Here is a 72,089-nt window from a genome sequence, read left to right as displayed (position 1 = left end):
AGAAATGAATGGAAAAGTATTCCTTAATTGCGAATTCGCAATATGCGAATTCGCAATTAAGGAATATCAAGAAATCACAAAAAAATGTGTTTTTCTCGATGCATACTATTTTGCGATTCTGAAATAGCGATTTCTTAAAAATCGCTATTACAGAATCGCAAATTGGTTCCTTGATACATATGGCCCCTAGATCCATATATTTCCTTTATCTTTCTATGTCCTAGAGTTGAGCTTATACGTTTAATCTCCTGGCCAACCTTTCCAGCATGAGTTCCTCATCTATTTCTAAGTGGAGAGCCTCAGCCACCTCTTCTAAAGGATTTTCACTAGTAGGCTCACCATCTTCAGATTGAGATAACAGCTCTGGATGGTCTCTTTCAAACTCTGCTAACAGCCTTCTAAGATTGTTTTTATTATCATGAGAGCCAGTCTTGATACCATAACCTTTACAGAGGGCCCTGCACTTGACAGGTCCATGTAAGGGGTCAGGTTGAGTTCCTCAGCCTGGCTATCAGTATCACCCATGATTGTTAATAAAGTTGGGAACTTTTTATGAAGTTTTAAAAAACCTTAACACTTTTTCTTTTCCTAACTCCAGTTTTGTGGGTGATAGTTTTACCTGCTTGTTCATGTGGCACTCTCACAAGAGCTCTTTTGCTCCAGCACCACCTACCACTAAGCAACACTGAGCCACAGGACACCTAGGCAACGTGCACTGGCTCTGAGAATTTTGTCTCACAGTTTTTTACTCTGACGGGTCATTTGATCAACACCCAATCAAAAATTTTGAGATCCGTATTTTTCACAACATGTTCTTTGCCATAATAGTTTCTATGCTCAGATTGAACTGCAGCAACTTTCTCTTTGACCATACTATACATTTTGCATAGGCATTTTTCTACTTTTGGTGTAAGGTCTTTAACCCAATCAGGACATAGGTCAGATCTCATTTGTCTTTTACGTTGCAGACAAAAAGGTGAAACACCTGTGTGGTAGAATGTGAAGTGAAATGATAAGCCCACACCCTTTTTCCTAAGAAACTCTTTAAACTAGAAGTCTGCTAGCCAATGCAGATTGCATACCTTCCTTTAGGAACCTGTTCCTCCTCTTCAACTGACCATCTGAAGTTGTCAAATACAAAGACACCTTCGAATGACTGATATGAAAATTGTGGACAAACTCCTTCATTTGTAAGGAAGCAAAATATGTACCATTGTAATTTAGTTTTTTAGGAATCCTTCTATATCATGTACTATGCAGACTCTAGATAGAGAGTTCGTCTCTCTAGGCGCTGCTAAAGGAGTCGCTTCTTGCGATTAATGAAGTTGAATCTAATATGCTCATAAATAGTAGAGTCAATAAGTTCGAAGCGTATAGTTTTTCAGTAAGCTGATTTCAATTTATTCCATGTACTTCTGTAAATGTTGTCAATCACATATTACAGGACATTTTCAATGAATATAGAGCTTCATTTCGCACTTTTTATGATGAACCCAATGCATTTCGTGCCTCCTTGGCACTTCATCAGGGGAATCTATAAGGAGTAATGTATATTGATGAGGACACACAAAATCTAATGTCTATTTACGTACAACATAGAGAGTAACCTATATAAGGTGTGTCATGTAGGAGCAACTTAGTGTATTCTAAAAAGATCACAGAAGGCTAATAAAATACAGTCATACATACAGTTGAATAATTGATGCGAACCGAAGTGTTATACCGAAGCGAGTTCTAAGTGTTAATCCTTGAAGTGACCGAGTGTGCCAATAAAGTTGCGTTTGGAGTTTATTTACTTACAAGAGGTGCTCTATTACATCAGACTTTGAGCGTTTAAAACAAAATATACTATGATGTGTACACGTGTGTGAAAAACGAGTGCTCGAACCAAATTCTATAAATAGCGCGTTTGTATCGGGTGCTCGATTATGAAAAGATCGGATTTTTAAAGTTGAAGCTTAGATACGAAAAAGTGCTCAGTTACGCAAAAAACAAAAGAGTGTAAGTGATATCGATAAACGAAAACACTTTGTGCATATGTGGTCTCCCCAAATAAGTAGATTACAGCAGCTCTAATGGCTCATTCTTACCGATACGGAAGTCTAAGGGGTCCATTAGGATGGCGGGCGGGGGTCCCGACAATTGTATTAGGATGCGCCCGCCAGTGTGGCGGGCGCATCCTGTATGTCTACCATTGTGGCGGGCGGAGCAAGAATCTCCGCCCGCCGCAATGGTAAAAGTGCACGTTTCACTAGTCAATGCGCAACATGACAGGCACCGCGCGGTGACTGCCATGTTGCACTCTGAAATGTGGGGGGGTACCATAGGTACCCCCATGTGCACCCCCCAAGCCACGGACTCCCAGGGGGCCCGCAAGGGACCCCCGCAGGGAGTCTCTGCATGCCTTTCAGTGGCGGCAATGCCGCCACGGAAATGCATTGTGAAATGCACATTGTAATATGGCGGGCGGTGTCTACAAGACACGGCCACCATGTTACAGGTTTTCCGCCCCGGCCGCTAGGCGAACGGGGTGGAAAACAGGCGGGCGGTGTTTCCCACCGCTGCGGTCCCCTCCGCCATCGTAATATGGTGGGTGGGAATGCAGGGAAGGATGTCGGGCGGATTGCCTCCGCCAGGGTGGCAGTGGCCACCGCTACCCTGGCGGAGGCAATCCGCCCGACATCCTAATGGGCCCCTTAATGTGTTCTGGCATAGAGCTTCTTGCAGTTTTTTGGAAAACGTAATTGTCGGACTAGCCTGTATTATTGATGGGAGTGGAAAGTGACTCTGAAAGTCACCTGGCTAGGCTAGTCTATAAAGACGCCATCTTTGGATGGTTACAAATCGTAATAATACGTGAAGTTATGAAGTGAAAATGCACTTGTCTGTGCTATTGTGGCAAACAAACATTAGTGAGCAATTAGTTAAGGTTTCATATTAATAGTTGTGTGTATGTAACACCCCAAAAATTAAAATATGTGTAGAATATAATGAAATTTCAAGACAAAATATATCAAATCTGATCACACAAAATTCAGTAGAATTTACATTATAATACAGTGAAGCTGTAAACGGTTGCATCAAAGGTAGCAAGCAAATTTCATACGGTCATTAAGTCCATGCGGTTTCATGGCATCGAGTCTATAAATCCATTCATTTTCTTTCTTCAACAAAACTTTATTCATATCTTGACCTTCTATTTTGGTGATGGTTTCCAGAATGGTGAATTGTAATTGGGAAATGTTGTGTCTTCTCTCATTGAAATGAATGGCTACAGTAGATTTAATGTTGTTTGTCCTAATGTTGCTTTTATGTTCTGATAATCTTCATTTGATTCTTCTAGTGGTTTTACCTATAAACACCAGTCCACGAGGACATTTGAGCATGTAAATAACGTTGGTGGTGTCACACGTCGCTGTTACTTTTAATTTGATTGGTGTGCCTTTCATTGGGTGCATGATGGTATTCCCTTTTATTATAGACTGACAGTTGTTGCAATTTTGACATGGTAGCGTCCCTTTATATATAAGTGTCTTTGCTTTTTCAATCAGTTTCAGCATTTCTTGAATGTTTTTGCTCCTAGTATAGGCAAATATGGGGGTGTTTAGAAAAATCCCTTTAAAATCTGGTTCACTGATCAAAATTTGCCAATGTCTGAGTATGGTCTTCTTGATTTGATAGCTTTTGGTTGAGTATTTTGAGACCACTACTACTCGCGGTGCCTTGGATTAGACTGTGGATTGTAACAGTTCAGTTCTTATATTGGAGGCGCACTTGTCTTTTGCTTCTTCTAAAACTTTTGGAGGATATCTTCTTTCTTTAAAACAGTTAATCAGATTTTCAGATTCCTTCTATATCAAACACCTTTTTCAAAAACGTTTTGCCTATAGTAGAATTAGTTGCAGGTATACCCATTAAAAAAAAATGTCCACTAGAACTAGTAAGAAACATTTGTCGGAAGGTAATACTTCGAAAGGTCCTGCAAAGTCCAATGCAACTTTGGACCACACATCCCTAGGAGGAGGGACTGTATGTGAAGGTGTTTCATGTGTAATCCAATGTTTATCTGATGGTAAACATTTGCTACATCCTGAACCCAACTCACAATGAATGATGGCCACCCAAAAAATTGTTTTTGATTTTAAAAGTGTCTTCCACTCCTAAATGACCTTGGTGAGCAGCCTCAATAAGGTTGGTCCTAACAGCATTGAATGGGACAATGACATTATTGGGTAACAAAATGGCAACTACAATGGAAAGCTCATCCTCCACAAGCACCTGAGATGTAACCAAAGACTTTTCGTTAGGCCAGCCTTTTTCAATAAAATCCATAGCAAAGTATTGCAATTAGCCCATTCAACCATTCATCATGGGAAACTAAACCTGAAACCTGAAAAGCTAAATATGTCATCCAATGTAGCTGTGATCTGTAAATTAGTAAAAGCGCATGCCCTAAAGTCCTGAATCGCCCCTGAAGATGCCAACACTTCCCTCTCGGTGGTACCGTAGTGTGACTCTGAGGACTTCAACGGTAACTGGTCATAATATCGATTTCATAAGATAGATAGGACAAAATATCGAGTCAGCAATATCGAATATAGGGAAATATCGAGTATAGGGAAATATCGAAATAAAGAATATTGAGGACCAAAATATCATTAGGATTAACAGTAAAAAATATTGATAACAAAAATATCGAATAAAAAATATCGAATAGTCATAATATCTATTTTTTAGTGTTGGTAAAAATATCGATAATATAAATATCGATTGTTAATAATCTAATAAAAACCTTTAAAAAAAAGAATATGTTTATAAAATGTGGAAATTGTTTTATTTAGTCAATATTAGTAATGTTAGAAAGGTGTAATTTATTAGAACAATATATCTTTTATGGACGGGATATTGGGTTATTAGAGGATAAGGGTGGGGAGTAATTTAAAAAATAGTATGCAAATAATAATAAAAATATAATAAATATTTAGTTAGAATAATAAAAAGAAAAAGAAAATTACAAATAATTTAATCCAATATTTAAAAAAATATTATTAAAAAAATATAATAGAAAGTTAATTTTTTACGAGCGGGATGTTGGGTTATTAGGGGATAAGGGTGGGGAGTAATTTAAAAAAAATTAAGATACATTTATAAAAAAAATTTAAAATATTTATTTGATTTTTAAAAATATTATATTAAGAAAAAAATATAACAAAATTAATATAAATAAATTTTAATGTTTAGGAGCGGGATGTTGGGTTATTAGGGGATAAGGGTGGGGAGTAATTTAAAAATTATTGTGAAAAATCTCACAAAATGGGCTGAAATATAACATTGAAAAAAAAATTTTGGGAAAAAAGATAATAATAATAATACAATTTAATAACATTTTTTTTTAAAAAATTAACCTTACCTGATATTTTATAGAATGGTGTTGGAATAGTAAATTATAATGGGTCAGTGTCCAGCACCTTCTATGATATTTGTCTGACTGCAGTTGGAATAGTAAATTATAATGGGTCAGTGTCCAGCACCTTCCCTGATATTTTATAGACTGGAGTTGGAATAGTAAATTATAATGGGTCAGTGTCCAGCACCTTCCCTGATATTTTATAGACTGGAGTTGGATTATTAAATTATAATGGGTCAGTGTCCAGCACCTTCCCTGATATTTGTCTGACTGGAGTTGGAATAGTAAATTATCATGGGTCAGTGTCCAGCACCTTCCCTGATATTTTATAGACTGGAGTTGGAATAGTAAATTATAATGGGTCAGTGTCCAGCACCTTCTCTGATTACTGTCTGACTGGAGTTGGAATAGTAAATTATAATGGGTCAGTGTCCAGCACTTTCCCTGATATTTGTTTGACTGGAGTTGGAATAGTAGTAAATTATAATGGGTCAGTGTCCAGCAGCTTCCCTGATATTTTATAGAATGAAGTTGAAATAGTAAATTATAATGGGTCAGTGTCCAGCACCTTCCCTAATATTTTATAGAATGGAGTTGGAATAGTAAACTATAATGGGTCAGTGTCCAGCACCTTCTCTGATCTTTGTCTGGCTGGAGTTGGAATAGTAAATTATAATGGGTTAGTGTCCAGCACCTTCCCTGATATTTTATAGACAGGAGTTGGAATAGTAAATTATAATGGGTCAGTGTCCAGCACCTTCCCTGATATTTTATAGACTGGAGTTGGAATAGTAAATTATAATGGGTGAGTGTCCAGCACCTTGCCTGATATTTTATAGACTGGAGTTGGAATAGTAAATTATAATTGGTCAGTGTCCATCACCTTCCTTGATATTTGTCTGACTGAAGTTGGAATAGTAAATTATAATGGGTCAGTGTCCAGCACCTTCCCTGATGTTTGTTTGATTGGAGTTGGAATAGTAAATCATAATGGGTCAGTGTCCTGCACCTTCCCTGATATTTGTTTGACTGGAGTTGGAATAGTAAATTATAATGGGTCAGTGTCCAGCACCTTCCCTGATATTTTATAGACTGGAGTTGGAATAGTAAATTATAATGGGTCAGTGTCCAGCACCTTCCCTGATATTTGTTTGACTGGAGTTGGAATAGTAAATTATAGTGGGTCAGTGTCCAGCACCTTCCTTGATATTTTATAGACTGGAGTTGGAATAGTAAATTATAATGGGTCAGTGTCCAGCACCTTCCCTTATATTTGTTTGACTGGAGTTGGAATAGTAAATTATAATGGGCCAGTGTCCAGCACCTTCTCTGATAGTTGTTTCACTGGAGTTGGAATAGTAAATTATAATGGGTCAGTGTCCAGCATCTTCCCTGATATTTTATAGATTGGAGTTGGAATAGTAAATTATAATGGGCCAGTGTCCAGCACCTTCTCTGATATTTTATAGACTGGAGTTGGAATAGTAAATTATAATGGGTCAGTGTCCAGCACCTTCTCTATTATTTAATAGACTGGAGTTGGAATAATAAATTACAATGGGTTAGTGTCCAGCACTGTCATATTTTTTTTTTTACTACTATATTGCATTGGGTAAGTTTACATAATTGTATCATTTTTTAATGTAATTTTCATGAAGTGGCAATAGTGTGTTATATATATGTTAAATATGTATCTCATAAAGAATGATCTAAAATTAGAACTAATGTAAATGTTTTCATGATATATGTAATTGTACATGCAGTTTGAAATTTACATTTTTTAACATAATTAATACATTTATTTATTACTACTTTATGCATTTATAAAAAATAAGTAGACATGGATGTTTTGAAGATTTTTATTGACAAATTGTATTTATAATATGCACAGTACAGTATACAATATTTCTTTCATTTTACACAATTATGTAGTTACATATTATATATTACCTTACATTTATTTATATTCATAAATGTTGTACATTTTTCCAAAAGCATATTTTAGAAAATATTTTAACAATAAATGATAAAGAGTTCTTCCTTATATTTGGCCAAAAAATAGTAACATTTAAAACATATTTAAAATAATACTTTTATAATCATATTATTAATTTATTTAATAATGTTAATATATAAGATATTAATATTATTAAATATATATATGTTATATATAGATCATAAATATAAACTAATAAGCAATTATATATTTATGTTTATAATTTTAAATGCAAATACAATTTTAAATAAATTGGTACATATTAAATACAATGTTCATATTCAAAATAAGTTAGACAAATAATAATTATTAGATGTATATATATTTGAGGACAAAACATTATTCCTAATGGTATATTAAATAGTACATCATTTAGTAAGTTGGATATAATGTTTTATTAGTCATTTTCAACAATTTACATACATGTTTTAAATGATTAATAATAATAATTAATATAGTATATTAATTATTAAAATGTATTTACAATGTTTGTAAATAGTACAATTTTTAATAAAATTACATATATGCAAGGTACAACTATTAATTCACATTTATATTTTTCATTGTATTTATTTACAAAATACTTATATAAATTGTATTAATAATAATAATACATAATATTTATTATTTATTAATATTATTAATTTACAAATGGAATATAGTTGTAGAGTCACTTAAATCAAGTAATAAACAAATATAATATGTATAAATTCACAAAAAATATGTTTAATGTATGTATTGCAATATTTATATATTTTTAAAATATTAATATTAAATAATATTATAAACATATTATTTAATATCAATTAATAAAGGGTATTTAATATAGTAACATTTTTATATGTGTTACATAATAGTGTATAAAATGATAAGTGTATTTATATATTTTATTTAAACTGAGAACATTGTATTTTGTATGTTTAACTTCCTAATATTGTTTAAAGGGGACTACTTTTTTACCGCGTAAGGTTATTTTGCTTCATTCAGGACTGGAGAAGCTTGCGGTTGGAAGCTGCGTCACGTTGAGGAAGGTAAGGTGTATTTTAGGTAATATATCTTAGAGAATAGCAGTGTTTGAGTGTATATTATAGTTTTGTAATACTAATGTGTGTATGTAGTAGTTGTTATGCTATGTTTAAGGTGAAAAATTCTTTTGACTGAGGTGTCGTGTGTTTTTGAGGCGTAGTGCACTTTAATGTTTTGGATATTACCATATGTGTATTTTAATGTTTTATATTAATGTTTATATTTATATTTGGACATGTATGGGTTTTATGTGGGTGGGTTTGTTTTTTGAATGCTTTTTTATAGGTTCCGGTATTACGGTGTTTATTTTCAGAGAAGGAAGCGTTTTTTTTAGAAAAGAGTGTATTACTTTGTAATGTAATATTTAAAACTCTATCTCATTTCTTCGTGCTTTCATGGAGTGATTTTTATTGATTTTAATATTTTTGGGGTTTTTAAGGGTATTTGTTTTGGAATGGACTTGGAGAAGATAATGCGTTTTTTTTTTAAATAAAGTGTGTGTATGTTCATTTTTTGGAATTAAGTGTACACACTTTGTTTATTTTCGTGTTCCTGGAGCGTTTTTCATGTAATTTTACTGTTTTTTCGAGTTTTGAGGATATTGTCTTTGATTGGGAGAAGAATATGCATTTTTATTTTAAATTACGTGTGGGTATATTACTTTAAATTAAAAAGGTACCACACTTCATTTTTTGGGATTTCTTGGAGCGTTTTTTTCAATTTTTAATTGTTTTCGGGTTTTTGACTGATTCGACAATTGGATTTGTAATGGATTGCCAAAGGATTGGATGTATTATAAGTGGATGTATTACGTCTTCTTCAGTGACATAAATTGTAAGTATTTTCATTTTATATTACTTAGGTGGGAAATGTAATTTTTCTTTTTGTTGTAATGTTTGATATTATAATAAATATTGCATATGTGTTTACGAATTAATTTGTAAAAGTTTATAAATATGTACTACAAATATGTAATATTTTTTATGGTACCAAAATATCAAGATATTTGAAATGTTTAAGTATATATCTGATAGTATAGTAAGTTTTTTAAAGATATTTTACAGAAGGGTTTTTGCTATTAGGGATAGGTACTCTAGACCTCTTGTTGAAGGATATAGTGTGACCTGGCTTTGAAGTAGTCGGAACATTTGTTTTGTTTGTTTTGTTAGTTTTGGTCCTATTTCTGTTACAGATTGTTCCATGCGTAGTTCTTGGTAGCTTTGTTCTTTTAGTAAAGCTTGTATTAGATTGTGGAAGGTGGGTTTCCCTCTGCTAGTGGTAGCTTGGAATGCATTGTGCCATCCCTCTACACTGTTGTTAGTTTTAGCCTCCTGATTCAATGTACTTAGATGTACATTCCACCAGGCTATGTGGAATTTGGGTTGTCGTCTGTGTCCAGATCTATGTAACCTTCTCACCCAAGTATCTTCAATGTAGTCTAGAAGTGGGGCTAATTTCTCCTCATATTTCTTGTAGTATGGACTGTCAATTAGTATATTACAATGTTCTGCAACATCAGTAACAGGGACATAGGAAAGTGCAATTAATTTTTTTATTTGATATGCAAAATTACTATCTGTTGCATAAAGGATGCTTAGGGGTCCATTACGATGTCGGGCGGTTTGCCTCCGCCAGGCTGGCTGTGGCCACCGCCGGCCTGGCAGAGGCAAACGGCCCGACATTGCAAGCCCAATTTGCCCCACCATATTAGGATGGCAGAGGGGAAGGTGGCGGTGCAAAATACCGCCCGCCTGTTTTCCGCCCCGGTCGCCTTGCGGCCGGGGAGGAAACTGAGTAACATGCAGGCGGTGTTTGACAGACACCGCCCGCAACATTAGAATGGGCTTTTTTCAATGCCTTTCCGTGGCGGCAATGCCGCCACGGAAAGGCATGCGGTGTTCAATTTGGGGGCCCCATGTGGGCCCCCAGAGTGAAGGCCAAAGGGGGTGGCACACGGGGGGTACCTGTGGTACCCTCCTGCCTTTGCATGATCGAAGAGGCAGGCACCGCACGGTGCCTGCTGCTTCGATTGTGCAAAAGCGTGCTTTTGTTTTTAACATTGTGGTGGGCGGAGCAGTGAGCACCGCCCGCCACAATGTTAAATTGAGGATTGCGCTCGCCACTGTGGCGGGCGCATCCTAAAGGCAATGTCGGGACCCCCGCCATCCTAATGTGCCCCTTAATGTTGATTTTTGGAGATGTCTCCATATGCTTTGGTTAAAATGATAATAGCAACCTTGTATTGCTGTGTGGGGAAATGTTTTTAAAATGCTATTAATCATTGCTAGCTCGAAATCAATATTTATTTTCTGGGGAAAATAATTATTAATTTCATTTTTTATTACATTTAGTATTTCTGTATATGTGTTTTGTTGTTTGTTAGGTAACAAACAGTAAATAAATGGTATATTGTAATGATGGTACAATCCATGTATGCTATACAGTTGGTAGAATGGTTTAGGACATGGTTTAAAAGTACCATCCATCATCCAGTGTTCGCATTGTTGTAGTTTCCTTAAATTAGTTGCAGTAGCAAACATAATTATTCTGTTTGTAGGGCTTTCGTTGTCATATAGTATGAATTTATCCTTATTATGTGTGATGCTCATTTATGGGGATATTACAATTTCCTCAAATGTTGTAGGGTTAGGTTCAGTTGTAGTAGTGAGTCTTTTTTGGCGTGCAATTGTTCATTTTAGGGAGTCAATTGATGGCAGTTGACCTGGAGCATGGCTAGGAACTTTCAAAAGTTCCTCTTTTAGGATCTGTGTTGTCGGTTTGTCAGTCCCTGTACTTGCTTCTTTGATACTTTCCAAAGCATTCCTGATCTCTATTTCTGTGACATTAGGGGGGTGATTGTGTTCTCTAGTAAATAATACATTTGCTTCTTCAGTAGTAGCCCTACCGTAGCATTTATTTGAATAATATTTAGTACATTTCCAAAATACTTTCGTTCCTGTTTGTCTTTCCTGATTATAAACATAGCCCATATAGCACAGCAAAAGTTTATTTTTCTGTGACATTACAAATTCAGCACCTTCAGTCATTTTTCTATTACTTGTGCTAGGGAAAAATAGTAAGAAATATATTTTAATGTCAAATATAGTTCTATAGGTGTTTTAGAAATTTATATTTCACAATTTATACTTACAGTTATCTTTTCTTGTGTAGAGAAATGCAGAAAAGCTGTTTTCAAAATCTTTCTTGTATGTTCTTCTTTTGTTTCTGTTGGTAGGAAGAGCAAGAATGTTATTAATTAATCTTTTATAATAATTGTTGCTTTTTCTAGGGGAAAGCTGTTTAGTAGGTAGCTTTTTAGGGCCTTTTAGGAAGTTAACAGATATACTTACTTGTTAGAATTGTGTAGTCTTTGCCTTAGGTGGGGTTTAATTAGGATGTATTCTGAATATCTGTCAAGAAGATAGAATTTAAAAAGATCTTTATTAGAAAAAGGTTTAAACATTTTAGGAAGCTAACAGTTATACTTACTTGTTAGAATTCTGTAGTCTTTGACTTAGGTGGAGTATAATTAGGATGTATTCTGAATATCTGTGAAGAAGGTAGAATAGAATAATATTAATTACTAAAAGGCTTAAACATTTTAGTGCCTTTTAGGAAGCCAACAGATATACTTACTTGTTAGAATATTGTAGTTTTTGCCTTAAGTGGAGTACAATTAAGACTTATTCAGAATATCTGTGTAGAATATAGAAGGAAAGAAAATCTATTAGAGAAAATATTTAGCATTTTAGGGCGTTTTAGGAAGCCAACCTATATACCTACATTTTTAAATAGTGAACTATTTTCCTTTGGTGGAGTAAGTTAGGATGTATTGTGAATATCTTTAAAGAAAATAGAATAAAGAAGAAAAGGCTATTATTAAAGATTTCTAAAGAAAAGTATTTTGTGTGTTACAAAACATTTATATATACTTACAATGAGTATGTAGTGGCTAAGAATTTGTCATAGGTTATTTGATGATTTTTAGAAATGTCTGTGGAAGGAATAGTAAAGTAGAAAAATAAATATTATTTAAACTATTAAGAGATATAGTTATATTTCGAGCTTAGTACTTGTTATGTAAAAAAATTTGCTATAAATTACTTGAATTATTTATGTTGAAATCTTGTTTTCTTCAGTAGAATTCTCAGGAATGACGTTGTCAAAGTGTTGCTTTCTTTTATCTATAGAGTTAACAGCAGGAATTGGCTGTAGGAATGTACTCTTTTTATAGTGTGTATTCCATGTGTTCATAAATTTGATTGGATGTTTTAAGAAAGGGAGCATTTCATTGGTTAGTTTGAATTTTTTTACATTTAATTGCTTGGCTTCTTGTTGTGAAAAAGCAAAACTGAGAAGAATTCAGCATTGAAGGTCGTTATTATTTTATTATATTTCAAAATATGTATTTATAATGTTATAATAATGTTGACTAATTAGTATTTATTAATGTATGTGCTGCAATGTTTAGATAATATGTGGTAAAAAAGCTAGAAAAAATTAATGTGTTTTTCAAAATGTTTATATATCTTTTTATATGTATTGTGGAGTGTATATAGTACAAAAAAGCAAGACTTAAATATAAAATAAAGTATTAAATGTATTAATTCGATTGCCGATAATCATATATTTTTGATATTTTGGCTATCTATATATATGCTGTCGATATTTTTGTAGTGTGACATATAGTTTTTCTTAAAATGATATTTTTGTACTCTATATAATTGCTATCTTTATTAGTGTAGTCAATATTTTAAATAGTCGATATTTTGTCCTCGATATTTTTGTAGTTTCTTAAATCAATATAGGAACTCAATATAATTGTAGTCGATATTTTTTCAACGATATTTTAGCAACTCGATATAGTGTCCGTCGATATTATGTCAGTGATCGCAACTTCAACTAATGGGAAGCGAAGGCAATATATCTTCTTTGTTATCATAAAACATGACTTGCGTCTGCTGGGAGAATGCATTTACTCTCAGGTCTAAATGAGGATAAAGCTGGGACATCAGTACAAATGCTCAATCTTACAAAATGCTTGGTCAACTATATCATCCCAAGTAAATTGTACACCTCTATTTGGTAACTTGCCCAATGATTGCACAACCAGTGCATACCCTTGGATATACCTGGAATAGTACTAATTTATACCAAGGAAAGATCTCAAGGTGTCTTTGTCTTTAGATATGGCTGAATCCTGCATTGCCTGAATCAACAAGAATTTGGGTTTAATGCCTGTGTCTGAAATATGGCGGCTCAAATAATCCAACTCTTGTTTCAATAAACAACATTTCTTCGGTTTGAGTATAATACCCACCTTTCTCAATGCTTCCAAGACTTTGTTGAGCATAACATTATGTTTTGCCTCTGTGTTGGCAAAAAACAGACCATTATCTTGATAATCCTGAGTACCCGGTATATTGTCTAAAATAGCCTCAATTACTTTCTGAAGCACTCTCGCTGCAGATGCAAGACCAAAAGGTAACCATAACAGCTTGTACACCACAAAAAGGGTAACAAAAGTGGTGAGGTCTTGCGAATCTGCAGTGAGCAGGATCTAATGATATGCACAGCATAGATCCAACAAGGAGGAAAACATTGCAACACTTATGTTTGCTAAAAGATCATTTATCTTGGGCAAAGGGGAGCAATCCACTACTAAATGTTTGTTTAGGGTGCTCAAATTCACACAAAGTCTAATTCCCCCATCCTTTTTTGTATAATGACAATGAGGCTTATCCACTCAGAGGGTCTGTGTATGTAACAGCATCTTCTGCAAATGATTTGTGAAGAGGTGCCATGACTTCCGTTTTTAGTGACAGAGGTACAGGTCTAACTTTATGGGACACAGGAATGGCATTCTTCTTCGGTTTAATCCTGTGCTCGAATTTAGACTAATGCAGCATTTACTACTGAAAACTTATGAGAACTTTTGACCAAGTTCTATTCATAAATTGTCACAATTGACAATGACAGATGTCACTATCAGATTGTTTAGTCTGATGGAATTCAGTGAACCAGGCACCAGGTTTAAACCCAACTTCGCTAGGTCTAGCCAACCTACAATAATTTTCCCTTTTTCAGCCACATACCTTGGTATGTACCTCTCTGCCCAAACATTTTATATTGTCAATAAAGTTACTAATCATATGAATGTCCAGATCACCGTAAGCTTTGGGAGAAATGTATGGTGTACATAGAGTAGTGGTTTTACTCCATATTTGATTAAACAAAGTATCTGAAATAATCTTAAGGGTACACTACAGTCTGCCATCATGTTGAGCCTAACCGAGCCTACATTTACATCACATAAGGGACATTTAATGGGCTTCACACCCTCAGAATCGACATCAAGTGTAAGAACTACCCTGGACAAATCAGTTGCACACTCTTCCACAAAGGAAACAATGTCCATGGAACCCACCACAGTATTGTCTCTAAAACGCCAGAAGACTCCTTGGATGTGTCCTACTTTATGGAACTTTTTGAACCTCTTCATCAAAGTTGAACATAAGAGGTGATTTCCAAGATGCGTTTTAGAACCACATCTGAAGCAATATGTCCCAGTTCATTTTTGTAAAAATTATGGGCCTGATTATGATGTCAGGTGGACCACAACCTAGGTACTGTCGGTTGTGGTCCACCCAACATCTGCCACTGCTGTCCGCCTGCCACATTACGCTATGTCTCTGGGGTAGGCATTCCAGGACACAGCAGGAGCTGGCCCTGAGGGGGTGGAAGACAGTAGGGCCATGTATGGCTCCTGAAGGGGTTGCGCTGCCCTCTTCCTTTGTAGTTTACAAGCCAGTACTGGGGGGTGGTGGTCACTGGGCCATATATGGCCCGGGAGAGGACCCACATGGCCCCTCTCACCATGATTAAAATGGCATTTTAGCCACAGGGAGATGGTTGTCCCCAGAGCCAGGGGGGTCTGAGAGGACTCCCTATTGCTATTAAGTTTGCGCTGGGAAGGTAGTGGTCCCCAGGCATGGGATTTCCATGAGACCCCCCAATTTCTTTACAGTTAGCCCCGGGAGGTGGTGGTTCTTGGGACATGGGAGGCTATGTGGCCCCCATAATACAAAGATAAGTCCTAGGAAAGTGGTGGTCCCTGGGGCTTAAAAGAGCCTCAGGAGGAGGCCCTGTGTGCCCTCTCCTTTTTTAATATTCTGAATGCCCACAGGACCTGGCCAAGAAGATTGGGAGACCATGTTTCCATTTTTTAGCCGGAGCCACAGATCCAGGATGACTCTCACCACATTTTTTATAATGCTTTGTTCCCCTTGTGGAACCCCCACCTCTAAGAGGCCTAGGGAGTCAGGGTATTACTACCCTACCCTCTTCTCTTTCTTTAACAGTTTTTGGTGGGACTCCGCTTCAATCAAGTCCAAAGATGGCTTTCAACACTTCCTGGTCGAAGTGTTGGTAGCCATTCAATTATCAGCATGGGGACTATCAGATCTTCGGAGGATCTGTGTCCATTTATATAAAAAAATGTGTTTGTTTTTTAACTCTAAAAAACTGCTGAATAGATTTTCACCAAATAACAAAAAGGGTTCTTTCTGGACAAAGAGCTACCATTAAGTCAAATTTGAAGTAATTCAGTACAGCACTTCCAGCTGTAGTCATGACTAAATTCACTATGGAGATTAACCTGGGAAATGCCATTTTTTTACCTCCCATTTTTCTCGGCCTCTGCTTGATGGACTGCCCCTAAACGTTACATGCACAACAGGAATCACCAGGGCCCTTTGCTTGTTAAATTTTGTGAAGATTTGTAAACTGGCGCCCTACATAAAGGCAAGTCAAAAAATGCGTTTGCTATGGAAACATGGTCCTAACTATCACTACCTACTGGTGGCTGCCAATAGGGGCTATCTATTTATCTATCTATCTATCTATCTATCTATCTATCTATCTATCTATCTATCTATCTATCTATCTATCTATCTATCTATCTATCTATCTATCTATCTATCTATCTATCTATCTATCTATCTATCTATCTATCTATCTATCTATCTATCTATCTGTCTATCTATCCGTCTATCTATCTATCTATCTATCTATCTATCTATCTATCTATCTATCTATCTATCTATCTATCTATCTCTATTTCACAGAAAAATACTTAAGTTACAGGGATGTTATAGGGCACCCACTGCCTTTCGTGAGCTAAAAGCGGAGCACTGTTTGCTATGGCATGGCTTGAGCAGTGTTTACGCCATGTCATAGCCATCTGCCATGTCTCAGGTGTTGGCACCTCAGGACATTGCTGGATCTGGCTATGACCATTGTTCAAATTTACCTGGGGAGATGGTGGTCTCAGAGACCAAGGGTCAGCAACAGACTCCTTGCCCATATATTATTTGAGCCATTAGGAGGCAGTGGTCCATAGAGCTGCAGGTGGCACGTAGACCCCAAATTTGGATCTATTATTTATAGTCCCAGGAGGTGGCGGTCCCCGAAGCTGCAGGTGGATCTAGCAGGCCCTGCTTCTTTAGTACATTATCTCCAGGGAGGTGGCAGTCCCCGGGGTTGCTGGGGAGGCCTAATGGGCCTCCCCCACATTAATTTTATTTAATAGCACTGGGGAGATAGCAGTACCTGAGACTGCGGGGGCCTGAGCGGGCCCCTACATCAGGTTAAATATATTTCCTACAGGGAGGTGGCGGTCACCGGGGCACGGTAGAGCTGCTTGGGCATCCCCGCATTTATATAAAAACTCCCTCCAGACCGGGCCCACCCAGGGCCTATATTTACCAAAGAGGTTCATTTTTTTTTATTTCGCCGTAAGTCATGGATTCAGCCTGACTCCTGATGATTTTTTTTAATGCTTTACTGGCCCTGTTGTCCTTATGGGACCTCCCCTAATGGCCTAGGAGGTCAAGGTGTTTCTACCCTTCTCCCTTTTTAAAAAAAAATCTTTTTTATATGACTTGGTTCAACCAAGTCACAAGATGGCTGCCAACACTTCCTGGTTTGAGGTGTTGGCAGCCAATCAGATCTTATAATGAGATCGGGAGGGGTCACAGATCCACCACTTCCCTATGCAACTACTGAATAGATATACACCATTTAACAAAAAGAGTGCTTTCTGGAGCAAGAGCTTCCTTTCTGCCAAATTTCTGCCACCTACCCAGGGCAGAGATTAAATAAAAAAATAATGAGGGGGAGGCCGCTGCTTGAAGCCTGTCACCTTCCCAGGGTTTCAGCCACAAGTAATGTGGGGGGCCATGCATCCTTCCACAGCCCCAGGGACTGCCATCTCCCCAGGGCACTTAACAGTAGGAATGCAGGGTGGTTGTCTAGCCATCCACATCCTTGGGACCGCCACTCCACTGGGGCAAGCAATAAACCAACAATTAAGAGGGCCAGTTACGGACCACCTGCCCGGGGACAACCACCTGCCCATGGCTTACTTAACAACGGAAGGGGTCCAAGCGGCCCCCTACTGCAGCCCTACATGGTTGTGGGCCACCATCCCTCAGGGCCAACTCCAGCAATGTCCTGGAGTGTTCACACTGGGACATTGCAGCTTGCTATGGCTTCTCCCGTCAAGCCATTGAAAACCAGCTCTGCTGTCAGCAAGCGAAAGCAAAAATGATCTCACTTGCTGAAGCAAAGCAGTATCTGTTTTCCTGCTGTGAATCAAGCAAGGGTACAGACTTGATTTGGGTCCTAAGGACCAGCATGTCAGCAGTTCCCTGGATCCCAAAGCAATACCAGCTGTGGGTGGGGAGCCAGCAGGGACACTGAGGCCTTGAAGCTCCCCGTGGAGTCCCCAACAGAGTGGCTAGGCCCGGAACATGGGGTCCCAGGGCCAAAGTTGTCCTGGGAGGGGGGATCTGCGGCCCCCTCCCTATTTATTTTTACAAAAGATATAAAAGCCTGGCCATGGGGAAGGAGTCACTGGAGCCAAAATTGGCCACGGAGGTAGTCCTCCTTCGGTGTTTTTTGGGCCAAAATCGTCTTTGACAGGGCCTCCCCTCCCTTTTAAAAGAAATAAAAGAATTGGGAAAATTCGAAGACCCCGGGGATTGGGTCCCTAGGGCCCAGAACAGAAAGAATAGGAATAAAGTGGACTTCTTCTCCCAAACAGGAGTGGGCATGGAGGCACATTTGCAGAGTATTGGAGGAAGGGGCATGGCCTCTGAGGACCTCTCAGAAATTCAGCTGTGTGGGTCTAACTGGAGGTAACAGGAGATCTGAACAAAATTGTAGGAAAGGTGAACTGAATTCTGTAATACAAAATACTATAACACTACTTTACAGTCCAACCCTTAGGGCTTACCATCGAGTGACCCCTGAGATGTTAGCTCAGGCTGCCCTGGATCATCCCTGCCCCCTCACGGGCGACCTGTCGAGGGATCTGGAGTCCTTGCAGGCATGGCTTTCAGACAGGCTTAATGATCTTGCCCCGGAACTGGCCCCCCGTCTTACTCCAAAACGGGTCTCCGCCCCCTGGTTCACCGCTGCACTGTCGGCTAAGCGGCAGCAGTGCAAGGTGGCCGAAAGAGCTTGGCGGATTAAATATGACCCGGAGGCCAAGCTGACGTATAAGAGTGCGGTTAAGGACTATCACCGGGACATTCGCCTGGGCAAGAAAGCATACCTGGCAGGGAGGATAGAAGCTGCCTCCAACTCCTGTAAGGAGATTTTCTCTATAGTTAGAGAATTTATATCTCCACGGTCTAACATCTCTGAGGAGAGGCCCTCTGATTCCTGTGCCTCCGATCTGGCTAGTTTTTTCACTAGCAAGATCCAACTCATACAGGATTCCTTTCCACCGGCTATACCTGCAGGGCTGATCAATTCTGAGGCCAACCGACCGCCCCCGGCCTCGCCAGGCGTGACGTTGGGCGTGTTTCCACCTTTATCTGCGCCCGCCTCTTTAGCTCTTATGGGCAATTTGAAATCAGGCTCGCCTTTGGACCCGTGCCCTGCTAAAATTCTGGCGAAATTGGCCGAGGTGATTAATCCACTGGCTAACCCGCTCCTGAATCTCTCGTTGAGCCAGGGAGTGGTTCCGCAGGCTTGGAAGCAGGCAATGGTCATCCCGCTGCTTAAGAAGCCTGGTCTGGATCCAAAGGCCCCAGTCAATTATCGGCCTATCTCCCTGCTACCAGCTCTCACAAAAATTGTAGAAAAGCACGTGCAGACGGTGCTGTCCAATTTTCTAGAGACGAACGAGATTCTGCATGCCACCCAGTCGGGCTTTCGCCCAAATCTCAGCACGGAGACCGCGCTCCTTGAGGTCTCAGAAACCATCAAAGGAGTGCTGGATGCTGGGGGAAAAGCCATGCTGGTGATGCTGGACTTGTCGGCGGCCTTCGATACCGTCCCCCATGATGGCCTGCTCACCAGACTTAGTGAGATTGGACTACGGGGGACGGTGTTCAGCTGGTTTTCGTCCTTTCTAGCTGGCCGCCGGCAAACGGTCTGGGCCTCGCCAGATTCCGCCGTGATGCCGCCTTTGGGAGTTGGGGTCCCCCAGGGCTCTATCTTGAGCCCGACCCTCTTTAATATCTTCATGACCCCTTTGGCGGCGTTGGCGGAGTCGTTTGGGGCCCGGATCGTATCCTATGCAGACGACACCCAGCTCCTCTTCTCGTGTAAGAGAGGAGGAGACTTTGATGGGGAGAGTATCCGGGATTGCCTTGGGGCCGTGTTTCAATGGTTCCAACTGAACAGCCTCAAGTGCAATTCCGATAAGTCCGAGGTACTCTTCTTTGGGTGTGATATGGAGCCAGATTGGCAGGCATGGTGGCCGACTGGTATGTTCCCCCCCACTTGTTCATCCCAAGTGGCTAAGAACCTGGGGGTCAAGATGGACAAGGGGTTGACTATGAAGTCCCAGATCCTGGGGTTGTCGGGCATCTGCTTCGGCTTCCTTAGGATGCTGCGGAGGTTTCTTCCCCTTTTGTCGGAGGAGCACAGGAAGCTGACTGTGCAGGCCCTGGTAGGCTCTAGGTTAGATTATTCAAACGTTCTGTACCTGGGCCTGCCAGAGTACCTGCTACAGCGGCTCCAAGTTGTGCAGAACGCGGCGGCGAGAGCGATCTTTGGCCTGAACAGACGTGCCAGTGCTGCGGGCTTATTGCAGACCCTGCATTGGCTTCCAATCCGTAAACGGATTGCCTTCAAGGCTTTGACCTTGACATACAAGGCCCTCCATGCGACGGGAGCGAAGTACCTCCAAAAGAGACTTGCCTTCTATCGGCCGGCTCGCTCTCTGAGGTCAGAATCCCTGTTTTTAGCGACTGTCCCACAAGTGAAGAGAGCGCGCCTGGGAGGTCGCTCCTTTGGACTACTGGCGCCACAGTTGTGGAACTCTTTGCCTCTTGCTCTCCGGGGAGCTTCCAGCTTATTAGTTTTTAGAAAAGGCCTCAAAACCTGGTTGTTCACACAGTAGGCTTTTTTCTTCTTCTGTTTTGTTCTGTGATTCTCTCTTTTTTAATGTGTTATGTTAGCAGTTTGCAGCCTTTCTTTTTAAAGCGCCGGGACACTCTTTTTGAGTAGCCGCGCGCTCTACAAAAGCCATTATAACATAACATAACATAACATACCACAAAATGCAGTGTGTGAAATGGGTCCTTTAAGTTTATTACCACTTATAAACTACACACTGAGACCACATTAACAACTCTTTTTGAGTGTAAGTTAGACTTACATGTTAAAATAACATTTACTTTTTAAAACAGAACCATAATTACATTTCATTAATTTGGGTTTTGCACTGATAAAATTATTTGTTCACATGAAGATATTTTCTGTGAGCAAACCTACTCGGAGAGGAGGAGAGTGGTGTTTCAAATATAGAATACTGACCTGTAAAATTACAAATTTGCTGATTTATTTTGAGCCCAAGCCACCATGGAAAAGGTCAAAAATTGACACCTGATATGATGTATAGCAAATCCCCTCCACGGGTGGGCGGGGAAGTGAACACAAGTAAAACAGGTGAGGATGTAGGAGAATATGATTCTCCACAGAGAAAAATGATTTAAAATGTTCACAAATGCTTTTGCAGTTCCTCAGTAGATTTTAACAGACTTATGGGCTTATTTATATGTTGGCAGAGAGGGAACTCTGTCGCAATGCCAATGCTGTATTCCAACAAACCTGATTTATATTTGGGTAGACCATAGGTTTGGCTATGGTGGTGTCTACTCTGTCACGGAGTAAGGGCCGTTGGAGAATAAGCTATATGTCCGTCTGCCAAATTAGGCTGGGAGGACATATAGCCATTTTTTACTGTCCATCACCATCAGGCAAATTCTGGGGGAATGCCCCAGAAAAAAGCAAATAATGCCCCCTCGCCATGGGAGGTGACTTCCATGGTGAAGGGGCCATCATCTGTTTTATTTTTAGAAAGAATATCCTGCTTTGGAATTTTCTTATTGAAAGCAATAATTTTAAAAACTGTTGGTGCAAGGGCTCTGTCATGCTGACAGGGCCATGCACCACACTGAAAAAGCATTAACGGGAGCCGCTATGACAGTGATTCCTGCTCCTAAATGGCCCCCAGCTTGGTGGTCATTTTAAATTTGAAGGTTGACATCGCCTCCAGGGCAACAGATTGTTTTACTCCGTCGCCCTGATGGAGAAATGGGCTGACTGCCCAGATTTAAATTGGCTAATGTAAAAGACTAGGATTTTGTCATGTCACAAATGATTTATTTTCACATGTACTGCTGTAGTGTGTTAGGCGTATACTAGTCAGGCTTCAACAGTAAGTCAGAAACCTATTTTTGCAATGTGGGTTAGCTTAATGTAGACTGCACTGTAGTGTAGTTCCTATATTCCCAATAGGCTCTGCGCATTGGAATATTATATCCTATAGATTTGATGTAGGACTTATGTCTAGTAGGTCTCTATCGAATATATATAGGCTTACTTTTGAGTGCCAGCTAGCTCAGAGGTCACTTGAAACGTTCTTGAATAAACAAGAAGGAATTAGTTTCTGACAACCGCATAAACATGACAACTTTGTTTCCCCAAGAATAAAACTGATCTTCAGAGTCGTGGAAAAAATAGATAGATATTTTACTCAGTCAATCGTGCATGCTTTGTTTCATCAGACGTGGAGAGAAATAGAGAGATGTGCGTTTTCAATAAAAGGGTTTATTGAACAGTCTTCTTTCTCATGCAAGTAAAGTGACCTGCTACAATCATAATACTGGTTGCAAAGTGTAATGCGTACAGTAAGAAGAGTATTATAAAATAATACTGTAAAAGCATTGTATGGTTCCTAGACCATAGATAAATGCATACATAAATAACAAAGGCCAAAAAGTAATCAACTTGTGCTTCTAAAATATGCCTACCCCGATGTACCTACCCTAAGTCTAGTACGAGGGAAGAAGTAAGTGAGGTGTAGCATAGGTTTAGTTTTTCTTTGCCAAGAATCTTAACCAAGATTTCTCTTAGGATCTAATCAGCTCCGTACCTTGGTTTTAGAATGTCGGAGGTCTGGTATCTCTGTCTCGGGACTCGATTTTCCCAATACCCCGTGAGGAGAGCTTGGAAACACTGGAGCTGGATTCTCAGTGAGAGAAAGGCAGCCTCTCTGTCAGTGCAGCAGCTGGAGGGTCGGCTCCCTTCGGCACTTGCTGTAGCGAGCTGCGTCGAGCAAGTAGAACCATCGTATGTTTGATAGGGAAAGTGTAGGCATATTTATACCTTGAAGGTGTCTGGTTTGATGGAAAAAGTCAAATTGCAGAAAAATATAGTTCTTAAAGTTGGAAGTTTTGTTTTGAAAAGTGAAGGTCGAATACAGAGTCCCATAGAATGCTGTGTGCTAACTTCAAAAGTCACTCTCGTTGTTAGGAGAGATCATTACATCTTCTAAGCTGGCAAAGAAATTGTTTCCACAGTAGGTGAAAGTTGGACCACTTCATTAAGTAAACCGATAGCACATAAATGTGAAGCATAGCCATCGGCGTTAGCCGTACTAGCAACGTTCGTCGGAAATGGAGATGAAGGTGGTACCTGTGTTCCTGTCGATCCACGTATCTCACCGTCGGCAGATTGCGTCTGTGAGATCTCAATGAATGCCGTCATCAGGATTGGTAGCAGCTGGGGACAACATGCTGCATGGACTGTTACTGAACCAAGCAAGGTATCAACATCCATTGGCAGTGCTGATGAAAGTGTTAGACAGACGTCCAACATGCATTCTTCTCCACAAAGCAGGCATCGTAGAACAGGTAGATGCAATCTTGCCAGATTGGTCGGAATGATAGGAACCACGTGGTATTCGGGTCTCCTAAACAAGCCTGGCCCAGGATCTGTATCATGCGCTCATCATACTTCATTTCCAGGAGAGTGTTCTCAATGGTAATCTGGGTGTCGTTGCTGACCGGATTCGCCATATCGGAGCAGAAGGAACAAGAGTAGTATTCCTGCTACGAGTCCCAAAATGAGAGGCAGGCCACCGAACACAGAGTGCACGAAGTTTGGAAAAATGGTGAGGACTGCTTCAAAAGGTGCTAAGAGTCCCAAAAAAAACTGTCTTAAATACATGTACAATACCACTGGTATCAGACATGTTTAAGATACGACCTAACATTTCTATGAAATGTATTGGACAGTTTGTGGATAAAAGGGCATGTATCTCTGCAGAGGACCTTGCAACTTGTAGTTCATACTTCTCTTTAGGTGAGGTCAGTGGCACAGTTTTTTGTAAAAAGAATGGCTTTCATTCTGCCTAAAGTATCAATTCGAATAGAAGAGATGTTCAGTGAAGGCCATAGCGGCGACACCCCATCTGTGTTAGCTTTAGGAAACAATACTTGCATACAACAAGTGACGCTGGCTGACACAGTTACGAGGCTATTCTTGGCATCATTCCACAACAGCTGTGATCATTCAACATTATATAGCTCCCGTTAGGAAGCTTCCTAAAAATTGGATCTATCACTGCTGCTGGATAACCTTGTAGGTGGCAGGATAAGTTGTTCGAAAAACCTTCACAGGCTCCCTGTAAATTAATACCCTGGCATAAATATGTACCGCTTAGTGCGCTTTTACATTGTGTACCACTAAGAAATATCTCTTTTCCCCCACTCCGACATCAGTGTGTGTATGGTGATTACCAGGTTGACTTTATATATTCCTTACCCAACCTTTCATATACGGCAACTGGTATATGTATTTCCGAAACAGTTAATGGTAATCTTTCCAGTTTTTCAATGCTCAGCACCGTATAGTCTGCACCTCTCTGTGCCAAACTGATTGATTTATCTGTAAGGTTAAATACAGAAAACAATGACGTGGTGTTGATTAGACACATGGCACATATCCAAAACGAAGATTTTGTAACATCCAGCCTAATAGCATTATAGAACGTAATTGTGACTGTCCACGCTGTAGCATGAGCAAGTCCTGTTCCATCATCTCTATGGCAGAGGATACTATGCTGTCCAAAGAATACATTCTGGATAACAGGGTTGTTAACCCATTGTCAACAACAGAGAGTGCTTTCTCTAAATTAATACGATCAATTTCTCGTATTCTTTCTGCAGTCCCTGCCTGTGTCGCTTTCCAAGCTTCATTATAAAGGGCATATATACCTGCATATATGAAACGTTTATGACGTTACTTATGACATTGTTTTGCAGGACCTAGTAAGAAGTCCCTTAAATCAACGCCATCTTTAAGTAAAGATAAGTGTTGTTTAACCTCTGTAAGTGTAGATTTTTGTAGCCACTCAAGGCACAGTTTTCCTACACTGTATGTCGTTACTATCCCTGGATGCTGTCTCTGGACATATCTTGGATCTGGCCTAGTTACTGTAAACCCTTTTGTCTTCTTCAGGAATCTATCTTGACAGTTATTTGTGTCTGTGGGCCAGATTAACCATTTTTTCCAATCAGGATCAGTTCTGTTTTTTAATTAAATAGTTTTTACGTCGACCCTTCTGTTTCTGCTCTCAGATGTCAGTGCAGGTATGGACGGTTTGTTCAAATCTTTTATCTTGGCCAGGCCAAGGCAGGATGTCTGTTGCACAGTGTTATTCAAAAAACATTATTTGTTCAGGGATAATGCAGGCTCGAAATAAAGCTTCTATTCCCTGCACTTGCCAGTCTTTTGAGCCCCATACCGTTTTTGTTTCTATATTGTCACTCCAAAAGTCAAAGTCTAATGAAGACAGCTGGGCATAAAAGGCTGCTGAATAAATGTGCTTCATATTTGTTAACATACTTTTCATTCCTGTCTTATTAACATTTCTAAAGTAAAATGTTTCTGGATTTGAGACATTAAAACCTGAGAAGTATGGCAATTTTTCCGTTTTGCAGATTTGTGCAAATAATGGTGACCATAATGATTATAACAATACATTTGCGCATAATCTGATGAACTTTCTAAGTATTCATGATTTGTACATTTTGTAGACATCTCTAAATCTGATCTAAATCTGTTATTATTAACAGTCTCAAAGTCCCAATCATCAGAAATCGTGCTGGGTGAAACAAAGTCACTCAAGGAAACCTTAAATTGATGTGGAATCTTCAACAGCTCTGCCGGACCATAAATGTCATAATCCGTTCTGTCCCATGCTATACCACCAGGTATAGGGATGGCTGTGATGTTTACTGATGTCGAGACTCTTTGTTCACGATTAGATGATTTGTGTGGCTTCAGGAGCTTGTTGATGTTCTTACTTGCTGAGTCCATTTTACTAAATCTTCCATTTATCAGCATTCCCAAAGTTAATCCCATGATTATCCGAAGTGGGAGAAAAAGTACACCTAGCACAATCCAAAGTTTAACCCATGGTGAAATTAGAAAAGTTTTTTCAAGTTGCTGAAAAAGTTCTGTTACTTGATCTTTAAATGTTTTATTTGCTGGCGTTGTTTCAGGCTCACTGGGGTCCTCAGAAAATGTATCAAAGTTGATGAAATAGCCAGAGGCAGTTCTGTCAATTGTAGGAATTGCATTAGGATTTTTCGAAATCACTGGGGCTACCGGATCCTTTGTTATGTTAGTATGTTCAGGTGCTACATCATTGTAGACAGGTGTTTCTTGACAAACTGTTATTTGGGTCTCAAGAGGCACAAGTTCCATTGCTTTATTGTTTCATCCTTTGTTTTGTGCTGTAGAGTCTTTGAATGTTATCAATCTCTCAGTCTGAACCTCTTGGATAGTAGCAAGATTTGGTCTTCTGCTACATCTTTGTAGTCCACTGGGCCTACTACTTATTATCATCCACATGATGTGGTTTGACCAGGTCGATGGATACAAACCTGCTCTCTTTTCTTCCAGCAAGGGGCGGCAGTAACACTGTTCTTGATCCGTGGTTGCTAGCACAGGTACTGTTTTTCTGTAAGAATGCCCAAATTCCTTCTTATCTGTGATCTTTTCTCTGACTAGATCCCCAATCTTTGGAATCCAGACAGGCCTTGCTGGGATGGGTGGTTCTCCTTCAGCGGTCATTGGCTTCTGTATTGTGTTGCTTTGACTTCTCCTTTTCTTGTTTAAGTCTGCAAAACAGCCAAATGGTCTTTGATATCAAAGTGTTTTTGTTCCACCACTGAAGCTTCAAACAGCAAGCCACAGCCGTAGATGGGACCTGCTTCAGGATTATTAAAGGGCTCAGGAAATTTTTCGACCTAATTCCCATCTCCGCAAGGAAAACAGTTGCAGTAGCCCTCATCACCTCCCGCATCGACTACTGTAATAGTCTATATTCAGGGACCAACAGAGAAGTCTGCCACAAATTACAAATGGTACAGCATGCGGCAGCCAGACTAGTGTTAGGATGGAAAAAGAGAACCTCAGCTACAGCAGCAATGAACATCCTACACTGGCTGCCCATCTACAAAAGGGTGCTTGTTAAAATTCTACTGATCACTTTCAGGGCTTTCAATGGAAAGGGACCCAACTATATACTGAAAATGTTCAAGCACTACAGCCCCACGCGATGCCTCAGGTCCCAAGGGCCAATCTTCTCACCATTCCCAATTTCAGACTCAAGACTAAAGGAGGAAAATCCCTGGCGGTACTAGGCTTCAAGGCCTGGAACCTTCTTCCCTCTCATCTCCGTCAAATGCCTACAGAAACCATTATCAGAAAGGCCCTCAAAACTTGAATCTTCACTCTCTCCGAACAGCAATGTAAAAACCTAGTCTAGATACCTCCACCCTTCCTTTCCAAATCCACTAGGGTTCTTAAATCTCTTCTACAGCGCAAAGATGCTCCTTGGAGTGCAACCTGCACTTTATAAAAACCCCTTCACATCACAAGTGTGACGATTGAGACCCTGGACAAGCATTCTAGTACCAAAGAGGACTTCATATGGAGTGATTCCACCCAGACAATTTCTTGGCAGATTATTTAAACCACGTTGGACACTTATTAGATATTTGATCCACCCGTCACCCGAGCCTAATACCCTAGCTGTTATCGATTGCTTTATGTCCCATTTTTTCTTTCCACTACAGAATTTCCCTCAGGATGGAATGGACTTGAATACCGCAATGCGACGCCAAGATTTGCCATGGCCTCCTTGTAAGCTTTGTGGCTAAACGCAGGACCCTGGTCAGAATGTAGCGTGCCAACTAAATAAGTACTGATAAAGACTCGCAAATCATTTATAACAGTTCGGGCGTCAGCCGAGCGCTGAGGCCACATTCAAATGAATCTTGAGCATAACTCCACTGCGACCATGATATATTTTTAGTTACCATCCCTCTGTTAGGGACCACAGTGGTCCAGGTAAACACATGCTAATGGTTTATCTGAAATTAAAAGGGGTGTCTGCGCCGGGCGTTTCACAGTTATAACCTTAATTTTTTGGCAGATTTCACATTCCAACCATAACTTCTGGTTTGTTTTCCCATGCGCGGCCACCAGTATCTTTGCTTTATTAATAACACTGTGGCGGAAACACCTGCGTGTGCAGAGGCGAGCCCTTCATGTGCTGCTAAGATTAGTCCTAATCTATGTTCCATGTTTGGAATTACTCTATCCCCCACTCCAGGTATTTGAGCAAACGCATTGATAAACCGATTGTTAAAATTCAGTGTTTCTCATGAGGTGTACTGTCAGGAAATACTGCCTCAATTTGAGTAATTTTTTGAGCTATCCAGAATGGAATTTGTTCCCTTTTTGCAGGTAATTTACCAATGACTGATTGTATAGTTTGTGGTGTGATTTTATTTGTGTTCCCCTGGTGAGGGGTTTATTGAGGAATCCTTACAGGAGGTTGGACTGTTAGAGTCCGCATGACATATTGAATCAATTCTCTATGTATTTTGATTACTTGTTTTAGTTGAACTAATAGTTCTTCACTTGACATTTCTTCAATGTCAGGATGAGGTGTACAGCTGGCTAGTACCGGCCATATTGCTCCTGGTCTACCTAGTGGACCGAGCCTGTTAATGTGATTTTGATGTTGTAGGGTGCCTTTAAATCAGAACTGATGATCTTGTTAAGTTAGTGGAATTTCAATGTCCTCGAAAGGAACGTATTCAGTTGGATTATCCTCTACTTTGTAGAAGTGAAACACATGCGATAATGCATTTGCTTCAGGCAACACTATCCATAAAAAGAATACCTATGTCTGCCGATATTTGTGTGCCTCTATAAATTACCCTACCACCTCTAGGTGATGGGCCATTCGTTATAAGCTTCATAGCGATGGCTTTCCTTAAGTTTTCCGGGACGATTATAGCATCCGCTTCGGTTTCTTGGAAAACTGTAATGTTTAAACCTGGTTGGGCTGCAGCCCCACCGTTCTCGCTTTCAGTCATTTTGTTGGCTGAAAGCTTGCAGAGCAAGTTTCTAGCAAACAAAGATAAGGTGCACAATATTTTGGAACACTGTATCCTTCAACGTTGAATCAAACCAAAAACTAATACATAGGATTTCCGTCCCACTCAGTAATGGTGGATATTTGATCCTTTTACCCACTCCAGATGTCTATTGAAGAATTTTACAGGAAAAAGGGGTCTCTGTAAAAAGCACGACTGAGTTACTATAGCATCTAGCATTAAATTAATGCCTTACCAAACGTTGGCCGCCATGTAATGTAGTTCCTATATTCCCAATAGGCTCTGCGCATTGAATAATATATCCTATAGATTTGACGTAGGACTTATGTCTACTAGGTCTCTATCGAATATATTAGACTTAATTGTGAGTGCCAGCTAGCTCAGAGGTCACTAGAATCTTTCTCGAATAAACAAGAAGGGATTCGTTTCTGACAACCGCATAAACATGACAACTTTATTTCCACAAGAATAAAACTGATCTCCAGAGTCGTGGAAACAATAGATAGATATGTTATCTAGTCAATCGTGCCTACTTCATTTCATCAGCGGTGCAGAGAAATAGAGAGATGGGCGTTTTCAATAAAAGGGTTATTGAACAGTCTTCTTCCTCATGCAAGTAAAGTGAACTGTTACAATCGTAATACTGGTTTCAAAGGATAATGCGTACAGTAAGAAGAGTATTATAAAATAATACTGTAAAAGCATTGTATGGTTCCTAGACCATAGATAAATACATACATAAATAACAAAGGATAAAAAATACTCTACTGGTGCTTCTAAAATATGCCTACCCCGATGTACCTAACCTAGGTCTAGTACGAGAGAAGAAGTAAGTGAGGTGTGGCATAGGTTTTTTTTTGCCAAGAATCTTAACCAAGATTTCTCTAAGGGTCTAATCAGCTCCATACCTTGGTTTTAGAATGTCGGAGGTCTGGTATCTCTGTCTCGGGATTCAATTTCCCAACATCCCGCGAGGGGAGCTTGGAAACACTGGAGCTGGATTCTCAGCGAGAGAAAGGCAGCCTCTCTGTCAGTGCATCAGCTGGAGGGTTGGCTTCCTTCCCCACTTGCTGTAGCGAGCTGGGTAGGGCAAGTAGATAGTCGAGCTGCTCTGAACTACTGGCGTGTTTGCTAGGGCAAGTGTAGGCATATTTATACCTCGAAGGTGCCTGGTTTGAGGTAAAGTCGGGCATAATGACGTCATCAAAGTACCCGGAGGGAATGGTAGTTCTTTGAAAACTCTAGGACAAATCAATATTCAAGTAAGGGGATGTCCCTGACTGGTAAAGCCGAGTTTTCCAAGAAATCTTTGTGGCTATTTGGAACTAGTGGATGTAGCCATGCCTGTCTTTGGACTGGATGGGTTATGTCTAAATATGGGTATGATTTCTATGTCAATGTAAGGGCAATGTGAATCATACCTATATAAGGGCATGAATCGGGTAATTTCCGCTCGGATCCTAAAATGCCATACAACAGCACATTATTGCCTGTAGTGCAATTTTCCTTCATATATTTCTCACTTAAGTATGCCTGGTGTTTTAAAGAAATAACCTAACAGCCAGTTTATAGCCAAGAGCTGTTTTATATGTTGATGAATGTGCATGAAAAGAACTCGCTGAAAAGGGAGAAATCCTTTAGGACGAGAACGCTCACTCAGTGGAGGGTGACAGGCTTCCTCATTGGGTCCCCTACTCACACCCGGACCATGAAGTCTATGGTGTGGGCTACAACTCCCCTAGTTGGGATGAGCAGAGGTGTTTTGATGAGCAATGGAATAAGGTGAATATACAGTGTAGTGACCACTCACCAGATTGAGAGGAACTGCGCTGTTTTGTTTGCACACCAACGGAGTGAAAGATCGTCCTGCAATCCTTCTCGCTTGTCTCCTGAAGCCTCCCCTACACGAGGACTCGCTGGTGTGAGCGAGCCCTGCAATCGGCAGGGCTGTTGACACGCTCCCTGCTTGAGACCCACGGGTTGCGGCTTGGAAGTAAAACTTTTAGCGAGCCGGGGGACTGCGAGGACCAGCATCCTGCAGGTAGCCCAGCTGGTTCCTCTTCCCCCGGCGCTCACGCCCACGGACATGCCCACCACCTACAAGTATATAATTACATCATTACTCCTGCGTCGCGGGACGCCGGGCGAAGCCCAGGCAAAGGGCGGGCCGTCTGTGGCCGTCCGGGGACGCACGAGGACGGGACGGGCCACCCCACTTACCTACTGCACACTAATCTCATAAATTATTGTGGATACATGAAAGTAAGGTTGTCACCAGTAAATAATTGACCATAACCAAAATAGACTCAATAAAGACATCGCAAGTAAAGTGAAGGGTTGAAGAGGAACGCCAGGAACCTCCCAAATAGCAACAGCAAAAACTTGATTCTTGGCGAAACTAGCTACCTAGTAATTAAATTAGACCAACAATCGAACAAGAAATGGGATTCAAAAAACTGCGATCCCGCACAATATTTATGAAAAGAATGGGTACAGAGAATGCAGTGCGCAAATCCACAGATAAAGCTATAAAGCATGGCCGTATAACTCACACCCCGGCAATTAGTACATATTTCTCCACCCTTACAACTAAAGAAGAACTAGAGACACATAAACCGGAAAAAGACATTACTCTCAACTCACCAGCAATTACTAGGCCAACAGAAAGTACCCCAATGAAACTTCAACTACAACAAACATCGTGTCACCTGGATTATGATTCAAGTAATAAACTATTTTGCTCTCTAAAAGACCCACAATCCTCGGATCATGAGGCGATTCATCTAAAAACTTCTACTCCTATAAAAAGATGTGACAGTTCATTGCTACCTGAGGAATTATGTACTAATAAATCAAACTTAATGGAATGAAAGTCAGAACTTGGGCCAACCAACAGTCATTTGAAAGATACGTCTCCTCGAGTTCTCACACTCAATTCTTCATTGGACCCTTTCAACTTTAAAAACAATAATATCATCAATACAGCTACACCTATGTCAAAGGCCCTTTTTTCGCTTCAAGAAATATTGGAATCAGTTCTCTCATTTCTAGGAAATATCTTAGAAAATTCTGACCAAACTTTGGACGTTCAAATTGGGATATTAAAACATCTTGTTGAAGAAAAAAGGAAAAAAGATCCCTCTGAAGCAGAGATAAGTAACCTGATAACTAAAATTAATCATGAGCAAAAGGTAACTTTAAACGAAAATCACAATGATCAGGAGAAAACAAAATGTGACTTTGGTACTCAGACAACAGAAATCCAACCACAACAAAACCAGAAGTTGGATATCCAAAATGATATACTCAGACAACAGAAATCCAACCACAACAAAACCAGAAGTTGGATATCCAAAATGATTCAGTAATATATTCTTTAAAAAAACTACTTAAAGAAAAACCTCAACAAAAAGTAAAACAATACCCAATTTTTTCAAAAACAAGTACAACAGAAAAACACAAAAATGATTCTGTACAAGATACTCAGGAAACTGGCACTAAAAATATTCCAAGTGACGAAAAAGGAGAAATAACAGTTAATAAAAAAAATGGAACACGATCAAGAAGGAGGAAAAAGAAGAAGGAAAAAACCAGTAAGAAGGATTCAAAAAAAGAAAACCCGTAAACTAAAATTCCAAAAACCTACCATTACTTATAAATCTCAAGAAGAACAACTCGATGATAACGTAAAGCCTCAAACTATCAAAAAGTTGGAAATCAATAACAGAAATTTCGAAGAAAAGTTACAACATTTGGATCCAAGAGCAGAAGAGTATGTTCCAATCAGACCCTCTGTACAAACAGGTCAAGGAAATATAAATCCAAGTGAAGATATCACTAGGTACATACAAAAGGGCGAAGAGTCATATTCCAAAACACTGCAATTTGAGGAACTTTTTCCTACTGACTCAGCCCCACTTAATAGAGGAAGGATCATTAATCTTCTACATCATATAAGGTCTTTACAATCTCTGACCAGCAATGAACTTGATTTAGTGACCTTTCCCAAAAAAGACAATATTAAATTAGTGTCGGTAACATTCTGGTCATCAGTTCTTTCAGGGATCATACTCAATGATAAGGAGATATTACATAAACATGGATACGACGTAGTTGAAAGAGCGGAACCAACGGTCAATAAAATTCCAATAAGCTACAACGATCAAATACGATTAATTTCCAACACACACGTCAATAGACTCCATAGAAATTTTGACGTAACTGAAGACTCTGGAACTATGTACTTAGGAACAAACTCTGTAGGAAAAAATACCCTAAAAATTCAGGTGGACAAAGGACAAAGGGTAGTCTGGTACCATGAGACAAAAGAAATTGAAAAAAAAATAGCATGGTCTTGGGTCTCGGAGACTTTGAACAGCAACAAAGTTACGGCCACTCTACGACATCCTGTTTAGCACCGGATTAAAAATAACATCCTGGAATATCGCTGGTAGAACTAAGAACAAACTATTTGAAGCCACGAGTAACCAGCCGGATATCCTGATATTACAAGAAACCTGGGCGACTGAATCATTTTTCCATAAAGGCTACTATGTCTATGATATCCCAGCAATACCTACTAAACGTGGTCACGCAAAAGGTGGCTTGGCCATTTTACTGAGGGAAGAACACTTGTGGGCGCAGGAAATAATAGATACAAAACTAGATAATTTACAGTGTATCAAAATCACCATAAAAACACATAGTACAGCTCCCCAAAAGGCAATCCTGCTCTTCAATGTATACGCCCCTCCAGGCAAAAAACTTGATAATATATTCTTAAACATTATGGAAAACATAACGAAGATAATAGAAGACCAACTCTATTTGTCTTACTTAATCGTGGGGGATTTCAATGGCAACATTTCTAATTCTGAAATCAACAAGTGGGCAAAATTATACATAGAAGAATCAATGGAAATTACAACTCCACTCTTTCCCAAAGGTATACAAACTGATAAAAGAGGAAAATTGTTACTAACAGTGCTGCCGAACTTAAATGGGGATATCCCGGCAAACTACACAAGACGGGGTAATGGAACCCTCTCCATCATAGACTACATCATTAGTAGTATGGATCTTTTGCACACAGTTACGTACTTGCACACCCAGTTTACTCAAGAGAGTGATCATGCACTAATGCATTTAACTACAGACTGGATATCCAAATCTTCCCCAGCCTGTCATATCATATTCCATAAAAGTACAATAATGATAAAAAGCGAACAGAGACGCATATTTTGGAATTCTTCGACTCTGGACAAAATCTCAAGATTGATTGAACACTCTCAATTCCTAGCAAAAATATATTCGGATAATCCATTAGAAAACTTTGAACTCATCATTAAGGATATCAAAAATGTTATTTTAAATGAGTTACAAAAGGCTACAGACGGTAATAGCAAGAGGAAAGATAAAAACAAACACATTTCTCAGAACTCTGTAACAAAGAAAAAACTCAAAAACTTATTCGTGCCCAATACGTGAACTCTTCACCATCTACGAAACAGGAAATAAATAAACTAAAAAACCAATTGAGATGCAAGAATCAAAGTAATAAAAAAGCATTGCAAGATCGCAATTGGGTTGACATTCAAATAGCAGCGAAAAAATATAACCAGCGCAAATATTGGTTCTTAATTGCAAAAATAACTGGATCAAAAAAGAAATTGCAAACTATACCGGTCCCACCGAATGATTGGGAAACTTATCTGTCAGATCTTTACAAAGCAAATCTAATAAAACCAGATGAAATTTGCAAGGACATTATAGAAAAAGATAATCGTCCAATAACTAAAACCACAGTTATATCCGTTGAAACGATCATTCGTAAAGCAATAAGCACAGGTGCCTCTGGCCCTGATCAGATCCCGATCAAAGTGTTGCAAGCGGACCCTAAGGAGTGGAGTCAGTTGCTTTGCCCTCTCTTTAACCATATAATAAACATCGGTCAAGTACCTAAATCATGGCAGGGGAGCATCATCATCCCCATACACAAAAAGGGGAGCAGGATCCTAGCAGGGAACTACCGTCAAACAGCACTCATGGACGCTGTAGGAAAAATATTTGCAGCAGAAGTACTAGATCGCTTGAAAGACTGGGCATTTTCGTCGGGTATAATACCCATGTTTCAAGCGGGTTTTAGACCTAAACATTCTGTTACAGACAACATCGCGATCATTCAGGCTACTCTAGATAAGTATGTAACACAGAAAACCCAGGTTGTATATGCAGCATTCATAGACTATTCTACGGCGTTCTATCGTGTAGATCGGCCAACACTATGGAGAAAATTAAGGAGGCTCGGAATTCAGGAACAACTGCTGCAAACCATAATAAACCTTCATACTAATACTTGGTGTCAAGTCCAAATGGGGGGAGAAAAAGGCCAAACAAAAATAATTAAAACAGATAATGGACTAAAACAAGGGTGCCTTCTAGCCGCGATCTTATTTTCCCTTTATTTAAGCGACTTGCCATACCAGCTGCAACTGGGCTCCAGTTTGCCCCCTAAAATCGCCAAGCAAAGCATACATGCATTGCTCTATGCTGATGACATAGTGTTGTTAGACCTCACTCCTTTCGGACTACAAAGATCATTAGACATCTTGCACAAATATTCCAAAGAAAACTTCTTAATTCCAAATATAAAGAAAACTAAAGTGGTAGCTTTCTCGGGGAGGAAACAAAGCGCTAAATACAGCTGGAGGCTTGGAGGAGTAAAGATAGATGAATATCCCTATCTTGGCAGGATCCTTTCGAAGAATTTAACAAATACAAAACAGATAAAAAATCTACAAAGGAAATCCGAATTACATGCCGCGGCCCTCTCAAGACTCTACAGTGCAACTGGGAACAGGCATTTTTCCTCAATGTTAAAAATATACAGAGTAAAAATACCGCCTGTATTAGCATATGCGATGGAGTACATCCCCATAAAGCAATGGGTCTTCATGGATCGCAAGGAAGGAAAAATACTAAGAAGGATCATGAAGGTCTCAGACTCTGTACCTTTTCAAGCACTGAGATTAGAACTATCGATCACAAGCTCTCATGCTACAGCTGTGGCTAACGTAATTAGGTGTCCCTACAACTTACTGCACGCAAAAGAGAATACTCTTAGATCACTACTGAAAAAAGAGACTTTTGGGTTGGAGGCCAAAAAGCAAACCTTTCTTGAGAATATGACTGTTGTTTTTCGAATGGCAAAAATTAGTCCGGACATACTGCTCACCTGGTCAACAGCGCAAATAAAACTGTTCCTAAAATGTTTCACCCCCAAATAAAGCTATGAACTGGATTGCGAACATTGTAGTAAACTATCAACATATAAACACTTTGCAGACCTAATGGAATATAAACAAAACCAGCCTTATATCGGGTTTACTTTGACGCATGGTGCAAGAAGGGCGATCACTATGCTTCGGATGGGCATCCTACCTGTACTAGCGTATACATCTAGAAGGCTCCCTGGAGGATCGCCAAAATGTACATTGTGTGAAGGGGGCGTTCAGAATTTAGAGCATTTATTATTTGTATGTCCAAATCCCAATGTTATCCCAGCTCGTGCAAGATATTTTTTCCCAATCTACCGTTCATGCAGAATTACAATGGTGAGAGAACTTATAGTATTGTGCAAGCAGCCTCCAAATGAATTTTTCTGCTATAATCTGTATACATTTTTAAAATCTTTTTTTTCTTTATATTGATAAAATAATGAAATTTTTATTTTGAATGTATAAAATGTAATATTTGTGGTCCTCTGTCGAGTACCATCACAAATAAAATCTTTTTGACTTGTGTAGTGATCATTAAAACTGGCTCCAGAGGGCCAAAATAACTTTATTCCTTAGTTACACTGAGATCGATTTAAAAAGAGGACCCGGGTTGTAAACCAAATATACCCCTCTCAATGGTCAACATGTTTCTGTCCGTGGTGGTCCCCAAAAGGGGTTCCAAAATAGCAAATTTTCCTTCGCCATCTTATTGTGGCCTTTCTTTAAAGTCGTAATGCCAATTGACATCATCCAATTTTACACCTTTTTAACAGTCAGAGCATAGACAAAGAAAGATTGAATGGCAGTCTCAAAGGGACCAGAGTCAAAATGCATGCAATGCCTATCCCAAAAATTGATATATAGATGACATTTTTTCCATTTAAAACGTTATTTTACTCCGCTAAACTTATTTTTAACAGTTCAATCTGAATTTCTGCACATTGTGTTTGTCTATAAGAAGCTGAGACTGCTGTTTAGCTAATTTTAATGATTGGAAATTCCAATTTTCAACTCCAAAAGTGGCTGTCAAAAAATAAGGATTCATATACCCTTTTGGTATTTGAAGGACTTACTTAGGCTTTGGTAGACTAAGAAACCTGTTGTAAATCACTGGACAAATCCGCAATTCCCCACCTCCTTTAAATGTGGGGAAGCACCAGATTTTTACAGGTAGGGCTCCAGTTTGCTCTGGAGGTGCAAACCTCTGACCTTGACCTGGCAGCCCATTTGCAGTGACAGTTGCCCTGCCTAACAACCATTGTAAAGCTACCTTAACAGAAGCATGCAGTGACAATCGGCACTAAGCTGTCCACAGTGGGCAACTAAGGACACTTGGTCACCACCACTCAAGAATAAGGTCCTCAACCAAACCTGGCTCTCACTTTACATCCGTGACTTTCTGGGTAGATTCAGGTGAGTAGTCCGAAGCTAAAGTCAAAAGAGGGTATGTGGATGAGTGAAGGAACAGCGCACATCACAACCACGATACCGGACAAACACCAAGGTGCACATTACACTTTTCATAGTCCCTCACATGAGTGCGAAATGTGTTCACAGAGATATGCAAAATTATGAAAACATAAAACACAGTACCAAACATAAATATCATTCAGTAATGGTAATTTAAGCCAGTATTCTCAAAGTCATAAGCAGTATTCTCATATGGGTTTACCGAGCAGTATTTAGAGCAGATAAGAGACACACAGTAGCGAAACCAAGGCCCAATATCAAACTGGCACATGCATCAACGTAGGCTTTTGCGATTCCTAAATAGCGATTTTTAAGGAATCGCTATTTAGGAATCGCAAAAGCCTATGCATGTAGAAATCGCTATAAAAATAGCGATTCCTAAACATTCCTTAAACATTTCTTAATTGCTACTCGCAAATTGAAAGTCCCAATTAAGGAATGCTGTCCCATTCATTCCTATGGGCATACAGCCCCATAGGAATGAAGTGGAGATTGCATGAACAATTTGCGAGTACCTCTAGGTACTCGCAAATTGCTCCTGCAATTTCAAGGGTGCAAGGGTATCAACATGACACCCTGTTGCACCCCTGAAATTGATCTCTGCACATACGTTGCATACACACATGCCCTAAGGGCATGTGTGTGCGCAACTTGAAACTTCGAAAAATGCACAAAAGTGCATTTTTCAAAGTTTTAGCAAATTACCATGAAGACATTACAAGATGTCTGATAACTTTCGAGTGTATAGGATCGGCTTATTCTGACTAGCGTCCTTTTGGTAAATGTAACTAAGACTCTATCGGGTGCAGTTTTAAATGAATACATCACGCAACTTATTTAGTCTTTACTCTCTTACGGAATTGATCCCTTTCACACATATTCTTTTTATATTCATATATTAAATGACTGAGATTATATCCGACCACATATACAAGTTCACCAAGAAGATAAGTGTCAAAAGCGAACTTTATAAGCAATATATTCCCCTGGTTCAAATGCCCTATGTTATTGGTGGTTTATAACACACCGTGCGTTGTAGTGCATACATGGTGCCAAAACGTTCTTTGATATTTGGGTTTTTAATATACCATGTGATACGTTATATAAACATTCTATACATAAAAAAATTTCCTCAATTTTTGGTGGAACTAAGATTTTTTCATTATTTGTCGCGTTACCAATTTTCTTGTTTAATATTAGATTCAACAAATATTTTTTGTTGAATCAAATTGTTTTATATAACAATATTGGAAGATATCAGTTTTCATATACCTCCTTAATATATTGTTGTCTGATAGATGTTTTCACTTTCTCTCTTTTCAAACAGTCATTTCTGAATATTCATTGGATATGACAGGTACTTATTCTATCACATTATCTGTCTTCCTAATGACTGTGTTAGTATTTTTCACACAATTAAAAACAATTCACCAGTATTACTGTTTGTCAGATTACTTTATTAATTTCTATGTTTGTTTTGATTTGCAATAACAAAAGTCTGAATTCACTTCTTGTATAGCTTTGTCTAGTAATATTTCAAATGTCTTATCCAGGATATTCGGGATGATTTATTGTGATGGAAGTTACTTGCATTTTTGATAACCATGGAATTATTGATATAGCCATGTAGTCCGACAGAATATTGTTTTTCATGCTGTGGGCCAGTTGATAGACTGTCAATATTGATCTTTGTAATTTCAAAACATCTTATGAGCTGATTGTTTCAATATAACCTATATATACATTTTAGATCTTTTACAAGTTTTCGTGCATACTAAGAACTCTCCAGCTCATACTACATACCATAAAGACAGGTGTTTGAGGTATGATTTTAATAAGCGGTTTATGTTAAAACTAGATATGGTGTCTTGTTTACAACTAAGTGCAATATCTTCTCTGACGCTCATTTTGCAAAATTTAAACGATAAGCTTTGTGTAGAAAAATTCTAATGTTCTGAATATACAAGATCAATTTACAAGCACAAACATAAGGTTTGTTTACAGAGGAACCATTATAGTTTGGTGAATATTCTAAATGACATGGTAATTTTGTGCAGAAAATGATCCATGTCTTAAATATCTAACATATCTTTCTCAAAGATATACGTGGAGCTTTCCTTTTTACAAAAAGCAAGTAACGTAGCCCACCATACATCTGTAAATAACTTGGAAAGTTTCTTCTTGTTTCAATTAAAATCTTTTTGTATATAGATGTGTGATAATCTTTGCTGTAAATAATATGTAAATGTATATATGAGTGTTTTTTTACAAAGTATTTTTATATGTTTTTTAGCTCTGAAGAAGTCTCAGCTGATGAGACGAAACGCGTTTGCTAGAAAAAAAAAAAAGAAAAAAAAAGAAAATCCATTGTGAATTGGATCATTTTTTCTACTGTGAAAACAAAATAAAGAATTGAAAATATACGATCGCCAAGCTCGGACCTGTTCATTTGATACGGATTTTTACCATTGCTCTAAAGGACATTGTTTTCAATTACAAAGAAATACTTTGTTGATGGGTGCTGATTCCACAGCTTATGTTTAGGCGTGGGCGGAAAATCCGTTCCGCTCGCGGATTTTGCGGATTTTCGGGAAATCCGCAATCCGCGAGATTTGCGAATTTCCCGCAAAATCCGCAAATCCGCGAGCAGCGGATTTTGCTCGCACTGCTCGCACTGTTCGCGTGAGTTCGCGCCCCGCGAATAAGTGCAAAATTGCAGAAATACGATTTTAGCAAAACTGAAAGTAACTACTTACCAGGTTCAAAAGTTCAGGCTCATCATTAGTAGCCATTTCCTGGAGTGCTTCCTGAGGGGCCCCTCCAGAGTTCAGTTGCCAGTTGAAACTAGTATGTGACCCTGCTCTGAACCTCAGAATAGTTACACATATGCCACAAAGGTCCTGAATTACAGCTAAGGGAGACAAGCAGGAGCCAGGCTGGAAGTTAAAATCCATTAATCAGCCCCTAATTCATTATTGTCAGTTGGGGCAGGGCAGGTGTTGTAACTAATTTTGCAACAATGAAAGCACTTAGCAAGTGCAAAAGATCACTAATCAGGGCGCACTAAGGAAGCAGGTGCCAGCTAAAAAAATATTCTGTGACACATGAATCAGCCCCAAATTAATTCAGGTCACTTGAGGCAGGGAAGGTGTGCTTTGCTTTGCCGAAAATAATGTACACTGGACAACCAGAGGGTGTGGTGATGAAACAGAGGGTGGCATGGGTGGGCCAGAGGGTGGCATGAGTAGTCAGAGAGTGGCAGTGGTGACAGAGAGTGGCAGTGATGAAGAAGAGTGTCCCAAACAGGCTGGACACGTAGAAACAACAAGTTCGCGAAACTTGCGACCCGACAGGTAAGTTCGCAATTTGCGAAAGTGTACAAAACCCTCGCGAACTGGCAGAAACACGGGCGAACACAAAAAAAAAAAAAATCCGCAAATTCGCGGGAATTCGCGGATTTTGCGGATTGCGAATCTGCAAATCCGCAAAATTCGCGAACGCGAGATCCGCAAAATTCGCTCATGCTTACTTATGTTGTTTGTTTAGGACTTTGTCCTTGAAAGGAACTTATAGGGTTGTGTTCCTAGGTTTCCCAAGCACCATCACACTACTCAAAGGTCACTGACCACGACAGGTGCAGGCATCTTGCTCCAACCCTTCTTTTGCTAGATTGTTTTCAAATTACCATGAAGTTCAACTACAATGTAATTTGCTACTCCTATTAGCAAAATCGCTAATTTTTTAACTTTCATGCATTGCATTTAAGGAATCTCATTTTGGGATTCCTTAAATGCAATTGCAATTTAAGGAATCGCAATTTAGAGATTCCTTAAATTGTGATTTTTGCATTTGGGATACTGCATCCCAAATGCAAAAATACCGGTGGCAAAGGGGCGGATTCTGAGAATCTGCCCGTTTGCGACCGGTATTTGGTTTGAAATAAACGAAAGAAGATGCACGTGCTGCTACATACTTAATCGCCCTATTTATGGCAAAACATATGAAGTGAAACAAGTGTTTTTATGATCAGAATGTATCGTTTTTTATTTTAACTTCAGTCAATTATTCATTTTTTGTTTGGAAAATTAATTTTAGCTAAGTTCATATTTTGAGACCTTATGTACAACAAAACACAGAATGACATGTACTCAAATTTCTATGTACAATTAAACCATCAAAATACATTTCAAAATTATCTCATTCAAACAGTCAATCATACCACTTTCACACCGCAATAGATACAAAAAACAGACAATGAAGAAAATATGTAAATTATTTCCAAGTTGTCATATGATTAATTACATCAAAAGCCATGAACATTTCTTGTATTTTACAAAAACCTATCGATATTTTTTGTATAACTTTTGGTTATTTCAGGCTTTTATAGTCTATGCGTTTCGAACTCATATAAATGTTGAGTTCTCATCAGGACCATAGTCTGTAAAAGAGAAAAGAAGATTTCATGGTTTTAGCGTTTTTTTCTCAATACTGCACTAGCCCTTTCCCTACTACAAGCTCCTACATCTTACCTCTCGATCAATAGAAACCAGAGGAGGTGGGGTTATCTCCGTCGACAGCAAACATCTAATGTAAGAACAGATACGACACTTAATCAACTACCATTTTATGAATGACATTCCGCATATACCACTCAGTCACAACCTCCTTTTTTGACTTACTTCTTTTAATGCGAAAGCATTCCCAGCGTATTTCTAGGTGCGCCGATTAATTGTTTTCTGCAAAGGTGGGGTAGGAAAGAAGAAAGGGTATTTGGTTTGATGCATGGGGACCAAATTGTATACAATATTAAGATTCTGTTCTAAAATTTGAACGTACCATTGTTCCCAAAGGTCATTCTTAGAATGGAAAAGACCCAGAAGCAATTTAAATATTATGCTTTGCTAAGCGTGGTCCAGACAATGTCCCGAAAAATGAAAGATTATAACTTTGTCATCAAAGTAGGGCATCTCTTTGGTAATTCATAAAAATATGTTTAAACCTAAATGTTTGCAATCAGTTAAATAATACACAGAAAGCCAACACAACCGTGCCAACAGTGACACTTGTACCTGCAAGGCAATGTAGGCCACTTAATAATATTTTATAATTCAAAATTGATGCACACTAATATCTATTAGAACATTGGAATGTTGGTAGCTCCATTGAAAACAATGGAGTGCTCCGGGCTTATAATGGCTGGTATAAACCCGGAGTGCCAACATTCCAATGATTGCCTTTGTTCTCAGCTGTGGCTATGACCAAAGGCTTCAGGGACCCGAGGGGATTTATTTTATTTGTTAGAACATTCTGCCCTCTAGTGGCAGAATGTTCTGATAGCCTTACAGGCCTTCCTAGCAGGGCTATACTGGCTTTTAACCCTTTGGCTGCGGCGGTAATTCCGCCGTGACGCTGGGTTGTAGGGGTCACGCAGTACAGCCATGCTCGTGACGCAACCACCCCTTCACGAGCCACAGGTGGGCTGTGCTTATGATGGAATGGTTCCATCACGACTCTGCCCACTCACAAATTCGACTGCACAGGCCGGGAAACAGTGCCGCGTGGGTGGAGCGGCAGCGGCATGACGGAACCACGCCGTCATGAGCACATGCCACCTGTGGCTCGTGACGGCGTGGTTCCGTCACCAGCATGGAAGGGGTTAAAGTCCCTCTGCTTTGTTAAAGTCCCTCGCCTTCTTCTGGGGCCTTTAACACTGTAGAGGGCCTTTAACAGCTAGTATAGCTCGCTACAGCAGGCTATAAGGCTATATTAAAGGTTATAAAAATAGGAATTAATCGCTGGCACACCTATTTCTTATGTTGCATTCCTTTAGTGCAAACGTTTTAAGGTAGCCTGCCTGTAGCGTGCTCCAGGGTGTCAAAGGGCTGCCTATCCCTCAGGTTTTCTGAATCTAGGAGTGAAGGTGAGAGACAAACTGACACGACCTAACCTGGAGTACAGCACTATCAAATTATACAGTCTATTCACATTTTGAGACAAAATGATACATTGATTAACAAAATAAACCAAAAACATTCATCATTTATTGGGTCATTGAATTCTTGTATTTCTTTTGTTTTCAATCAGTTGTTCACAAAATTGGTAAAGAACAAGATCCAAATGATTTACATGTTGATTACACAGTCATTACTTCATGACTTTTCTTTACAATCACATTCAAATTATACAGTTCAATTGTAGAAACCCATCGAGGAATGTGATGATTAATAACTGGCCCGATGCATGTCGGGATGAGTAGTCCCTTCCTCAGGGGAACTGAAATAGAACGAAACAGCTTATACGGCTAAATGCCACGTAAAGGTTTAAAATTCTGAATCCGTGTGTACTATTTGCAGGTGATCTCTAACACGATGAGTGCGGAAATAGAACAAACTCTTTACTTCATATTGCACTCGCGTCCTGATGGTCCATATTAAGGGTTATACCAGCAAAGACTGGCTGTTTTTACTAAACAGTGTGTCACAAACTGGCTTAGAGCTCTGAATTTCAGTTTACACAAGGACTCCAGTAGGCAGTTCTTCTGGGTGGAGGTAAGCACCAAATAATCTCTAGAGATTCCCTTCTCAGGGCTCCTTCAATCTGCAGTTTTGAAGAGCCTTAAGGATCAATAGTCTCTGAAACTGTTGTCACAAAATACATGAAGAACTTCAGGGAGGAAAGTTAAAAAGTAGTGGGGACATCTGCGCACTTTGCCAGGGTCTGCATAAGCTAAGCATGGAAGCCTATTAACACATCTTTCCTTCCATATGATGAGATGATATATGTTGGGGGGGGGGGTCAGAGCTGCCTTCTTGCTTGTATAAAAGTTTCTACTTCGAAAATATATGGCTATTAGGGCAGGTGCAAAAGAGAAAATGTGCAATATGCCTTTCTAATTATCGGTGACACTCTTCCCACTCGACCAAGTATAACCTATAAAAGAGGGCGTACCCTTAGAGATATGCTTGTACACAATGACATAGGTAAAAAGGTAACCCCTAGAGGAATCAACGTACAGGGCTTTTACCCATGTGGCCACTGCAAAGCTTGCGCAAAAAGTCACATGGTAAAAGAATACTGGAATCCTAGCAGCAAAACCATGCAACAGATTAAACAATTCTTGACTTGCACCACTACCTTTGTTATTTATGCATTGGTATGTCCGTGCAAATTAATCTACATTGGCAGTACAACACACATGGCCAAAAAACTGGTATTAGAACATACTCGTGCTATAAGCAATCTGGACCAGCAATACCCCATAGCACGCCACTTCGAAAGCCATCATTTCTCAGACCCCAAAAAATTAGCATACTATGTTTTAGAACAAGTAAATTCAGGTCCTAGAGGTGGTAACCGTCTAATGCACAGCTTTCCAAACTTTTCATGTTGGTGACACACTTTTTTGACAATCTTTATTTATTGACACGGTAATGTGAGCGAGCCCGAACCTTCTAAGGGGGGTTTGGGCCTATTATTCCCCTGCAAATTTTTAAAAATACTGGGCAAATGGTGCATTTTCAAGCAAATTTGAGAAAGCAAGAAGGTTAATAAAGCAATTGTGAATCTGGTCTAACACAGACAGTGACTGGCAAAAATGGGTGTAAGAAAGGTTAGGTTTGTGCCTGAAAAGAATATAATCATGCACACTGCAGGTACTGATCTCCAGAAAACACAACACATGAACCGCAGAAAATGTTTTTCTGCTCTTGCTCTTTCTCACAGGCGGGCCTTGGCTATATGTTCCCACCATCACTGATCTTCCGGTAAGAGCACCAATCACAATCAAAGAGTTGAAGCAGCCATTCTTTTCACACTTCACCCTCCAACAACTTCCAGTTCTCTCGAGTTTAGTTGCCCAGTGATGGTTTAAGTCAGACATAGCCACTGTCAATGTACATTAGGATCACTATGTCCCCATTTCTATAGTTTTACGTAGAGAGAATGTGACATAACAGCTAGGGCGGTCAACCTCGAAGCTGGGGAACAGAGTTTGAGTCTCGGCAGACACGCTCGACATTCTGTGATTCTGGGCAAATCACTTAATCTCCGCCATGCCTAACAAAAATTAATGTGTCCGTCTGTAACGTAACTTGTGCTCATGTAAAGTGCTCTGATACCTAGTTTGCGCTATATAAAACTCCCCCCCCAAAAAAATACAGAGCACCTGATGAGTCTGGGTCAAAAATATCACTATGGTTTGTTCATCAACTTCCCAAATCCTAACAGTAAATGTCTGAAACGGAAACCTAGTTAAAATAGTGGCATTTCCTGAATGTCTGCATTGGAAGAAGGGATATAGCTGGAGCAAGACCACTAAGAATTTGAAGAAAGACCTCCTCTTAAAAATAACAAATCTTGGATTGGGTTTTATTCCACGTTAAGATCAAGAGAGATGGTGGATGTAGCAGACATCATACAGAATTGAAGTGGCAAAACGCAACCTGCCTGGCCGTGAAAATTGATTACCAAGCAATAAAATAGCCAGACGTACCACATATCTGTATCAGAAACTCAAATTCTGCATCACCTCTGCCTTCTTTTATAACGACATTGGCAAACTTCAAAAGTAAAAAATAAAATATATGAAAAAATAAAGCATGAACATCGACTTCTATGGCACAACCTATGTCTAAAAGGCAAGCGTAGGTGCAAGGCGTAAACCACAGTTTTGTGAGCTTCATTTAAAAGGATGTTATGTGATTTTTTTAATAAGTACTTAGTTTGAATTGCAGCTCACGTGAATCACATGGCTATAATACTAATGGAAAAATCTTCATTGTTCAAATTTCTCATAAATAAACAGTACTTGCCCTACCTCCTATAGCTCCCCCTTTTCATTTTCCTCTTCCCCTCCTGCCCATTTCACTTTGGCTATGTACACCCACCTTTTTGCTATCTCCTTCCCCACTTCTTGCGAAAAGGGGTTAATCATGGTGCACCCTGTCACATGCCTGCTCTGTTCAATACTCAACAACATATCCTCCCCAACCCACCTCTTTCGTACCCTAACCCTCTTTCTGCTTACTTATCTATGTTACTGTTTTGCATTTCTTGGAGTCTATTTTTCTTTCTCACTTTTCATTGACAGTAAATGTGCTTTAAAACACTTGGCTTTCGCTGCTCTCTTTGTTTCTGTGCATCTCGCATTGATTTTCCCGAACTCGACATTGTATTGTATTGCATTGTATATTGGAATTATATAGCGCTTATCACTCAGGGATCTCTAAGCGCTTGCCTTGGGAACCCGTCCTGGCTTGTCCCTGTGAGATAGCCCCTACAGGGCATCCCCAAGGTGAAAGCCAGGCATCCCGCCGCGGGGGGCCGTTGTGGAGATTAAGCAAGCTTAATGCCCAGAGTTGCAGAGTGTAAACCCATGATTAGGTCAGGCACCGAAGCGAGAATTATCGAGTCCGTGGACATTTGAGCTCAAGTCCCTGCCGCGTCGGGAATTGAACCCTGGTCCCGGGTCTGACCACTGCTTCAGGGTCTGCCTGCTCTAACCAGTGAGCCACACTGGCGTTGTCCACCTCTCCACCGTCGCTCAGCCCACACCCCCTTATGGAGGTATGGTTTTGTCAAAGATTAGCAGGTGCTATTTGTGATCAGCAAAGACCATAGCCAGCCGCTTTTGTCCATGACCACAATTTAAAGAAGGATGGGGTACTGTTGAGTCCCTGAGAACAGCAGTCCATTGGAAAACGGGTGCTCCCAGACGCACCATATGGGTGTTACGCACCAGCCCAGGCTCCGAGGCGCTATTCCAAAGATGTTCAGGGGTTGTGTTAAAGTTGCTAGGGGAGGTAGGCAGCCTGGAAGCGCTGCCAGGCAGGTGGCTGTTTCATCGTGGGGTGCCGGCGAGTGACTGGTGAAGAAGGCCTTCCCTCATAATAGGTAATACATTATGCCTCCTATAAATGTAAAAGTGCGCCCGGTTTTAGAGTTTATATTGGTTTAGAAAAAATGTACTTTCAAATTTGACATTAAAGAGAGCAAGTATGTAAAATGTCAAAAAGCGTGTGTTGCACACACCATGCTACACAAAAGACACAAACATGAAGAATGCACAGTGCACTTTAAACATCACACTTTTACATGGCCTTCGAATAATGCCAATGGATGGATGGCAGTTAAAAATACATTAATCAGAGTCGACTTACTGCCTGTAAAACCCTGTAGCCACCGCCTATATCAGCAACACTTATGAAGCTAGGGACCTTGTGACAGCCCTAACTCAGTAATTGTTAGCACACGATCAACCCACTGCACTCCTCCCATCTTCCTCACACCTCTTGCAATTGCATCACAACGACCCCAGTCCCCACAACAATCAGTTTCTTTCTGCAGTCCCAGTCATTCGATTACGGCCAGCAATGCGTGTGACCCTCTGCAGGCCCCCTCCCCCGCCCCCGCCCCTGCCTCTTCCACAGTGAACTGCTTCTCCACAATATATTGTCTTCATTTCTCCAGCATGCAAGTGAACATTTTTCCAAGCAGGTTCACGTTATTAAAAGCAGCTGAAACGGTCTTTCATGATTTGTGAAATGGGCGTGCTTCGCAATTCAGTTTGCACGCTCGGGGAAGTTACAGTGCATGTGCACATTTTACAGGGATCACTGCTGGTGTCATCCCGCGACATACCCACCGGTTGCAGGCGACACAGTGGGGTGTCGCGACACAGAGTTTGGAAAGATCTGGTCTAATGAAATTGAGACAAAAGGAATCCAGATATATTATAAGCTTATGTACCCGTTACCCAAAAGGCCATAATATCGATGAAGAATACAATGTACATCTTCAAGAATGATGTGTATGATATGTGTAACATATGTACAATAATGCTCTTAAGCTGTGTATGACAGTTGTATGTATATACCTTTCTGACTTTTGCCTCTCATTCCTTCTTTCCCACAGATGCAAAGGGAGGGATGGTGTCTAGAAATCCACGACACAAGTACCCTAATCCTTTCACTGTGGTCATCTTCCATCTGGAACGAAAGTATTTGGTTTTAAATTTTAATTCACATTGTTTACACTGAGTTATAAAGTTGCATGTGTTACCTATTAACAAACAGTTCTGGCTGAATATCACTAAAAAGAACATACACTTAATGTCTGTTCTCAAATGAAATAATTAATTTGAGAAGTATTTCGCATAATATGATGTCTTCCTACAATACCAATTGGGATAAAACCAGTAATGTACATCTTCTATTCCACTAACTAGGATACAATTGTAACACTATCGCGTTAATTACGCGATCGGAGCAACCCGTTAAGAACTTGCTTCATGGTAACCATGACTACCCCCAACGATATGCGGTGTTGAGACCCGATAGCCGGGAAACAGGGGTCTGAATTTATATAATTTTCTACAAACCTGTCTGGTTCGCTATCGCGTTATTAATGCGATCGGAGCAACCCGCTAATAACTTGCCTCATGGTAACCATGACTACCCCAACGATATGCGGTCATGAGACCCGATAGCCGGGAAATAGGGGTCTGAATTCATATCATTTTCTATGAACCTGCCTGGTTTTATCCCAGCGATACGGTTAAAAAGACATGTATAATTTAAATGTTATAAATCATATAAATTTTAAAAGCACTATTTGCAATGAATTTATATAGTGCTTCATGGGATAACCATTATGGAGAAAACAAACAATGACCTCCTATGAAAGCATATTAGTACCATAATATTTAGGTCCTATGCGTATACTGTTCCAACATGGCGGCACCCATACAACCCAACAGGGCGGCACCCATGCATTCAGTCTGCTTTCTATTCCGATGAACATGTAAACTTAAAAGTGTTTGTAATGGTAATAGCAACTTGTGTGATCAAGCGCTCTGTGGAGCGCAAAACGCGTCACGTTGGTTTATGGAGCAATAAATTCAACTTTGTTGGACCTGTACGTGGATTGTGGTTTTGTACAAACGACGCCCGAGTGCTCATTAAGGAACGCAGTTGGCATAAGGATATATATATATATATATATATATATATATATATATATATATATATATATATATATATATATATATATATATATATATATATATAGATAGATAGGATCCAACTTGTCTCCAAAGTGCCTCAAGCACAGACAGGTACGCAGATAGCAATAATGGGCCAGAGTCAGACTTCTCCTTCGTGAATGATTTTATTAGTGCATAAAATGGTGCATGTCGTAAGACGCGTTTCGGGCACGTCCGTGCCCTTGCTCACTGATATCAAACGGTAAAACAGCACTGTAATTTAAAAGAAGGATCACCTATGTGTTTTGCGCCAAACAGTGGTCATGCATAGCCACAGCAATAGGACTGAACAACAGAGCTGCCAGAACGTCATTGCTGAGGCGGGCGCCATTTTGCAGTGCATATAATACAGAGTTGTTGCATAAACTGTGAACAAACAATCACGCTGAAGTTATGGCTAACTATTATAAACATTATTATGTACTTTTTGAAGTGCTTATGTGCAGATTGAATTATGCTAACGTGTCAAAATGTAAACAGCAATCAATGGCATATGCTGAGCTGAATAAATCCCTTTCCCAAGACATGCGCAAATGTATAAATATTGCACCATAGATCCGTTCACTCTATTATCTGTACAAATACATTAAATTGGAAAAGATGTATGGACCAAGCCTTAAATAAGCTAAAAACAATGTGCTTGACAGGAAATGGCTGACACTTTACATATTAGACAAATTGCTAGTGTGCAAATCGCAAATTCATAGCTTAAGTAGCATTTAAATCACAATCATTATATGACAATCGATTATATGAGCCAAACTGATTGAATATCATTAACCCCTTCGCTGCTCATGACGAGCACAGCTCGTCATGCAGTACACTGGTCATGTGCTTATGACGAGCTGAGCTCGTCATGAACAATGGGAAAAAAGTAGACTCGGCACATGAGGAAAATCGCCCTAGCAGCGATGGTGTTAAAAAACATGCCCAAATGCATAAAGATGCAAAGTGCATCTTTGAAATTCATTGACTGTACAAATACGTAATGTTTAAAACCGACCCTCATGTACATTGAAACTTATAAACAGCATTGTTAGACACCCCTCTGCGTAATGGTTCAATCATGTGTACAGCATGTAGCCTACACCTTCACCATTATGGTGTTCCTAATGAGTGATCTGGGCATGGTTATACGACTTGTGTAGGGCGATGCAAGGATACTGATCCTAAAGTATTAATAACAGTGCTAAAACTGGTGTAAAGGTAAATAAAAATTAAAATACGTGTGCTAGAGTGCTCTGAATCATTTTATCAAAGTTAGAAAATTATATAATATTTGCCAAGAGGGAAACCAGGAATACTCGGTTAAATACATATTAGAATTATAGACTAGTTACTGAGAGCCCTCAGTCTATCCTGGTCTAATGTGATGCCAATAGATTGTCGTACTACACTGAGTTGCAACTGTTCATAAGAAGTTGTGTAGATCTTCCCCCATGTTAAGGCCTCCTGGGGTCTTACTGTTTAGTTGGACAATGTACCTGGACTCTAGTTGTCTTAGAGTCTTTTCATTGTCAATTCCTTTTTTATTTGGAATTATTGCATCAATCACGAAGTACTTAAGGTGTAATACATCTTTTCCATGCGTAGTTTGAAAATGCCGTGCTACAGGATAGCTTTGGTCAGCATTAACTATCGCTCATAAATGTTGCAAGATGCGAACATTGGCTGCCAACTTGATGGTGCCCACATAGACAAGGTTTCAACTACACCGTAGTACGTATACCGCCAGTTCTGTGCGTCAAGTGAAATGTCCCTTAATGGCTAATGGGGTTGCATCAAATGGGGTGACATAGGTGGAAGTGTTTACCCTGAATTTGCAAGCCGGACAGGAACTACAACGGAAAAATCCTTTCCGTGGTGATAGCCAATCGGTTTTGGATGCAGTTTCTGGGCTACTCTTGACCAAATCATTACGCATAGCGTAGGCCCGTCTGAAGGTGACCATGGGGGCATCTGGTAAGACTTCTTTGAGCACATGGTCAGTCATTACTATTGGCCATTGCTGTTTCACTATCTTGGTGATTTGGCGTGATTGTCGACTGAAGCCTGTTATCAGCCTTATTGCCCCACTCTCCTGCCTTTTCCCAGATGTTTCCGTGTTGGATCTACTGGGATCTATAAGCTCGAATCGATTTAAGGTATTTGCTTTTCTCATTGCCTCATCTAAACTACTAGAATTATAAACCCTCGCCATGAGTCGAATTTTGGCTTCACGTTGGTGTAGATCCCTAAGTTCTGGTGTACTACAGGTTCTATGTATCCTGAGAAATTGCAGAGAGGTGTAATGAGACCACGCCCCTTTTTACACCTCTCTGCAACGCAGCCCCCTGGCGCATACTGGAGGTTCCTATTGGGCTAGTTGGCCCCCAGGGACCCCAAGTACTCAAGGGGAATTAGTTCCCCCTCTGCAAATGCGCCAGGGTACTACTTTGCAGAGAGGTGTAAAGAGGCCACGCCCCTTTTTACACCTCTATGCAACGCAGCCCCCTGGCGCATACTGGAGGTTCCTGGTGGGCTAGTTGGCCCCCAGGGAACCCCAGTATTCAAGGGGAATTAGTTCCTCCTCTGCAAACGTGCCAAGGGGCTGCATTGCAGAGAGGTGTAATGAGACCACGACCCTTTTTACACCTCTCTGCAACGCAGCCCCCTGGCCCATACTGGAGGTTCCTGGTGGGCTAGTTGGCCCCCAGGGAACCCCAGTATTCAAGGGGAATTAGTTCCCGCTCTGCAAATGCACCAAGGGGCTGCATTGCAGAGAGGTGTAATGAGGCCACGCCCCTTTTTACATCTCTCTGCAAGGCATCCCCCTGGCTCATACTGGAGGTTCCTGATGGGCTAGTTGGCCCCCTGGGACTCCCAGTATGCAAGGGGACTTAATCCCCCAACTAAGAACACGCTACGGGGCGTGTTTGCACAGTGGTGAAGATAGGGGGCGGGGCTTGAGGTGATATGTGTGCAAACATGCCCTGTGGCAGGTTTTAAGTTGGGGAATTAATTCCTCTTCAATCCAGAGGTCCTCTAAGGGCCAACTAACCCACCAGGTACCTCCCATAAGCGCCACAAAGCTACGTTGCAGAGTGCTGTAAAAAGGGGGCTTTACCTCTGAACACCTCTCTGCATCGCGGCTCCCTGGCGTATACTGGAGGTACCTGGTGGGCTAGTTGGCCCACAAGGGGATCTCAGAATTGAAGAGGAATGAATTCCCCAACTTAAAACGTGCCGCAGGGCGTGTTTGCACACATGTCACCTCAGGCCCCGCCCCCTTCCTTCACTATTGAGCAAAATATTTCTCTAAAATCAGGCGAACTACGAATTCCAATTTACTCACCTGTTATCAGGAGAGACCTCAGTGCTGCATCTTTCAGCCCACTACTGATCCTGAAAATTAATTCTAACTATACTTACAGTAACTTGAATTTCCTTCCATAGGCTAACATTGACTGGTTTCACTTGGAAATTCTTCTAAATGTGGAGTTTTGGAACAACTAACTATATCGGAGGAATTTCAATGGTTTTGTACAAATGAAATGTCCAGCGAATTTCTAAGTTTTTTTAAATGCTAATTCCTAACTATATCAGGCCTGAAACTTTTTTTTTCCAGTGATATATATATATATATATATGCACCAAAGTCCTTTACCAAAAAAAGAAAAGGCGGAGCCCCACACAGGAACAGGTTCCCCCGAGTGTAGTTGATACTGTAGGTACCGGAAAATACAGGACCCAGAATTCAGCAATCCGATTCAGAGTCCTGCAGCGGTGATGACAGTGGGATATGCCGTTTCACAGGACGGTGTGCGCTGTAAATCCAATGTTCCCTATTATCGACTCAAAAGGCCTCCTTCCATTCCCATCGCACACCCACTCTGCCCAGATGTCACATTCGCGGGGGCCCGCGGCAATGCTGCTAACCCAACGCGAGGAACAATGTCCTTGCCATCGCGTTTGATTCCATCCGGATGTTGTGGTGGGCCTGATTAATCTCAATTCATGACGGGAACCAAAGTCGAAGCATTGCCAGCAGTAAATCAGACCACATGGAGTGCGGGGATCTCCCAACACTTCACTGGCAAACGTGTAATTAAATGCACCAAAGTCCTTCCCCAAGAAAAGAAAAGGCAGAGGCCCACGCGGGTACAGGTTAGGAAGCCCTTAATTGTCAATTCCACCAGGGCGAATGCATTTCGGCATTGTGAGCCTTCGTCAGCGCCGTGGAAAATGAAGGACAAGAAAACAGTCCACACTTTAAAATGTCCTGCCGCTGTAGGATTGGCTGCGGCTACTCCTCCCCAAATGGGCTCTGCCGAGTTTGGTTGATACTGTAGGTACCGGAAACTACAGGACCCAGACTATATATATATATATTCACTGAAAAAACCATAGGTTTCACACCAGTTATAGTTAGGAATTAGCATTTAAAAAACCAATTAAATTCACTGAAAAAACCATAGGTTTCACACCAGTTATAGTTAGCTGGAAATTTTACTGACATAAAACCATTGAAATTCCACGTTATAGTTAGTTGGACTCACTATAACTTGCGCGTGTAATGCACTACTGATGACGTCACATATTACATCACTCATGACATGGTCAGTGACATCACTCATTACATCACTGATGACACCATCCAGTGAATGTATGTCTTTCTGATAAATAAATATGTTTTATATATGTATATGTAAAGGTCGATGGAAGAATAAATGTTTAAATAAGTATCTAAATGGATGTTATTTTTAAAAAAATTGATAGGTTAACTGGCTTATTAAGTGTATCTTAGTGAATACATATATTAGCGAGTAATGTTTAAATATTGAAATGTATGTATCAGTGTTTCACTTTGTGTATAAGTGGCTGTATGGGTTTGTTACTGACTCATTGTTTGTATGTGTTTTGAAGACAGCATATGTGCAGGACTGAATGGGTGGATGAGTGTGTATATGTGTGTGTTAGTGAGTGAATGACTGTCTCACTATTGTCTTTATCAGTAACGACATTTGTTTTAATCTAGTATATGTGAGTATTGATGTATAAAAGTGAGTATATGTGAGAGTGAGAGATTGTAAGAGTTCCTGTTTAAATAAGTATGTGATTCTATAAGTGATTGTTTAAGAGAGTGAGTATGTGTAACTTTCCTTAGAAGTAAGGTGGTAGTGTGTGTATAGCTGTATATGCTAATTAATGGATGCTCAATAGTTTATTTGCATTTGTGATTATGTGTGTGAGTAACTTTTGAATGACTGTCGGTGTGTAATAGGATGTATAGGTATTTCACTACATATGATGAGTGAATATATGTATGACTGACTATGTAGAACTGTTGGTGAATGAGTGGATGTGTATATAGATGGTGGTATTACTGAATTGGTTGTCGTAACTGGTATGGGTATCACCACTCTTTTTGAAAATGTTAGTTTCTATTTTTAAATATATGTTTCAAGGGTTACTTTACAGTGAAAGGAGGTCTGTCACTCTGTCATAAGGATAGTGTCATGAGTGATGTCACTGACCATGTCATGAGTGATGTAATATGTGACGTCATCAGCCGTGCATTACACGCGCAAGTTATAGTGAGTCCAACTAACTATACGTGGAATTTCAATGGTTTTATGTCAGTAAAATTACTAGCTAACTATAACTGGTGTGAAACCTATGAATTTAATAGGTTTTTTAAATGCTAATTCCTAACTATAACTGGTGTGAAACCTACGGTTTTTTCAGTGAATTTCATGTTTTTTAAATGCTAATTCTTTTCTATATTGAGTTTCTAACCTATGTTTTTTTTTACAATTTGCTGTTTTGTGTAAGTATTAATTTTTAATTTTTTTTTTTATCATTTTTTCCTGGGGCGCTCTGGATGCGTGCTCCAGTAAGCTCTCTGGAAACCGCACCCACCGCGCTACTTTCGTTCGTGAAAAAAATATGAATGAAAAGTAAAAAATTACGCAAAACATTTCGTACAATACAAATAAAAGCAGTTTTTTTTAAATAAGGAAAAGAAAATAATTTTGCATTTCCGTGAAACTATCAAAACGTCACTTCGGCGCGCAGCATTAGCGCCCCCGGAAGCGCCTACGTTTACAAAGAATGAAATCCCCACCCATTTCCTTCACTTCTTCTTTCACTTTTGTGACTGAAAGACCTGTTTTTTGCTCCTGGATCTTTCTTGATTTACCATGGCTGCCAGAGAATCCAGCAGTGATGAGGAACATGATTTCATCAATGAAGAGCCTCCTACCCCAAAGGTGAAGGAACATTTTATTGTGAAATTTTTTAAGATTCCAGCTGACCAGAAGAAGGTGAATGTTCCAAAAGTATAGTGCAGGATTTGCAAACAGGTCCTGTCATGGGGTGACCCCCCAAAAAAATACTCATTTGGGAACTTCACGATGATCCGGCATGTGGAGAGGAGGCACCCCCAGAATTTTGCCCGGGAAAGTGTCAGGGCTCTGGCACAAGAGGTTCCCAGTGATGGGGCCTCTACATCCACCGGGGGAGCAACTTCTTCTGGGAGGGGGCAATCGCAGGAGCTGGTGCCAAACATTCAACCTGCTTTTAACCATGGTGTCCTGAGATGCAGATACTGCAATCAACTCCTCACCTATGGGGAGCAAAGTGTCCAGCTCATGGTTCGAGCATTGGAGAACCATCACTGCCCTTCCCACCCCTAATTTTTTTTGTTTTATTTGCTCCTGTTGAGCAGTTTCCATTCCCTGTTTTTGTTCCTGTTTAGAAAAAAGAAGAAAACAAAAAGTTCTTTTCAGAACTGCCTCCAATTCTCATCAAAGAGCTATATTCTTAAAAAATGAAAAAGAGTAAGTGAAATAGAGTGCATTGATAATGGAAAGGAAAATGAGTAAGAAAGAACAGAAAGGTATGAGAGGAGAAAGGAAGTGAAGTAGGAGGACTGAAAGAAGGTGAGCGTTAGGAAAGAAAGTAAGGAGAAGAAGAGTGAATATGGGGAATGTTGATATTCAAAGAAAATGTTGAAAAGGAACAGGGGTGTGGAAGGGTAAGAAAAGATGCATTGCTGGAGTTGGAGGCAGAAGGCCTCATTTATGAAGCCATGCGTCACTTTAACGCCACCAAAGTGTCACTTTTTGTGACACATCAGTCCAATAAAAAATGCACCTTATTTATTCATATTTACAAAGTGGCGTATCTAGGTAAATGCGTCACTTTGTAAACCCCTGCGCCACATTATTCCTACGTCAGGTGTAATGTATGCAAAAGGGACGTATTGACGCAAGAAAGGGTCGTAGAGGTGACGCAGTGAAATCTATGAGATATCACTGCGTCACTTTTATGACGCTGTTGCTTCCAAATCTTACGCCTGTTTCACAGCAGGCATGCAGGCCCTTTCACATGGGGCTTGGCCCCATGTGAAAGGATGCATTGCTGGAGTAGCTTCATTTTTGTGACACACTCCAGCAATACTTCACTTTTGCGCTTACAGAAACGTCTGAAATACTAACGTATCTAAAAGAACTTCCAACATAATACGTCATAAATTTAATATGACGCATGAGTAGAAGACTGAAGGACTCATTTATGAGGCCATGCGCCACTTTAACGCCACCGGAACGTCACTTTTTGTGACACACCAGTGCTGTAAAAAATGCACCTTATTCAGTCATATTTACAAAGTGACGCATCTAGGTAGTTGCGTCACTTTGTAAGCCCCTGCGCCACATTATTCATACGTCAGGTGTAATGTATGCAAAAGGGACGTATTGACGCAAAAAAGGGTCAGAGAAGTGACGCAGTGAAATCTATGACATATCACCGCGTCACTTTTATAACGCTGTTGCTTCCAAATATTACGCCTGTTTCACAGCAGGCGTGCAGGTCCTTTCACAGAAGGCTTGGCCCCATGTGAAAGGATGCATTGCTGGAGTAGCTTCATTTTTATGACACACTCCAGCAATACTTCACTTTTGCGCTTACAGATACGTCTGAAATACTAACGCATCTAAAAGAACTTCCAACATAATACGTCATAAATTTAATATGACGCATGAGTAGAAGACTGAAAGACTCATTTATGAGGCCATGAGTCACTTTAACGCCACCGAAACGTCACTTTTTGTGACGCACCAGTGCTTTAAAAAATGCACCTTATTCAGTCATATTTACAAAGTGAAGCATCTAGGTAGTTGCGTCACTTTGTAAGCCCCTGCGCCACATTATTCCTACGTCAGGTGTAATGTATGCAAAAGGGACGTATTGCACAAGAAAGGGTCGAATAGGTGACACAGTGAATAAACTGGGAGCCTCATTTATGAAAAGTGACACATCGCTGCGTGAAAACAACAATGCGTCACTTTTCTGTGCGCACTCCTTACGACATTCCTGATGTGTCATATTTAATGTATGACGAATCATGTTGCAAGGAGTTACAGATACGTCAGTTTTTCTGACGTATCTGTAAGCGCTAAAGTGACGCATTGCTGGAGTGTGTCACAAAAGTGACGCAACTCCAGTAATGCATCCTCTCACATGGGGTAAGCCCCATGTGAAAGGTCTTGTGTCAGTCTTACGCCTGCTGTGAGGCAGGCGCAAGATTTTGACGCAACAGCGTCCTAAAAGTGACGCAGTGAAATCTCATAGATTACACTGCGTCACTATTACGAGGCTTTTTGCGGTGGACTGTCCCCTCTGCATACATTATACCTGACGCAGGTATAATGTGGCGCAGGGTTTTAAAAAGTAACCCATCTACCTAGATGCATCACTTTTTAAATATAGCGCAACGAGGCACATTTTTTACACCGCTGGTGCGTCACAAAAAGTGACGCACAGGCGGCGCAAAACTGTCTCAAGGCCTTCATAAATAAGGCCCTGGATTTTCCCCATGCTTCGCTCCCTGGTGCGCAGCCCCCCCCCCCGCGCAAATCGATTTTTTTTTTTAAATGCCCCGCGGGGCCCTATTTTAGCCCCCACATCAAACCTAGGGGGTCAGGAAGGGGTCTACCCTGCACCCTTATGGTCATTTCCCCCTTTTTTTTATGTCACCTCTTGTGTCTCGATTCTACAGAGACACAAGATGGCGGCCGCACCGGACTCTTTCGAATGTTTACAGACACCCGTGAGCCAATCAGCTTTCCGTGCGCAAGTCTCGTAGCACGCTCGGTGCGCTCCCCGGTGCGCGTACCGGGGCGCGCCTATAGATATATATATTTTTTTGAACCTAATTTACTCAAAATCCACTGGAGCACATATCTTGAGACATAGCAAAGGCACATCGGGCTACCAGTCCCTACAATTTTGCCAAGTTTGGTGTAAATCCATTCAGCCGTTCGGGCTAAAAGTGAGGTTGACCGTCCTATGGAAATTAACATGGGGAAAACGCGTTTTGGGACCCCCCTTTTATCTCGGCCCCCGCTTGATGCATCGGCCAAACTTTCAGGGAAGGACCAGAGCTCAACGAGGCCATTTTGAGGAAATTGTCAGGCAGATTCGTCAACCGGCGCCAAAGTTATTCCAAATAGAATTTTGAGATTTAACATTGAAAAAAATCCTAACAATAACTACCTACTGGCGACTGCCAGTAGGTAATATATATATATATATATATATATATATATATATATATATAGATATATATATATATATATATATATATAAACACATAAGAACAATGCCAGGATCATACAGTACAACACCTTAATGAAAAAATTGAGTCAAAATCAGGAAGTTGTTATTAATAAGTCTGACAAAGGGGGTAATATTGTCTTGTGGAAAAAGGATGAATACACGGCTGAAGCCATGAGACAGTTAAATGACCCCGCATGTTATGAAAGATCAAATGGGATGGCATACAAACGAGCCAAAGACAACTTGAAAAAAATGCTAATGTCCTACAAAAGAAACAATTTGATCTAACAAACTGAATTTGACTATCTACACATAGAACACCCTGTGATACCGATACTATATTTGATCCCTAAAATACACAAGCAGAAAATTCCTACACCGGGTCGTCCCATAATAGCGGCCATTAACAGCGTGGGAGAGAATATCTCACGTTATATAGATTTTTTTCTGCAGGACATTGTCAAAGACTTGCCCAGTTATCTTAAAGATACGGGGGACTTTCTTAACAAACTGAATTCCATCCAGTGGCAAGATAATTGGTGTTTATTGACTTTAGACATCGAGTCATTGTACACTTCCATAGATCACTCTAAAGGTTTGGATGCCATCAAACACTATCTTGGGTCACGATCTTGTGAATATTATGCACACAACAAGATGTTATGTGAGCTAGTGCATTGGTGCCTGCATAACAATTACTTCATGTTTGCTAAGAATGTCTGGAGACAAGTGCGAGGCGTGGCGATGGGATCGTGCTTCTCCCCCAGCTACGCATGTTTACATGTGGGCTGGTGGGAGGAGCGCGGTCTCATCAACACTCCCGGATTTCATAAGGTTCAATACTGGAAACGGTTTATTGATGACGTGTTTTGCATTTGGGAGGGGGACGAGGAAAGTGCTCGATCATTTGTGGATGCACTCAACGTGAATAATGACAATCTGTTTTTCACGGCCAACATCAGCAGAGTGCAAGCAGACTTCCTAGACGTCCATGTTACCGTTGCAAATAATACTGTTACCACATCATTATACCGTAAACCTACGACTGGTAACAGTATATTACACGCTAGCAGTAAGCATCCCCAACACGTAATAGCCAATATTCCGTATGGGGAGTTGCTGAGGGTTAAAAGGATCAGCAGCACTCCTGAAATTTTTGAACAAGAGGCACAAAACACTATAAACAGATTGAAAGCTAGGGGCTATAAAGATAAAATTTTAAACAGCGCCCTTAGGCGTTGTCGAGCCCAACCGAGGGAATCACTCCTGACATCAGAAATGGTAGAATCGGAGTCAGACAACCCTGCCCCTCGCCTCATACTGGCATTCAGCAAACAAGAAAGACAAATAAGGTCTATTGTTAGGAAGCACTGGCCTATCCTTCAAACTGATAGTGTCCTGGGCGATATCATTCCCTGTGCCCCTACCATAACCTATAAAAGAGCACCTAGCATGCATAACTGTCTAGTCAAGAACAGTCCAGAACTGGGTAGTGGCAGTGCCTGGTTGAAACAAAAAGGTTTCTATAAATGTTCCTCATGTAGGGCTTGTAAATTCGGTGTTAACACGACTCATTACTATACACCGTTTAGTTCTATGAGGAAAGCTATCCGTGGATACTACAACTGTCACAGTGAGTTTGCAATATATGTCCTGACGTGCACCTGTGGCCTACGTTATGTGGGCAGCACCAAGCTACAGGTGCACGCCAGGATCTTGCAACACTTACGTGCCATAGTCAACAGTGACAGTACCTACCCGGTAGCACGTCACTTCAAGTCCACACATAACAATGATCTGTCCAACCTAACATACTATGTTATTGATGTGGTAGCACCCCTCACCCGAGGAGGTGACAGAGAAAAATTGTTACGAAAAAAAGAAACCGAATATATAATTGAACTAGACAGCAAATACCCGAATGGGTTAAACACCACTGAAGACTTACACCATCTGTTGTAATATTATCTATCACCGCATTTATTCTGGTTATTTGATAACAACTTCTAGTATTATATCTAGAGAATATTCACATGTGGTCTTTTTCATACTTTCTTTTCAAGGTCTCTCTGAACGTAAGAACTGACACTTGATGGCGCCGACGTGGCACCGTTTAGGAATCCATTCAAGATTCTCTAGTTGTATAGATCTTGATATATATTCGCTCCCTGTAAATAGTTATCTCTCTGTACCAACTTTATGTATGAATTGTTGATTAATGAATTATTGAAATCAACCAGTATTCTGTTTTTAGCTCACGTTATTTTCACTTCAGTTCTTATTGGTAGGAATTACAATTGGGTTTTGGTATATGAGTGATGGCACGCATAATGTACATGTATATATCTTAGTCGTGATTAATTCATAGTAGTATGATTCATGTATCTAGGATAAGTCCCTAAGATTATGATATTGATTCAAGGAGTCATGATTTTGTATATAATACATGTAGAATTGTAAATAGAGATAGAGTATATATTTGTATATATATATATATTTTTTCACACACTTTGAACAATGTATATAGATAGTATATTTTTCTAGGTGTATATAAATTAGTTTGTATATTGACTCACAGATAAATCATACATAGGACTTCTATGCTGTACATGTTAATTATGTTATATATCAGGGTATTTGCATTCATGCAGTTATTTTGTTTCAGTGCCAAACTCACTGTTCTCATATTTGTTTATATTGGTGTGCACATATTAAATTACAAAAACGTGTTTTTTTATGTTTACACCATGTGACTCACAGAAATGGGTGGAGCATCACTTTAAAAAAATGGTATAAATTTGTAGCTGACCTGGTGCGCGGTGTGTGACCAAGAGCACAAGCTGCTCGAAACGCGTAACCAGAGAGGTTTCCAATAAAATCTCCTTTACTGCAGCCATTGGGTCCGTGTCTTCGTTTCCACAGCAGGAGTGTGGTGTTTGAAGATTCTTGTTTCCTATATATATATATATATATATATATATATATATATATATATATATATATATATATATATATATATATATATATATATATATATAAAGAAATGAGAGGTGCCTCGATGGGGTAATCACACGGAAAGGGGTTGCTGCACACCACAGCAGGCAGAAACAATGGCAGGTTGCCACCGCTCCTCCATACCTGTTGGCAGCCAAACACGTTTCGAGCATAAGGATTGCTCTTCATCAGTGGCAGGTAATGAGGCGGAAGCAGGAGTTGTTCGAAATCACCATTTTATTGATAAAAGTCCCGCCCATGTGGGCGCACAGCATCTTGGTACTTATAGTCCATATAATAGGTGCCAGGACTCGATTCCGTCCCAGTGGATACTGCTGCTTCGAACCAATGTTCTTCCCAAGTGGGTGGAGGGAAGTGAGCAACGCTGTCATGTGGCCAATGCACATGGAGAGTAATGAATGGTGCATTATGGAACCTGAGGTAGCATCCCTGCTTCAGGCACGTGACCACTGGGATCTTTAAAACAGCTCACCTGTGATCAAGGCGCCATGGAACGCCGAAACGCGTAAGGACATTGAGCTTTGTTGCACTCGGTGTAGACGAATAAAGTCTGCTGCCTCCCAAGACGCTGTTGGACTCCTTTTGTTTGTGTGGCAGAACCGCTTCCCTTCAGGATCTCCATTCCTGACTGGAGTCCGCCCTGCAGGACCGGAGGCCCCCGGCAAAATGGAGAAGTGTTTTTGAAATATTAACTGAGGGGGCATGGACCGCTCGTCACTGTCTGCCAGCGAAATGGACTAACCGCAGCTACTCGGCAGCATTGGCGAGAAAGGGAGATGAGAGAAACTACCCTTCTCTCGGGTAACAACGCAGAGGTCAGCGCGAAGGACAATACCGTGGAGCAACTTGCATGCACTATGTAAAATGAACTCAGCACCAAAAAGAAATATAGTGCAGAAAGAAGTAAATTAACGCTATTAAGCACAGATGGAATTTTCAATGCACATGGAGAGTAATGAATGGTGCATTATGGAACCTGAGGTAGCATCCCTGCTTCAGGCACGTGACCACTGGGATCTTTAAAACAGCTCACCTGTGATCAAGGCGTCATGGAACGCCGAAACGCGTAAGGACATTGAGCTTTGTTGCACTCGGTATAGACGAATAAAGTCTGCTGCCTCCCAAGACGCTGTTGGACTCCTTTTGTTTGTGTGGCAGAACCGCTTCCCTTCAGGATCTCCATTCCTGACTGGAGTCCGCCCTGCAGGACCGGAGGCCCCCGGCAAAATGGAGAAGTGTTTTTGAAATATATATATATATATATATATATATATATATATATATATATATATATATATATATGCATATATATATATATATATATATTTCCAAAAGTCGTCGTTACATCATCTGCTTGCCGCAGAACAACGAAAGGAGCAAGACCACCACGTAAGTGCAGTTTCTTCAGTGTCTTTTATTCGTGCCAAAATCCAAGCCTGCAAACCACCATAACGCATTTCGCCTCCAACAATGAGGCTTGATCACATAGCGTGTCATGGACACAAACAAGGGTATATAAAGTGCAAATGCCCAAATGGAATCAGCTGTGTTGGTAGTTACCATAAACAGTGAAGAAATCCTATATGGTTCCAATCAAACAATAAAGGGCAAAGTGCCCTTAGGGTTCATTTGATAAATACATATTAAATATATTGTGGGTTGTACTATAATACAAAAATGCATATGATTGAATTCATATATTTAAATTTCAGTTAAAACTTCCAAACCCCTGCAAAAATTCATATATGTACATTATGTTATATATAAGTCTCTATACTATGTACAAAAAATCATAATAGTAGAAAAATTTGAACCCAAAAACAACTCTTTCATTATTTTGATGAACCAATAACAGATCACATCGTTTTAGTGTTCAACCCCTGTGGGTTTAATCACATTCAACACAGATTTAGCCAACTCAATTTCATTGATGCACCTATATTGTACCCACTTTGGGATGCTGCAGATCAAACAAATTATTTAAGTGCAAAGTGCAAGAATTAACGTTAAAAGCATCTTACAGATTCTAACAGGCTGCAGAATTCGGTTTAAAACTGAGAACCAATGTGGGGGAACTCATGTGTATCTCATTATGTTTACAGACATCAAATCAGCTACTTTATTTCAGAGATGGGTTAACAAAAGCTAGAGGCAGGTGTATAAATCCTCACTAGCGTGTAAACCCCCCGGGTTCTTACTATTAAGCTCCAAAATATATCTCGTTTCTAGTAAACACAGTTTTGCGTCCCTATTCCCGCCTCTTTTCAGAGGTAGGACTGTATCAACGAGAAAATATTGCAAGCTACTGGGGTCACTATTGTGTACAGATTCGAAGTGCCTTGCCACCGGGTAGGCCTGATCCTTTCCAGATATTGCCCTGATGTGTTGTAAAATCCGCTTGTGGGCGGGCAAACGAGTACTGCCCACATATTGGAGCCCACAGGGACATTGCAAAACATAGACCACATATTCGGTCTTACATGTGAGTCTTTTGTTGATTGCAAGTGGCTTCTCTAGGAAAGGACTTGGGACATGTGTCTTGTTTATCCTGTGGCGACAGGCTTTGCACGTTTGGCACTTCTTAAAACCCGTAATGTGATCCATCCAGGATTTGGGGGGTTCAAGTATATTACTGACAAGTGCGTTGGCCATACTAGGTGATCTACGAAAAGTTAAACTCGGTTTGTCAGGTACCAGTCCCCCTATAACTGGATCACCTTTGACCAGATTCCAGTTCTTATTAAAAATCTTTCTTATTGCTAGGTGCTGATTACTGTAGGTGACAATGGCCCTGGATTGTATTTGGTCATTGTCACCCGACACTGCCTTCGATCCTACTTTGGGTATTAGAGCTTGCTCTCTTGTAATCTTTTTGGTACGTTTAATAGCTCCATCTATTACCGCATTGATATACCCTCTGTTCAAAAATCTACTCTTACTGGCTTGTTGAGCCAAGTCACATTCCAAATCCGAACTACATATTCTCCGTAGTCTAAGCATCTCCCCATAGGGGATGCTCCGGATAAGATGCTGAGGATGCTGACTACTGGCGTGGAGCAACGTATTTCCAGCAGTAGATTTCCTATGTAGTTTCGGTTGCAGTGTGTTGTTACTAATGTAAACCTCTACATCTAAAAAATTAACCCTTTCTTTGTTAATTTGAGAGGTGAAATGCAGGTTTAGGTTATTAACATTAAGTTCTTTAACAAACTCCGTCGCTTCCTCAGGTGACCCCCTCCAATCATAAACAGGTCGTCTATATACCTGAGGTACAGCAAAACCTTATTGCACATGATCTCTTTGTGCTGACCCATGAGGACCCGCTCCTCCCAAAGCCCCATATGCAAGCACGCGAAGCTTGGGGAGAAGCAGGCCCCCATATCCACCCCTCTCATTTGTTGGTATACCTGATTATTGAAGGTAAAGAAGTTTTGCTCCAGACACAATTTTAACATACCAACAATCATCTTGGGCTACCAGTCCCTACAATTTTGCCAAGTTTGGCGTAAATCCATTCAGCCGTTCGGGCTAAAAGTGAGGTCGACCGCCCTATGGAAATTAACATGGGGAAAACGTGTTTTGGGACCCCCCTTTTATCTTGGCCCCCGCTTGATGCATCCCCCCAAACTTTCAGGGAAGGACCGGAGCTCAACGAGGCCATTTTGAGGAAATTTTCAGGGAGATTCGTCAACCGGCGCCAAAGTTATTCCAAATAGAATTTTGAGATTTAACATTGAAAAAAATCCTAACTATAACTACTTACTGGCGACCGCAATGGTAAAAAGGAACCCTCTACCAGAATGTATTTTTTATGTACTTGTTTATACAGAATATGAGATATATAATGTATAATGTGTCAGATGGAATAGGCCGGTATCATGTATGTTATATTTTGGGCACATTCTAAGTCTTATATTCAATATTTATGAGGCAGATTATGTGATCATTGAACTCTGCAATACAAATGTGTATTCAAAATACATACATCGTGTTCGTGATTTAAAAAGAAGCCTATCGGTAAAAATAATATTACATCATAAGGCAACTTTTTATGGAGCATCGCCGAGCTGTATTTCGTGTACAAACACCTGATGCAATATGGCATGGTATTCATTTATTTGGGACACTTAAAAGACGAAGAGTGTTTATTTTGGGCATTTAAATGACACAGAGCTTGTTACAGGTGGCCACTTTTGAGAGTGAGCGTTTCAATGTTACTTGTTGTATTATATGTCTAGGCGCAATGACAGAAGCAGCAAAATACCAGTCGGGTGGCACACAATGCGAAGCACAGACTTACGTGTTTTAAGCCACGTCCATAATTACATCGGCCAAGCCCCTTTGAGAGACCCCCCAGTATTTTTCCCCATTTCAAGCCCTTCCCGGACTCCTTTTCAATAGAGGTCATTTCCGTTGCCTTGGGGTAGTGGGCTGAAGAGAAGGTTGAGTGTGAAATGTTTCAGCGCTGGCACAAGATGCCAGGCGTAGCACAGCCAGACGATGCACAGCCTGCTGTGTGTAAGACAGGTAGGGACATAGGGCACTGGGAGCAGGCAGTCGCTCATCTGTTGGCATGGCAGGTATGCTTTGACAGTACAATTACTACAATCAGTATCTGTACACAGGGCTCCTTCATTTGCAGGTGCAGAGGGCAAACCCCAGCAACCCACCGAGTAGTCATTATACTTTGTTATGCTCTTGGCTAATTTCATATATAATATGAATACTTTATGATATGTCTAAGTTATATTTGCAGCAGGTTAGAATCAGCTGACACCCCTTAGAGAGATCTCGTGTGCAAGTAGCTGCATCAACACAACTTGTATTGCAATGAGTATTCATGCACTGGTCACCCATTATGGATGACTTCTTCTCATCACATAAAACCCATTGTTGTAAGTGAGCCTGAATAGAAACGTATTATAGCTATATACCATATTTCATTTTCCTTTTCAGAAAATATTTCTTGAAGACTTTCTTCTGATTTGAATTTTCTGAATCGTTTTTTTTGTTGCTTTTCTTCTTTTTATTTCCACCGCACTAAGTTAATGCTTTTAAACTGAAATATCTTACTGTAAAGTACAATTCAAAATGAAGTAAAAAATATGTTCTGCTGTGTCGACTGTGAATAATGTCCCCTTGTTGTGGTACGATTGGTTGCCAGGCCAGTGAGTTGGTTCCATAGATCTATTTGCAACCGATTAGTAACATTGATTAAAATATTGATCAATGTGTGATAATTAAGGAATGACCTTCTTGCTCTAACCTTGCATATGGATGCTGACTTGATCAACAATTTAGGTCAGCTTGCTCTCCGTAGTATTGGCATGATTTGCACAAAGTCAGCCACCGGAGAGGGTAAAATGGTGTTAAATACGCTATTCCCAATTGTATCGAAGCTCTAATACAAAAATACTACTCAGTGCTGATACTTGACATTCGAAATGGGAATAGACTACATTCAAACCTAACAAATAATGAGAGTCATTTGTTGTACGTATAATATTATATGCCAGGTTTAATTACTTAAGCTACAGAAGACTAATTTTGTACTGTGCCCTAAACCTAAAATCCCAAAGAGGTGCTACCAACACACGGTATCTATATGTTCAATTCTATCCTATTGTATCATGTATCACAGTTTAAAGTAACAAAAAAAACTGTGTAACTACAAACAAATTACAATATTGCTGAGGTGTATTTTGAATATAGTTTCTAATAAAATATATACATTAGTTATGACAATGCCTTACGCTTTAAGAGTGTAACCTAGCTTATGGAATGTTTGTTTGAGATATTAGAGTTCAATTCAGTTTAGTAAGACTTTACTCGGTTTATTACAACCATCAAAGTATACAAATAAACAACACACCGCATAGTAAAATCCAGTATGTACAGCTTCTAAAAATCATCTATGCACTTCTTTAAACTGACAATCCTCACGTCCTCAGAAGGAAGAAAACATTAAAACTAGCCTTTAAAAATGTTCTAAAACACACAATTCAATTTAAAATCCTGAGATAAAAAATGTTTGTACCACATGATTTTTGTTCTTTAGATATTAGAGTTGACTATATCACCTCTCTAGTTGGGGTACAAAGCACTTCATATAGAACATGCATATTTTGTGTCTTTAATTTCTAGGGCCTGTTTGGTTAAATTACTCACATTGAATACATTCTAGAGAGCTTCTTTAAGAGAGCCAAAGTATAGTGTAAAGCTCTCAAAGTTCATAACATCATGCTAAATCCCGCAACAACATCTGGAGCACAAATTGCATGATACATTTTCATGAAACGTGGTTGAAGTGAAGTGGTCCTTTTATGGATTGCAAAAAAATGCATTAAATCTCATCAGGATCTCTGATAGTGATTTGATTATGCTCCTACGGGTCAAGGTAAACTTTTCCACCAACCCATTGATCTATGAGCGGTATGCCATGGAGTTGTTTTTACGTTACACCAGCATGCTCCCGCAGCTCTCACATATAGACAGAAACAATGTTTGTTCCTTGGTCAGAAACAACTGTCTCATTAAATGCAAGTCTCAAAAAGATATGTGAGCGCCCTAACTACCACCTTTGTAGTTGTGTTCCTCAGAGGTACCACCATGGGATACCTAGTGGCATGATCCAACACAACTAACATATATTTGGCGAGCATGATTCACAAAGTTAAACTAACAGTTAGTAGTAAGTTTATGACTGAGGAAATTCCGCAGTCAGGGCAGAGAACTCTGCATAAAATAAGAAAAGATAGACCGTTTCTATGTGTTTATGTTCAAAGTGCTCTTCCGCGACTGAGCAGCCTTCACAGTTGCAACCTTACTATTAGCTAGTACTTCGTGAAAACCAAAAAGGACATAATCTTTCACAAAATGGTAAGATTACCTTTGTGAATGAGGCCCATTGTCTGATGGTGTCAAATGTACCATTAATGTTAATTGTCGCCCACTTGAATGGAACACCTACAACTGGTAGTGACACCTACAGTCCCTTGGTCTTACCTCCCACCTTCCACTCAGTTGGAAAGTAGGGCACATTCTATGGAACTTATCTGTGTCTCTCTGCATCTCTGACTAGTAGAACAAAGACTCAAATCAATCCTGTATTTTTCTTGTGCCCAGGTGTCTTGCTATGGGTACTTCAAGGGCCAATGACAACAAGAAATTCCTGTACACTAGGGTAATCATTAGCCTCTTGCTAACTCCTGGCTTATGATTCTAGCATTCCTTATAGAGCATCCCATCCACCCAGCCATTATAATGCCATCCAACCTCTCCCCTGCTAACCTGTACCTGGGTTTCCTTCCAAAGTCCTACAAGCATAAGGCACTCAACTTCTGCCTTGTGAAACTCTTCTTGGGTAGGTACTCCAAAAGGCAACAATGCCTGAAGCTCTAATATTGACCCACACTCCAACACCTGGTCTGCTTCTGTTGTCTCATCCTCCTCTCCCTTTGGAGCAGAGGCGATGGGCATAATGGCCTGTGCCTTCTCAGAGTCTCTGCTGATCCCCTCACTACCATTCTCTGATCTTAGCAAATTCTGAATGCTCCCAATCTCATCCTGTGACTGGTGTGTACCCTGTACTCTGGTTAGCACAGCTGACATGGTTCATGCCATTTAGGCTTCTAGTGCTGTTACTAAGCCAGAGAAATAAAACAAATCTTGTGGTTCTCTCTAACCATGGCAAACTTGCCACAGCTCATACCATCGGGTTCTCCACATTATTGCCACTGTCCATCAGGCCTATGCCATTGGCACCAAGAAGGCTCTCCTTGAGTTTGGGTTACTTCCTCTCAACCATAGACTTGTAAGCACCTGTATCTCTCAGAGTAGGATTCTTCCTCCCGTTGATACAAGCTGTCAGCACAGACTCCATGGTACTTGGGTGTAAGTATTTATGGGCAAGTAGGTCTCTTTACAAAATGTCCATTGCTACTATAGTGCATGCAACAGAAGCATTTTTGATCCCTTCCCTCACTGTCATCACACTTGTTATGATGAGCGCAGCTGTTACGGAGTTTATCACCTGACAGACCCTTTTGTATCATCCCTCCTTATGAAACCTATAACAAGTAATCAATTTCTGCTTGAAAAACCTTTCTGTCCTCCCCTCCTTATTCCTGACTTGGAACCAAATTCTTTTATTGCTTGTGTCCTCCCTTAGACCTTTGGGATGGCTCAGTCCTTACTGTATGGTTTGTAACCAGTCAGTTGAGAGTTACTCTCTCCAATTGACTTAAAGCAGTGCTGCCGTAGCCTTTTAGATGACCATCTGCTAGACAACATTGCATGCATCTCAAGATCCTTCTCAGTCAAATCTAACAGCTGGGCAAGAACACACTTCCTTTAGCTGAAACTGGCCTCCATCCCTCTCACTCACTAATTTCAGTCACACAACACACCACGAAAGTTTCAAATGGAACGTTATCTACTTTTGTACTCTCTTTGTATCTCTGAAGTTATTGAGCTTGCATCAACCCCTAAAATTCCATCTGTGCTTCCTTGATACCCTCAGAGTGGGGGTTTAGTTATTGTCCGCTTCAGAGGGCATGGTCTGACCACCCAAGATGGTGGAGCTCCCATGCCGGGCCACCGCAGTGGCCATTCATCCTGCCGCTGGCAGCTTGTTTTGGGTTTGGTGGGGCCTCACAGGGCTACCCGGTGCCCTGGAGATGGAATCCCCATAGGATTCCTCCCTGCACTTTGACCAAGAATGTGGCCACGACTTGCATAGGATGTTTCAGGGATTCCAAGTGCTGGTCAGTGTTGCTTTCCGGCAGCTACTAGACTGCACCAAAGTGGGTTGAGGTCCTCTGTGCCCTCCGTACTATCCTCCTGTGCTCCCTGGGCCAGGTGTCCTCTCCAGCCTCCATTATGCCCAACAGCTCCAGATTGAGGTCGCAGGCACCTCTCTGACCATGGTAGACCATGTTCTGCAGCCACGTTTAGGCAGACTGATTCCTGCTACCCCTACGCTCCTCTCTTGACTGCTAGTCCTGCCCAGGTCTGGAGCAGCCTTTCTTGAGCCTGCTGAGTCTACCTCCTCCCTCCTTGCATCATTGATGTGGTTTGTTGGACTGGTGTGCACACAGATGGCTAGCTGGTGCCTGCATGGATGAGGGTTTCTCGAAGGAGTTGTTCTTTGTTTCCCCACCTTGGACTGTTAAGGAGTAGTGTGAGGCCCCTACTGTGGACTTTGGGCATCTGCGGACAGAGAGTCCATCTTGCTGCCTGCTGGCTCTTGACTGAGCCCTTAGTTCATCATCACCTCATTGATCTCTTTTGTGACTTTGGGTGCACTCCTCTCCTCAGTGGAGAGGATTGTCTGCTTGTACTGCCCACGCAAACAAATGTGGCAAATCGACCCAAACTATTTTTCCCTTACTCCTGTGGACTGGAATCAATCAATCAATCAATCAGGGGTTGGTAAAGCGCACTACTCACCCGTGAGGGTCTCAAGGCAGTG

This window comes from Lissotriton vulgaris, chromosome 4_1 (genome assembly GCF_964263255.1).
Source record: "Lissotriton vulgaris chromosome 4_1, aLisVul1.2, whole genome shotgun sequence".
NCBI classification, from domain to species: Eukaryota; Metazoa; Chordata; class Amphibia; order Caudata; family Salamandridae; genus Lissotriton; species Lissotriton vulgaris.
The sequence above is the reverse complement of the archived record's forward strand: the minus strand, read 5'-3'. Positions refer to the sequence as shown.